The sequence below is a fragment of the Impatiens glandulifera genome, chromosome 1 (assembly GCF_907164915.1).
Source record: "Impatiens glandulifera chromosome 1, dImpGla2.1, whole genome shotgun sequence".
NCBI classification, from domain to species: Eukaryota; Viridiplantae; Streptophyta; class Magnoliopsida; order Ericales; family Balsaminaceae; genus Impatiens; species Impatiens glandulifera.
Window position 1 is genome coordinate 104,155,033 of NC_061862.1, and position 72,089 is coordinate 104,227,121.

The 72,089-nt window shown below is 29.8% G+C and overlaps 5 protein-coding genes and 1 pseudogene across 5 annotated transcripts in view; 1 reads left to right on the plus strand and 5 right to left on the minus strand.

Moving 5' to 3' along the window:
• LOC124919477 (caffeic acid 3-O-methyltransferase-like) overlaps window positions 1-450 on the minus strand; it is a 1,837-nt gene extending 1,387 nt beyond the window's left edge. The window contains exon 1 of the mRNA XM_047459722.1: window positions 1-450. This exon is cut by the window's left edge and continues 16 nt beyond it. Coding sequence (XP_047315678.1) covers window positions 1-397 — 397 coding nt within the window. The 5' untranslated portion in view covers window positions 398-450.
• A 5,084-nt stretch (window positions 451-5,534) lies between these two features.
• On the minus strand, window positions 5,535-10,592 carry LOC124939150 (annotated as a pseudogene).
• Window positions 10,593-19,194: 8,602 nt separating this feature from the next.
• LOC124919478 (endoribonuclease Dicer homolog 1) lies at window positions 19,195-31,086 on the minus strand. The gene is made up of 19 exons (XM_047459723.1): window positions 29,462-31,086; window positions 29,257-29,370; window positions 28,746-28,956; window positions 28,063-28,457; window positions 27,743-27,965; window positions 26,332-26,504; window positions 26,114-26,236; window positions 25,876-26,036; window positions 25,562-25,795; window positions 25,202-25,352; window positions 24,933-25,112; window positions 23,930-24,091; window positions 23,726-23,821; window positions 22,652-23,280; window positions 22,474-22,574; window positions 22,034-22,233; window positions 21,051-21,962; window positions 20,055-20,219; window positions 19,195-19,906 (listed from the first exon to the last, which is right to left on the minus strand). The coding sequence occupies exons 1-19, from the start codon at window positions 30,563-30,565 to the stop codon at window positions 19,346-19,348; spliced, it is 5,895 nt and encodes a 1,964-aa protein (XP_047315679.1). The 5' UTR covers window positions 30,566-31,086; the 3' UTR covers window positions 19,195-19,345.
• A 17,187-nt stretch (window positions 31,087-48,273) lies between these two features.
• On the plus strand, window positions 48,274-51,418 carry LOC124919479 (protein ARV 1). Its single transcript, XM_047459724.1, has 10 exons — window positions 48,274-48,461; window positions 48,535-48,582; window positions 48,656-48,730; window positions 48,817-48,862; window positions 48,939-49,018; window positions 49,113-49,207; window positions 49,725-49,791; window positions 49,891-49,966; window positions 50,056-50,142; window positions 51,004-51,418. The coding sequence occupies exons 1-9, from the start codon at window positions 48,366-48,368 to the stop codon at window positions 50,139-50,141; spliced, it is 669 nt and encodes a 222-aa protein (XP_047315680.1). The 5' UTR covers window positions 48,274-48,365; the 3' UTR covers window position 50,142; window positions 51,004-51,418.
• LOC124939161 (WAT1-related protein At3g30340-like) lies at window positions 50,951-53,772 on the minus strand. The gene is made up of 6 exons (XM_047479671.1): window positions 53,611-53,772; window positions 53,472-53,534; window positions 53,200-53,316; window positions 52,333-52,732; window positions 51,223-51,374; window positions 50,951-51,137 (listed from the first exon to the last, which is right to left on the minus strand). The coding sequence occupies exons 1-6, from the start codon at window positions 53,754-53,756 to the stop codon at window positions 50,951-50,953; spliced, it is 1,065 nt and encodes a 354-aa protein (XP_047335627.1). The 5' UTR covers window positions 53,757-53,772.
• Window positions 53,773-65,876: 12,104 nt separating this feature from the next.
• LOC124919480 (probable inactive purple acid phosphatase 29) lies at window positions 65,877-68,926 on the minus strand. The gene is made up of 4 exons (XM_047459725.1): window positions 68,543-68,926; window positions 67,876-68,270; window positions 67,040-67,490; window positions 65,877-66,239 (listed from the first exon to the last, which is right to left on the minus strand). The coding sequence occupies exons 1-4, from the start codon at window positions 68,844-68,846 to the stop codon at window positions 66,208-66,210; spliced, it is 1,182 nt and encodes a 393-aa protein (XP_047315681.1). The 5' UTR covers window positions 68,847-68,926; the 3' UTR covers window positions 65,877-66,207.
• Between the last annotated feature and the right edge of the window lie 3,163 nt (window positions 68,927-72,089).

Sequence of the window (72,089 nt, forward strand, 5' to 3'; positions counted from 1 at the left end):
CCTTGTCTTGAAGCAAGGTCATCAACGGTGCCAAAGAAGCACCATGTTCGTTGTTCACAAAATATTTGGCGACAGGTGCCAACCCATAACGCTCATGGCCATCATGAAGTTCGACGGTCAACACGGAGAAGCTAGTGAGAAGCTTTAGTATCCTTTGAAGCATGGCGGGTGCGATAGGGTTCTTGCATGGGATCTTGGCCGCAATCTCGGAAGGGGAGAGCGCGGCCTTGGGACCGGCCTTAGCTATGATCTCGAGCACGCCGAGATCAATGGCTGCCTGCATCGTCATGGGAAGCGCAATTGAGTTAACGAGTTGAGTTGCGTATGCTCGGTGCTCTTCTTCTTCGTTTTCCTTAATATGAAGAGAACGAATGGCGGCTCCATTAGTTTTAGCCATTGTAGTATGTTTAGCTAGAACGTGGGAGAATGAATTTGGAATGAATGAGTAACAATGAATGGAGAAGATGCTTTATGTAGGGAATTGTATGAGAAAGTTAGCCATGACTCTCACAAGGAAAGTTTGTCATGGCTAAAAAGTTTGTCATGGCTAAAAAGTTTGTCATGGCTAGGAAAGTTTGTCATGGTTATAATACACATATATAGGGCCCCATTCCAAAAAAATAAATTAAAAATGTGTCCGGATATTGTACAAATTAAATTTTTTAACCAAAATAAAATATATAATTATAATATCTATTATATATTAAAAATATTAATATAATTAAAAAATAATTAATTCATAATATCTATTTATTAATTAAACAATAATTGAATGTGGGACCTTATAGGGATGGGCGCCTATTCAACCCATATGTTGTCTCCGGCCGAACCTGATTATACACATTTATTTATTTATTTATTTATTTATTAATATATATATATATATATATATATTTAAAAGATATCGCAATCATACGGTTTTAATGTAAGAAAAAATCATTTATTTCTTTTAAAATTGTAATACTTTTAGTCAAAATTTTATTATGCCAAGTAATTTCTTTTTTAAAATATACACTGTTTTACACAAACTGAAATATTTTTGTGGGTTTCTTTTATTATGATGGATTTACAATTAAATAATAGAGATTTATTTGGATTTTATATTAAAATTGTTATATAATAAAAAATAAGATTATCTCTCATTTCAATCTGTACACGCCATGACAATCAACATTTTATATTTGTATTCATAACAATGACTTAGTTCTTGTTTGAGGAAAGGTTAAAAAAGATCTTATTTTTTTAATTATTTTAATTTTTTATATATAATTTAAATATTAAATGTATTAAATTCATCATTTAATCTAACTAATCTTAATAATTCACTTTTAATTATAAAAACAAGAAGATTATTTTTTAAATGCCATACAAAATGTTTATTGTTTCAAAATAATCCAGATTTTCAAAAATACTATCGACATAAACTTAAATTTTCTTGACTGAGATTGAGACACGTATATATCATAATTGGGTTTCATTGACTTTTATACATTATTATAATTAACATCACTATCAAATTTCTTTAAAATATCACTAATATTATTACTAAATTGTAATTGTATTGAATAAATGTGCACGGTTTTATTAACTTATTTTAAAATCAAGGCTACGTTTTGGTAAGGGTTGTAATCTTGTAGATAAAGTATTAGTATATGTAAAGTAAATTAAAAGGATTGTTTGTTGATTAATATTTATATATACAGTATTAATTAGGTACAACTTATATTTTATAAAAAAGTATAATTTAATATTACCTATACTAGTTACAAGGATGTATAAACCATTATAAATTTTAATATATTCTTTTAATTCTAATTTTATAAAATTATTAAAATCTTAATTTCTTTATTATATTTTAAAATATAGGAATAATAATAAATTATATCTAAATATTAATTTAAATTTAACATTGTTTAATTTTCAAACTTAAACAATAATAAATACATAATTATTTATTATTATTTAATTTTTTAATTTATATATTTAATTTTATCTCTGTAAATAAAAATTATTTTATTTTAAGTATAAAAAATTTTAATGTCATAATTTTTATACATAATTAAATATAATTATTATTTAAAAATATTAATAATGTTAATTAAAAAATAATAGTCATATATAAAATTAATTTATAAAGTAAAATTGAATTTCATTATTAAAATAAAATTTAAAATTAATTATATAAATTATTATTATTATTAATTAATTAATACAACTTATATCTATATAATTTATTTCTGAAACTAATTTATAATTATAATATTCAAATTTTAAATATTATTATTTTATTTATACAAATAATTAATATTATTTCAATTTACAAATATTTATAATAATAAACAAATTTTAAAATTAAATTTTAATTAATATATAAATAAGTTTTATTTATAAAATTATATAAGTTAAATTATAAGGAATTATATATAAATTAATGTAAACAATGTAATAATATTATTTATTTTAAAAATATATTTATATAATAATTATGTATTATTTTTTTATAAAAATCCATTAATAATACAAATTTCATTCAAATAATAATTACAAATAATTTAAAAAATATATGGGTGAAATAGTCTTTTACACTTCTTACTACTTTCTTATACTACCAACAAAAACACAAAATAATAAAATATATATAATTTATACATATATTTTACTTTCAACCAAATACTAATAACATATATAATTTATACATCTTAATACATTCTTATAATTTTTACCCCTTACAATTAATACCTTCTTATAATTTATACCCCTTATAATTTGTAGGGTATAACTAATATATCATATCAAACACAGACAATAGTATAATTGTAAAGGTATAATTGTAAAGGGTCATTCTCAATGGCATATTATAGATAATAAATTAGAATAAATTGTTTTTGTCTATTGAGTTAACTTTTGTTAGCCAGAGGCGTGTTAATTAAGCTTATCATAGGATTTTTTTTTTCTAATTTTTTTTTTTATTTAAATAACCTTTTATGGTATATTCTTCTCATAACCATATAAAAAAATTATAATAGTTACACAATTCAATCTCCAAAAGTATATTATCAAAAAATCTTTTATAAAAACAATTTTTTATTATAATTAAATCTCCAAAAAGAGATTTATTTTATTCCAAATGTACTCGCATCTAGCCAAAATTGATTTTTATTTCATGATTCATGTGAGTTAATAACCGATTTACCCTCACAACTAATTTAACAAAAGGCATGGGCTCCCGCTCATAGAGTTAGTTGGATGATAAAATATTAATATATCCAAATAAGTCACATCAAACTAGACCTTAAGTGTACCCGAATCAATAAAAAAATTTCTCTAACTATAATCTATTGTATTATTAACAAGAATATAAAAAATAATAATCGAGCAAATCCACAAATATTCCTACTAAAATAAAATATATATATAAGATTTAAAAAGTGATGGAAATACCCATTTAAATAATAAATTTATATTTAAAATTTTATTTTGTATTATTAAAAATATAAAAATAAGACAAAAAAAAAAATATATTTTTTAAAATTAAAAGAGAACTAGTATAACATCTCACAGTCATAGTAGACAAAAGAAAATATATGATATTTAACCAACTGTTACATATTATTTAAGTTACAACATTCTATTATTTGTATAATAAAATTTATCTATTATAAAATCTAAATCAATATCTTCAATAAACTATCGTTCAATATAAATTATCATAGTATATTCTAAAAACTCTTCTTACATCTTATTCTATTAAGCAATTTTCAAATATTTCATTGATGATAATGATCTTTCTATATTTACTGTAGAAACTAGCAAAGTGAAAACAAGTCGAATCAACTTAGTGGTAAGAGTTGGTTTAAGAAAACAAAAGGTCACGGATTCGATTTCATTTGGAAGCTTTTAGTTTAAACGAGTGATCATGGTTGTGGAATGTAATGCTAGTTCTTCTTTAATTCCCAAAAAATCTACCAATCTACGACAAAATTCAATGATGGAAGACATATTTAAAAAAAAAAAATCATTACGAGAAACATCAATTTTATAATGTTTGAGTTGGGATCTCAAATAATGCGTTTCTTGTTCACTTGAAGTCTTCTTGATAATATTTTTTAGCTATTTTGTAAATATCTCCAGTTTTAAATGATTTAAAATTATCTTTAGAGTTTAAAAAATTAAAATAAGGAGCTCAACTACTTAATCATTAAATTTTGAATTCAAACTTTTTTTTGTTTTGATTAAAGTCTATCACTAAATTGAAGGTATTAAAATGATAGTGTTCACGAATATTTTGATAGCATGAATGTCTTGTTGCATTTTTGTATGAAGCATTTAAATTTTAAATTTCAATATCATTTTATGTGCAAACTATTTGCACCTATTCTAAGATAGGTTCAAATTAAGTTATAGAAACTTGAGAAATTAAATTAACTAGGTTAAATGGATGAATATTAACTATATAAATAAAAAAAAACATGATAATCTTAATATAAATATAAGAAACATAATATATAATATATATATATATATATATATATTTTAAATTGACCTCCTCCTAAGTATCTCCACTATCAATACTTTAACCTATTAAATTTCAAGATGTTTAAATCATTACACGTAAATAAACAATTTTTACAAATAAACAACATTTTTGTTTTTTATGTTAAAAACTAGTATGAATTACTATCGTCGTAATCCCAATTTCAACTTAAGACTTAAACGCTTTAAATGGAAATCATTACACATAAATAAATATTTTTTAAAAAATAAAAAAGATTTTAATAAATAAATATTAAAATAACCCTATATTACACAAACCTCTAGGCTTCAAAAAAAAAAAAAATCAATTTGATAGAGATCATCAAGAAAATAACAAAATGAATACATAATAATAATAATAATAATAATAATAATAATAATAATAATAATAATAATAATAATTGCAAATTAATGTGTCTATACACCAGAGTCCATTATGTGAGTTAGGGCTGCAAACGAGTCAAGTCAAGCTCAAGTCAGATTGAGCTTGAACTCGATTCGATTCAGTATTTATTAACTCAGCTCGAATGAGTTTATAAATTTGAGTTCGAGTTCGAGTCGACTATTTACCTACAAACTCGACTTAACTCGAAAAGTTTGAACTAAAATTAAATTTTTAAATCTTTGTGGAAAAAAATATTTATTTAGATTTTAGGTTTTAATATTAAAATAAATAATATATTATAAATTATCAGGATCGAAAAAGCTCGACAAGTCATTGATAAAGTATTACATGTGTTCGAGCTCGATTCGAATATTAAACGAGTCGACTCGAACTTGGTCAAAGTCAAGCTTAAGTCGAACTCAAGAACGACTTGACTCATTTGTAGTGTAATTCGTTAGTTGACCTAGCTACTCACGAAATTTTGAATGACTTACCTAAATTAGAAAAAGAAATATAACTTTAAAAATATTCAAATCAATAACCTTTAAATTATTAAGACAATGAAGCTAACTAAGTTAAGAATTTACTTGTTACTGCAACCCTGAATATATATATATTAATTCAGTTGGAAGTCGAGTTTTTGGAATGCTCCAAATTCTACTTTAGCATTCAAATCTGGGTTAATACCTGCAAAAATATCTCTGAACAGGGTTCTAGCACCATGCCAAATGTGCCCAAAGAAAAAGAGCAAATCAAATTAAACATGTCCAAAGGTAAACCAACCCCTTGAACTACTACGAAAAACACCATCAGATTTCAAAGTAGCACGATCTAATTCAAAAATTTCACCCAACTGAGCGCGTCTAGCATATTTTTTCACAGTAGCAGGGTCACTATAACTGACTCCATTGAGTTCGCCGCCATAGAACTCAACAGTTACACCTACTTGTTCTACACTATATTTTGATTCTGCTCTTCGAAAAGGAACGTCAGCTCTAACAATTCCGTTGCTGTCTACCAAAACAACTGGAAATGTTTCAAAAAAAGTAGGCATACGGCGTACAAAAAGTTCATGTCCTTCTTTATCTCTAAAGACAGGGTGTCCTAACCATCCAACCGCTATTCCATCCCCATTATCCATGGAGCCTGCCCGGAATAATCCCCCCTTGGCTGGATTATTACCAATGTAATCATAAAAAGCTAATTTTTCGGGAATCTTAGACCAAGCTTCTGCTAAACTTTGATTTTCGGCTAGACCAGCACTAACTCTTCGATATATCTCTTGCTGAAAGTACCCCTGATCCCATTGATAACGAGTAGGCCCAAATAATTCGATCGGGGTAGTTGCTGAACCATACCACATAGTCCCGGCAACTACAAAAGCTGCAAAAAAGACAGCAGCGATACTACTAGAAAGGACGGTTTCAATATTGCCCATACGGAGTCCTTTGTATAGACGTTGGGGCGGACGAACGCTAAGATGAAATAGGCCCGCTAATATCCCCAATGTTCCTGCTGCAATATGATGAGAGGCTATTCCTCCCGCAACAAAAGGATCAAAACCTTCCACGCCCCACGCTGGACTTACAGGTTGAACTTTTCCCGTTAGTCCATAAGGATCGGATACCCATATTCCAGGACCATACAAGCCTGTTACATGAAATGCACCAAAACCAAAGCAAGCTACCCCTAAGGGTGTGTTTGATGATGGGGAATTGGAATTGGAATTGGCATTGGAATTCTAATTCCAATTCCATGAGAATTGGCATTGAATTACAATTCAATTCCTATGTTTGGAAAAATGATAGAATTGTAATTCAATTCCAATTCCTATGTTTGGGAAAATGATAGAATTGTAATTCAATTCTAATTCCAATGTTTGTAAAATAAAATATCGGTTCAAAATGTTAACTTTTAAAATATGTTTTGACGTTTTGACACGTTTAATACGTTTTTGACATTTTTTCACATTTTCACACGTTTTTCACGTTTTTCACACGTTTTAACACGTTTTTCACATTACCACACATTTTTCACGTTTTAACACGTTTTTCACGTTTCCACACGTTTTTCACGTTTTTCAAATGTTTTTCACGTTTTTCACACGTTTTTCACGTTTTTCACATGTTTTAACACGTTTTTCACGTTTTTCACATTTTCACACGTTTTTTACACGTTTTCATGTTATTTACACGTTTTAATACGTTTTCACGTTTTTCACACATTACAACATGTTTTTCACGTTTTTCACACGTTTTTCACATTTTTCACACATTATTCACACGTTTTTCACGTTTCCACGTTTTTCACACGTTTTAACACGTTTTTCACGTTTTTCACACGTTTTAACATGTTTTTCACGTTTTTTACACGTTTTAACACGTTTTTCACGTTTTTCACGTTTTTCACACGTTTTTCACATGTTTTTCACGTTTTCATGTTTTTCACATGTTTTAACACGTTTTTTACGTGTTAAACTTGTTAAATGTGTTAAAAATGTGTCAAACGTGTCAAAAACGTAAAAACATGTGAAACGTTTCAACAACGTGTTAAAAACATTGTAAATAATGAAAACGTGTCAAAAACGTGTTAAACGTTCCAAACATGTGAAAAACGTGTAAAACATGCCAAAACGTGTTAAACGTGTCAAAAATGTGGTAAACGTGTCAAAAACGTAAAAAAAGTGTTAAATGTGTTAAAAATGTGAAAACAGGTTAAACGTGTCAAAAACGTAAAAAAATGTGTTAAATGTGTCAAAAACGTGAAAATGTGTTAAACGTGTCAAAAACGTGTTAAACATGTGAAAAACTTGTTAAACGTGCCAAAACGTGTTAAACGTGTCAAAAATGTGGTAAACGTGTCAAAAACGTAACAAAATGTGTTAAATGTGTCAAAAACGTGAAAACGTGTTAAACGTGTCAAAAACGTGTTAAATATGTGAAAAACTTGTTAAACGTGCCAAAACGTGAAAAACGTGTAAAACGTGTCAAAAATGTGGTAAACGTGTCAAAAACGTAAAAAAAACGTGTTATATGTGTCAAAAACGTGAAAACGCGTTAAACATGTCAAAAACGTAAAAAAGCGTGTTACATGTGTCAAAAACGTGAAAATGTGTTAAACGCGTCAAAACGTGTTAAATATGTGAAAAACTTGTTAAACGTTCCAAAACGTGCAAAATGTGCCAAAACATAAAAAATGTGTCAAACGTGTCAAAAACGTGTTAAACGTGTTAAAAATGTGAAAATCATGTTAAACGTGTCAAAAACGTTTTAAACGTGTCAAAGACGTGAAAAACGTGTTAAATGTGTCAAAAACGTGTTAAACATGTCAAGGACGTGAAAACGTGTTAAATGTGTCAAAACGTGTTAAACGTGACAAAAACGTGTTAAACGTGCCAAAAACGTGTTAAATGTGTCAAAAACGTGTTAGACATGTCAAGAACGTGAAAAACGTGTTAAACGTGCCAAAAACGTGTTAAACGTGCCAAAAACGTGTTAAACGTGCCAAAAACGTATTAAACGTGCCAAAAACGTGTTAAACGTGCCAAACTATGATAATATGTTAAATGTGTAAAAAACGTGTTAAAAACGTGTAAAACGTGTTTAATGTGTGAAAAACGTGTTAAACATGTCAAAAACATGAAAAACGTGTTAATTTGGAATTACAATTCCGACCTAAAAAGATAGGAATTGAGAACTATCAAATTACACTATATTGAATTCCATTGGAATTCTAATTCCAATTCCAATTCTTAATATTAAAGTGTCTAACAAACATAAGAATTGGAATTGGACCCTCCAATTCCAATTCCAATGCCAATTCCAGGACTATCAAACACACCCTGATAGAAATAAATGAATTCCAAAGATCTTGGGCAAATCCAAAGAAGGTTTTCCTGTACGTTCATCAGAAAAAATTTCTAAATCCCAATACACCCAATGCCAGATAGCTGCCAAGAAGCACAAGCCAGAAAAAACAATATGTGCCCCAGCTACACCTTCATAACTCCAAATACCCGGATTCATTACAGTCCCTCCTGTAATACTCCAACCACCCCACGAATTGGTTATTCCTAAACGAGTCATGAAAGGTATAACAAACATACCCTGTCTCCACATTGGATCAAGAACAGCATCAGATGGATCAAAAACGGCTAATTCATACAGAGCCATCGAACCGGCCCAACCAGCAACTAGAGCTGTATGCATTATATGGACCGAAAGCAACCGACCGGGATCATTCAACACAACGGTATGAACACGATACCAAGGCAAACCCATGAAAATACCCCTTATATCAAAAAAATAGACACTGTGTTACTTTATTGCATTCAAAAAGACTCTACTTTGGTTTGGCTATGACTAGGCTATGGATCTCCCTTGTTCGGTGGATTCTCTTGGAGAAAGGGTTAAGAATTGTTGCATTTTGTTGGTAATAATGGAACAATTCTCTTCGTAGGAAGAAAGAGAAGCAGATTTATTCTATACTCGATAAGTACCAATATGCAATGGGGGATTGAGACTATTTTCAATGAGGAAATGTGCCTATACTTATGTATCATTAGAAGGACTTATTCGTACTAAAATTGACTTTATTTATGTATGAATTTTTCTAATCTCTCTATGGATAAAATGTGCTAAAAGCCAATATAATATTACTATCAGAGTCAAAAGACAATAACAGTATTTTTACGTTTCCACATCAAAGTAAAACACAGTACTTAGTTCTTTTTTGTTTTATGCCTATTGGTGTTCCAAAAGTCCCTTTTCGGAGTCCTGGAGACGAAGATGCATCTTGGGTTGACATATAGTGCGACTTGTCAGATATATTGGGTCATATGGAATTTCCCCATTTTCTCCCTCGATCGAGATAACCTCTGTTTCACCCAAAAGAAAGATTAATTGAATCATCCAAATTTTGGAGCGTGAAGTGCAATTAGACCCCCTTTTTTTTTGGGGGGGGAATTCAGATTATTTTCAATTAATAGAATTTATGGTTGTCTTGGTTGCACTAATAAAATAAAGTATTCAGGCTCCGTTTAGATAAACCCAAAATATATATATAATTACTACTTGGATCCTATTTGATTTCTATTCGTTTAGAAAGATAAAGAGCGGGAGCTCAAACTGTTAATTAATCGAGTAAAATGGATTCATCCATCAAATATTTGATGAAAGGCATGAAATCAATTAAAAAAAGAAAATCATAGCAAAAAGAAGTGGTAAAGGGAACATTTGTCCTATATGTGCAAATCAAAATGGGGCGGATCTTTACCCGGAGTAGAGCATAAACCTAAAAAGATTGAAGAGGCCCATTCAGGAACAAGAAAATTACATCATGATTTGGACAGGATCTCGATAAAACAATACATCAATGAAAAGTTAATTCGATACAATAAGCTTAATGAATTCCCTTGCGGGTTGGAATCTACACATTGATTCTTTTTTGAACCGTATGCGCCAAAAGGTGCATGTACGGTTCCGAAGGGATATAATTTTACCCTAATCAACCGACTTTATCGAGAAAGAATACTTTTTTTAGGCCAAGAAATTGATAGCGAGATCTCCAATCAACTTATTGGTCTTATGGTATTTCTCAGTATGGAGGATGATACCAAAGATCTCTATTTGTTTATAAACTCTCCTGGTGGATGGGTAATATCTGGAATATCTATTTATGATATTATGCAATTTTTACAACCAAATGTACATACAATTTGTATGAGATTAGCCGCATCAATGGGATCCCTTATCTTGGTTGGAGGAGAAATTACTAAACGTCTAACATTCCCTCACACTTGGCGCCAATGAGATTTTTTTAGAAAAAAAAAAGACAATGTCTTCGCAATATGAATATTAAGTAATAATAGCATGGCACTTTGAATTCGATATGAGAGCTTTTTTTGAAAAAAAAAAAAATAAAAAATAAATATTAGATTATGTATCGAGAGAGTAGTATAAGCTAAAGAATATTTTTAATTTTTCTTATCTATTGGAAGTCGAATTTAGCGTCACAAACTTTTTGTTTTTATACCGCATGACCCATAACAATATTTATGTTATGGAATAGTATGAAAAAAAAATCATACTATTCATATAAACTTTTGACTAATCCGTGGGTTTGGGTTTGTCTAATTCATATAAACTTTTGAGTCAAGTCATTTAAATTGAATATGTTTATTCTTAGATTAAAAATTACTATAACACATCATTCTAACAATATTTTACAATTTTATTAATTAATAAATTGATTTATATGATAAATGTTTGATTTGTATTACAAATAAATACCTTAATCAAAACCACCACATGAGTAGCCTACCTAACATCTTTGTTCTTTCCTAGAAATACTAATACCACAATATAAAAGAAGAGAACTGGTTAAAAGTTTTTTTTATTTTAGTGATATATATGGATAAATATTAGTTAAGAGTCAAATTGTGATAAATTCTATATTATTCACTAATGAATTATTGATATTCAAGTGCACATAATTCAACAATGACATTAATTTGTCGCATTATTAATTATTGGGTCACTTATCTTCATTAATTTGGATCTTAGATAAGGGTAAATGATTAGAAGAAACTTGTGGACTCTATATATGAGTTAATCTACTGGTCATAATAATAGTTAAAACATCCATAGTTAGTGTACTATAAAAAAAATTGATTTGCAGCACTAACGTTAGCAATATTTCTTATCAATTCGTAACATCTAGTATAATATACTTGTTTTATCATTGCAAATTGTAACATCCAGTATAATACTTGTTCCAACAACATTTGTATCAAAATCAAATGTGATGCAAAAAATATATTTTTTCTAAAACTTTAACTTTGGATAGTTAATATAAATATGCAACATCTTTTGTATTATTTTTTATCAATAAAGTCATTGTTTTTCAATTCAAATTATAATAAGATGAATTTATTAAATAATAAAAATATATTAAACATAAACGGCAATATCTTATAAAATTACATATGCAACACTCTTCGATAATATATAATATATATATATATATATATATATATTTATAATTTGTATTATCATTTGTAAATCTATTTGTAATAGTTATTTTGAAATTATATTTGGAATACATAATAAATGTGTATATAGTGTAACTTTGTTTGCAATTATTTTTTTAAACCTTTGTAACACATATTTGCATTATATTTATTTAATTGATCATCATTTTCGTAATATCATATGTGAAATTATATTATTAATAATACCACACTATATTATGTACATAATTATGCAATTATAACGGTAATTACCTTATAAATGTAATAATAATAATAATAATAATAATAATAATAATAATAATAATAATCACTTCTAAAACTTTATTTATATTATACAAAATACATAAATTTGTATAACTTTTATATAATATTTTTAAATTTTTACAAAATCTTTTGTAATTTCCAATGCATTATTTACAAAATTTTTATTACTAATTCAATTCATTTTTAAATGATTCCATATTTAATATATATATATATATATGAGATAACCAAAACAGCATCAATTCATATAATGTAAATTAACATAATTCAATAAAAAATTGCAAAATACATTTGCAAATTAATTTCATCAACTAATTAAGTTCCAAAATATTAAAAAAAACATTTTAATTAAAGAAGCAAATTATTTGACATAAAATATAAACTAAACCACATCAAAAATTTATGTATTTGACCAAATAAACATGTCCAGAATATTCTGGATTAAACATGATCTTACTAAATTACTATATTCTTTTTGTCATCTAGATATCTATAAATTATTCAAACCAATAATTCAACCTACCTAAAACATTATCATTTATAACTAATCTTAATAACCGGTTTGTCTGCATTTATCAAGCACGGGCTTGACTATTGATCTCAGAACTAGTTGGAGGAAGTTCTTGATCAGGAAACAAAAAGCTCGCATGATTGGCTAAAGTGACCAAAACACGGCTAATTTTCACCGAACGCAAACACACCAATCATATTTGGGGCCTCCATCTGAATGGAGTATGGTATTACGATGCCACCAATCATATTTGGGGCCTCCATCTGAATGGAGTATGGTATTACGATGCCACTCAACTAAAAGGAGGTGTGGTTGACTACTTTAAAACACTCTTCGACGGAAAAAAAAAACAATGTATAGGAATATCCAATGTTAGGAGTTCAAATTGACCTCTAGTCTTATTTGACATTGATATTCCAAACAATCTTAATTGATTTGTTAAGATTTTTTAAGTCTTTATCCTCCATTATATCATCTTATTCCCTTTCAATATTTGATGGTGCCTAAGTTGATTAATATTCTGGATCGTTTAAGATAAGTGCACAAATTGTTGATCATTTATGTTGAGTTAGGTTAAGTATCAAAACCTTCCAAAGAGATTAGTTGGAAATTAGGCTAAACTGAAGTGGGAGTTGGTTGTTTGGATATACTATGCTTCTACTTTCCGTTGATTTTGTGGCTTGTGTTTGAGGGTTTAGGAGAGGAAGTAGTGTCTACTAGTTCTTTGGAAAAAAATATTTGAGGGAGAATATTTTTTTGGAGAGGTTGAGGCCGTTGTTTTTTGTTTTGGGATATTGCAATTGGGGGATTAGAGGATGATGCTTTCTTCTATGGAGGGGATTTGATTTTTTAGTAACTTCATGCTTTTTTCTTCTGTGAACAAGTTCATACATACATGCATCCTAAAATAATAACCAAGTATGTGAAGAAAAATAGTTTGTCAAGCAAATCATAAGTCTTGTTGGAAAGTTTATTAGATATATGTTGCGGAAAAAGATCTAATCTGAATATCTAATCAGGATATTCATGCATAACCGATCTACTAAAGATATAATTCATTAAGTTATACCTTTGATGCGTGAAGGTGGTAGATCTTGCATTGATAGAACGAACAACAAAGGAAATCTTATTGTCTCTCGGGGAAAATGTGAATTATCGCGGAAAAATATTTCTCTCTCTAATTGATTAAAATGAGAGATGAAAAATTGGCGTGTCTAGAGATTGTCTGATTTGCTAATTTATAAACATTTCTTTATAGAATATCAAAACACAATCATTTATATTCTTCTTTCCGTTTCCGTAATTAATATTATCATTTATGATTGTTTTATTTCATAAATAAATTTATAAAATAATATTTATAATTACAAATAATTTTTGATATTCTTCCTTCCGTTTCCGTAATTAATATTACCATTTATGATTGTTTTATTTCCTAAATAAAATCATAAAATAATATTTATAATTACAGATAATCTTTAATATTCTTCCTTCTGTTTTCGTAATTAATATTAAATGATTGTTTTATTTTATACTTAAATAAAATAATAAAATACTAATTATTAATAATATCTAATATATACAATAATTAGAAATCATTCTCACTTATTATATTTGTCAAACTCCAAGTGTGTCACCTCGTGTGACCCAATTATTATAGCTAAACTCATTAATCGCAGTTGACTTATAGTAAAGCATTACAACTTCTAAAAAATTGGATTAAATTATTTCCGTTAATTGTCCTATCTAAGTTTAGTCATTGCACAAAGAACACAATTCCTTGAAATATATCAAGCAAAAGTATTTTATACAACTTATAGTGTCTGATTGTGTTTCTTCAACTTCATTTAACTCTCGTTTTTTTTATATTGCCTACTCATCTTGGTCTACAATTATATGAAATGCAACATTAACAAATTGAAACTAAAACAATGATTTATCAATTTGAAACTATATCATATATATTATACAATTTCACTTTCATAAATATTTATACAGTTGTTTAGTTATATATTTTATGAGAAATAATACATACAGCACCCTTATGCAATACATTCATACAGCATTTACCTGATTTGGTAAGAAAAAGAAAATATATCTTGAAAAAAATACAAGAGAGAAAAATATTTTCTCTTTCTTACCAAATCAAGTAGATGTTGTATGAAGGTGCTCTATAAAAGTGTTGTATATATTATTTCTCATATTTTATACTTATACATCAAGTTCATAAATATAGTAGATGATTACGACCTTATTTTAAGAAATCTAAATATTATACTTATACAACAGGTTCGTAAATAAAGAATTACAAACCTATTTCAAGAATCCTAAATATTATACTTATACTTTTGTAAATAAATTAGAGAATTATGAACCTATTTCAAGAACCCTAAATCGAACATATTTCAAGAATCCTAAACTAAACCTATTTCAAGAAAACAAATATATTTTAAGCAATAATCACAAAGTTACCATAAAATTAACACTATACAAAAATCTACCCTAATACGAACACTAAACACCTAAAATGTGTACCTTAAAAAACAATGTGGAAGATCGATGTTGAGGATGAACGTTCTCTTCTCATCTATGTTAAGAATGATTGTTCTTGTTGTCGTGTTAGGAAGATAGAAGGTTTTCGGAGAGGAACGACTTTGGCGAGGTAGGGTTCAAGGGTGTTGGTCGGGGGCAAGGGTTCGAGGAGGGAGAATTTTTTATAGGCAAATGAAAATAAATGTAGGGGTGTTAGTTAGCGGTACTTGACACAAAAAAGATATTTAAGTGAGGAGAATAAAAAAATGGACTTAAATAATGTGCAACTCTTTATGCATTAATTTGAGCTTAGAGAAATTACTCTAATCCTAGAATTGGAATAATTGTCGCAATCACTCATTTTCAAAGTTATTACATACTTTATCGCAGATCCAATAGTATTTTATGTAATTAATTTTCAAATTATAGTAGCAACCAATAATGCATTGTTCGAATACTTGTTTATGTTAACTAGATCTACAATATTACATAATATAATAATAAATATTATGCAAAATATACAACTTGGTGTGTAGTACATATGAAATTATAACATCAAAACATGTCATCTCTTGATTGTTCTTCACCTTCTATATGTTCAACATCTCCATTTGTACTATCGTCCGATTCACTTTGTAAATCTTCATTTTTATCCAAATTACTTTCATTTCATGCAATTCTTTTTCTAACGAACCGTCCAACTCAACATTTTTAATATTTGGATCTCTCAAATTGTTGACATCTTATAATGGAATATTTAGGGGAATATACAATTATATGGTTGAATATTGTTGTTGATACTCCACCTCATTTGTCCATATTTCCTTTATCTTTCCCCTTGCTATTGTTTTACAAATGACCATCCATTTAGAATTACGATAATTTGTTGTGGTTCATTAGTTCCAATAGTAAACGTGTATAGTTTGTTCAGCAAGAAAAAATGTGTCATAATTACCATATTTCAATTTCATGTTTGTGGTAATCAATCTATAAGTTTTATTAACTTTAATACCCTAGTAGGATCAAACTATAAACATCTAAATAGAACCACACAAACGTGGACCAGTGTATTCTAATTCAATAATCTCTTCTAAAAGTCCAGAGTAATCCTCATTTGCATGAACATAAATACCATTATTTATTTTTGATTTATTATATCTGAAATCACCAACCCTCCACACAAAAAATTTATGAAGTACGTTGAATATGTGGTTGTTAGTGTTTTGGACCAAAACGATTAAATACGATAATTCTTAGTCAAAATTCCCCTTTGTTCTTGTACAATATTGAAAATGAAATACAATAATCATATATAATATCCATCCATCATTAGTGGTATATTTCAAATGAAAATGAAAATCTTAATTTCATCACCTTTGATTGGAACCATGATAATAATTGACAATCTATTTCTACCGGGTATAATCCAACATTCATGCCACAAAAAATCCTACAACTTTGAATGAACTTAAGTTTTAATAATAATGATTAAAATTAACATCTAATCATTCATTACCTATAATATGGATCCACTTCCGGACAATTTTATAGGACATATGTGTGAGCAGTTAAACTTTCTTGGCTAGTCATAAATCAATTTGTTGAACCACCACATCCACGTCCAAGATAATTGAAAATCGAAATTGGTGGTTCAGTTTTGTTGAATGACACTCTTCTGTGTTCCTTTGGAGTTGTCTTTGTTTGTAATTTACATTCGATTCAAAATAATATGAAGAAAATGTAGATATTTCTTAAAAAATATAGGCATTGCATATGGATGCTTCAATTCTAGCATTGTTTTCACCTTATGCTTCACACTCTTTAGAAACTTAATAGATATGTGAAAAAAAATTACATTTCTTTAAATATTGTGGTATAAAGATAATATAAAATTGGTACATACATCTTGAATGGATACATCCATCTCTATTGTACATGATCTCTTATTTTTGCTTCATATAGTAAATGTATCAAAAGATGTTCCACTGAATAAAAATGGAAAGTTGGATTTTTTTTTTCTCTCCATGTTGCAGATAATTACTGGAATTTGAGATTACAAATTATACACTTTATCTAAGCTCAAAATTGAACAACTAAGATCATGCATTAAATTATTCAAATTAATCAATGTTCCCCCAACAAATTTAAGTAATATTTGCTTAAATGAAAATGGAAAACATTTCTAAGAAAACACGACAATCGTGGATTCTGAATCCAATCAACCTACGTTCGGTTGTGTCAATACATCTTGACAAATTGGACACATAACCATATGAGAATTTCAACATTTCCAACCATTTGTATAAGAATCCTTCTTAGGCTTATGAGACATTGTATCATGATCAACATGTAGCTTAGGATGGTTGCAAACAAAAAACATAAACTTCCTAGCGTTAAGGTTGTCTTCGTCTTACCATTCACATTCATAACCGTGTTTATAATGTTTATAATGTTTTCAAACACATTAATTTCAATAAGCATAAAATCGAAGTTATGTTGAATGAGAAGTTTTCCCAATATAGAAACTCCCATAAAATAATCATCAAATCCATGAGGATATTTATTGGGAGTTTCACTTTCAAGCGTGTAATGTAAAATTTCTGACCATATTTAATTTTCATCTTTTATATGTGGATGAAGAGTTGTTTTTATCATGTCTCTTATGAAATGTTGTGTGTCATATCTACAAGGATGCTCCGGTGACAAAATTGTCTATGACAATAAAAAAAAAGCTTTCCGACCGTATTTTAATCGAAAATATTTAGATTTTTCATATAGATTGGACACCCATCAATTCTATGAGTACTCCAACATGACAACATTTCATGAGTAGGAAAATTATTAATAGTTCACAACAACATTGCCTTCATGTTAAATGTGTCACTTCAAAAAACATAATAGGTAGGAACACCCATATTTCATAATATTTTTTACTAATATATCAATGGTTGAAGAAAAATATTAATATTTCTTTTTGGACTTTTTTATTAGAGAATATTTATTGAAATAAAAATATACGGTGAACTTTATGCACGTACATGGTGGTAGATTAGGTGTTATAATAACTGACCAACATGAATATTGTTTTCTTAACTATCTCAAGGGAGCAAATTCATCCGAACAAAAGCCTAGTCAAACACTTCTATACTCCATCGTAAAATTGGATAATGATGATCAAACCTCTTCATCAGAAGGATGACACATGATACCAAGTGTGGTGATTTGACAACCATGCCATGTGAGGGATTGTCACATTTGAAATAAACAACCTTTACAATCTGAGAGCTAGTAGTAAATAAAAAGTTTCTTATAGGGCTTCTACTTAACATCATTTTTTTTGTAGCGGGAAAGATTACTAAACTTACACGATTATTTATCAATATTTTCCCCCAAATAAAAATTTATGTAACTATCTCTACATACATCGATTCTAATCACGGGAAACTCAAATCTTCAACTAATTTCTTCATGTTAGTAAAAATTATCCGACATACAATTATTTTTGATTAATTGTTCTTGAATTTAATATTAAGATATTTTACGTTGAATAGTTTAGTCTTGATGACTATGTGAGATGAGTTGATGTACTACATTCATTTCAAATATTTTGAATAAAATATTGATGTTAAAATGGATAGAAGTTGAAGTTTCATGGATAACTTGATGTCATGTCATATTCCATTGACTTATACACATAATTTTATTTTCAATCCAAATTATTGAACTCATCAATTCAATCCATATGTTTTAACCCAATCCAAAGAGCCTGTTTGGAACACTAATATTTTTTAATCTGAAACCAGATAAACAATTGACTTTCTAATTGTGAAAGACAAAATGTTTCAAATGAAGACAGTTATTTTTGCATCTGTATCAAATCTGAACTAGAAACTATTAATAAATTTCTCAAATGAAAACAACTTTCAAAATGTGACAGCCTGGTTTCAAATGAAAATAGTTTCTCGAAATGAGTAAATATTAATCACAACCGAGTTTCAAAGCAACCATTCTAAGAGTTTCCAGGTTTAGATTAACATACATATTAAAGACACAAAAACAATATAAATATTTCGATTAAATTTGACTCAATTCAAGCATACCATTTATTTAGAAGTTCCAAAAGAAGAACCGCCGAAGAATCCTTTGCTTTCTTTACACTTGGCATAGCCTCGCCAATACATTCATCAGTCCATCCTTTATCAGTTGTATTGACCCTAACTGCAAAAGTGAACCTTTTAGCATGAGCCGGACCACCTTCGTTTACACATCTATACAGAGGCATTGGCCAATTTCTACGCAAACAGATATCGTTCAAAGTCTGTCTCGTAAACGTTTGGCAAACCCCATTTCTGTTCGAATTTTCGTCCTCGTTTTTCTTGTTTTTCTCCTCTTCTATGGCAGCTTCCTTCTCTCTTAAAGCGACGAGGGCATTTCTGGCAGCTAATTTTTGCGCCATTTTCTTTTGAGGATTCTGAGCGATCCCAACTTGGACACCGTCGATAAAAACTTCAACTGTTGCGATGCTTCCATTACGATTGGCTTTATACTCGAGGCCTTCAGCCTGTCTTTGGCAACGTTCTTGTAGCTCTCGTACTGGATGCATGGGAAGGGTTTCGGGAGTGACCATTGGATCTAGTAACGGTTGGAAAGCCTGGAATACAAAAGAAATGAGTACTCTTCAAACTATAAAAAAAAGGTACAACAAACCATAAAAAAAAGGTACAACAAACCGTCTGATTTTAAGTTGGGATCACAAAAAAAGTTTTAACAATGAAAATGTGTCTAGATTCGTTAACTACCTTCCAAACACGAGAGGTATCGCATCCACCATCAAGGAAAATAGCACCGGCAATGGATTCGAAGATGTCGCCAAGAACTTTTGGAGCTTTGCAATCCCCCAAGCCGAAGGAGTTGAAGCCTGGTTTCGATAATTCATCCTGGGCTTCTCTAACGAAATCCCGAATCTGAAGATGATAAAATAAACAAACAATCAAACAACAATTTCTGATCAATCTTTCGAGGAAATGTGAATTCATTGAGATATAAATTCTTGCATATCAAATACCCACAGAAGATTATAATAAGTATGAAAATGCATATAGAATAACTTCATGTTACGTGTTCAAGACTTTATATGGGCATTGTGTTAACATTTCAAATACCACCGCCTTACTTGAATTGAGGTGTTTCCATTGAGAATTTAATATGAGATTTCACCCAACCAATGAGACTTCAAGACTTTTGAATTGACATTATTTGCATTTATTAGTAGGGATGACAAAGGGTGGGGAGTGGTTTTATGACTTATCATCCTCATCTCGTATTACTTCGGAGATTTTCTTCTTCCTACATCCTTGTTACTATCTGGTATTCCCCGTAAAAAATGTTTATATTCTAGACGTTACAAATATTATTTTTACCTATAATAAAAACAATTGTAAGTAAATAATTTATACACTAACAGTCTAATAAATTAAATATTTATTGTGCTTCCCTAAAATATCTTATACTAATATATAAAATATTAATATACATATTTGTGGAAATGAAAAATATGAGTTAAAATGATATTTGTTTTATTCTTTTGTGTTTGGGTCAGTTGCAGGACAGGGCATGTAAATACAATCCCCACCCTATCCCTGATCAAACCTGGGAAATATTCCACCTGTTTGGATTGAGTCTCATGGAGTGGATTGATATTGTCAAGCCTTATTAAGTATGTTAATACAAACTTTAACCTTTCAAATAATATATAACCTCCATAAGGTAAAATAAGGAGTAGTGGATTAGATAACCTGTTTTTCAAGGGCACTTGATCCATGTCGAAGGTGCAAGTGGAGCTTATGTTTCACAGCCACGCGAGCAAAGTTCTCATTATTAACCGCAGCTGCTCGCAAGTCAGTCAAGCGACCCGGGGGTAAGTCGGTGTATGTGAAGAACAAATGCCTCGTGATTAGATGATCCAAAACAGCATCTCCCACAAATTCCAAACGCTGATAACAAGATACTCCAGGAGTCGGCCGAGAGGCATGGGTAATAGCTTCTATCAACAAGCTTTTGTCTTTAAACACTACGTTCAAAGTACCCTCTAAAGAAGTAAAATTGATGCTCTTAAGGATATTTTCAGGGATTTTTATAGGTCTAGTTGTGGAATCCATCTCTTTAAGATCAAAATCTACCTCAATTCCAATCCATTTCATTAGATGGTTGGAAGCGTTCCTCCCACCATGAACATAATACACACCAATCAAAGCTTCTACTACATCTGCTAATGTCTTGCTAGAAAGAACTCTATAAGAACTTGAATCACTCTCAAGCTCACCCTCTTCATGTTCTTCATTCTCATAATGTTTGTCATTTTCCTTGCATGAACTCGCCAACAGTTCAATATTATCGAAAAATGGCATTTCTGAGTCCTTCGTGTCCTCGTCAAAAACTGGCAGCACTCCCGGGGCAGCCCACCTAGATGGTGCAAATCGATCTGCTTGGATATATGATTGAAGTCCCTTTTCTAGAGCAAATTGATACAAGACCATGTTGCTAACCATTTGTTGTCTAAGGCGAGTGAGCTGACCTTCGTGTTTCTGGGGATATTTAAGGAAAAGAAATCGACTTACAACCCATTTCAAGTAAGCATCCCCAAGCAGCTCTGCTCTTTCATAACAAAATGTTTCTTGGCACGAAGCTGCAGTCAAGGCTTCCAGAATCTGTAAAATTATAAAGAAAACACATTCAAGAACTCACTCATCTAAAAATAATTAAAAAGAAATCAGTATACCATTGAAGCAGGCACAGGGTAGCCAATTATTTCCTTCAACTGGATTGCAAGCAGCATGCTTTCCACTCGTCTCATTATTGATGGCAATCTCTGGGCACCTCGAACAAGTGGTCCGGGTAGTGGATGCATCAAACATAGCTCGGGTGGAAGGAAAACATAATATGTTTTATCAAGTGACTCTTCTGGATCTCCCTCATGACCTAATGAAATGGAACTCTTCCAGTAAGCTACTATACAAACAGCTTGTTTGATTTTGGGCTTTTTTGAAAAAAACTGGATTATGAGTAAAATATCTTGTTTGATCTTACTTTAAAAAAAATAGTTGATTTCAATGAATAGTTAATAGATGATGGGATTGTGGTTTCTTTGGATTAAACCACATCAAACAAGCCCAAAAGCATCTAGAGAAACTTAATAGTAAATACACAAACGGGTCGTACCCTCTGAATGCTCAAAACGGGGGGAGAGAAGATTCTTGCAATAGGAGACACCTCGTCCTCTGATAAGTGGTTGCTGTTTATAAATTAATTCCACTCCATACCTGATCATAAATTAAACAGAATACTTTAAAATGGGATTATGGATTCGATCGGTATAAGAATATATTGAGAGACTCACTTTTGCTTATAGTAATGAGCATAGGAGCTATACTCCAAAGGACCAAGATAGCCTTCTTTCCTAGGAAACGAGTTTTCAGCAGTCATATCAAAACGTACAGAATCCACATAAAATCTCTTTCCAGAATGAGCAGCTGTTACGATCTTCCCAACTAAGTCTTCTGCACTAATGTAAGAATCCGCCACAACAAGCTTTCCTTTAGACGAATCCAGATCATGTGTAGGAGCAGCATTCCAGTTAGAAACCAATCCTGATGCTTTCACAACATCAAACTGTGCAACAGCACCTCTAATTCCATAAGTTGGATGGGATTTCTGCTGAAAAGACATGCAATGACGCAATCTACCGAAACCGTATTCTCTTCGGTCTCCGCCAAGAGTTCGCTCATTGGTGCCGAGATAAACATCCGGTCGTGCTCTCTGAAGGGGATTGTTCCATGCATCTGTCTTGGTTACCTTTTCAATCAAATCCCAGTCAATTTCTTGTACAGGATCTACTAAATTCTTATCGCCAACCACGGGTACAAATAAATATGCCTTCAAAGAATCCCAAGGAGTTGTGGAAGGTTCAACATCCACATCTAACACAATACTCATGAGTCTAACGTGGAAGCTCTTTATGGATTCCAACTGCATTGAGCAAACATCAATTGTTATATTAAGGATTTGTTTCATAAAACTGAAATTTAGGTGTTGGATGCTGAATTTTAAGTAACGAATTAGTCAAGTGACTTGTTCAAATAAATGTAGAATAAACCAAATCAAAATATTTGAATTTGATCAAATGTGCAACTAATGTTGGGTAAAGTACATCATTTTTTAGGAGTTGAAGTTGTCTTTTGTACTCTCTTACTATTTTATCAAGTTAAGTCATCCATAACTTACAAAATTAAACAAGATTTTTAGCTTAATTTGAGTTGAATCTAAATAATTAAGTGGTTTTAAATAACAGTTATCAGATGAAATTAATTTAAATAAGAACTTTATTTAGATTAAGTGATAGGTTGTGTAATAAAAAAAACTAAAGCTAATAAGACTTTTACAGCTTGAGGGTTAAAGGAAAATATTCAACAACCTGAGCTTCTGTTATTTTGATCGACCCTTTGAAGGCAAGAGATGCCTTAGCTATCATGGATCGCGAGAGAAAGAGATCCATCGTCATCGATAACACCTATGAGCGATAAGAAAATTATATGTAAGGCAGGATAATCGTTCTATAATCAAAACAAACAATTGTTCATAAAACAACATTGTCAACTTCATGTGTAGAAGAGTGTACCTCTGCATCCAGTTCACTGCCAAAGACAACCGCAAATTCTGAAACTTTATCTAAAAACGGATCTTTTGAGAAGCCAACATTTACATATGCAAGGTCATAAATGAATAAATTAAATAATTTGGAATTGTCGCAGCCTTCCCTCCCATTCAAAATCCACTCTCCCTGAAAGATTAGGAAAAAAACGAATGAATTTCATAACCCACTGACTGCAAGAAAAATGAAGAGATAAAAGATACTTATAACACATAAGTGTTGTCTCCTGCGTATTTAACTTAAAACAAACTAAAAATCCTATGAATTATATTGATACTAATTTCCCTATTTGGAAACTCTCATGTTTATGTTTTTGGATCACGGTAGATAAACTACTGATAAATTTTTCAACATGTCATACTAAGTTTAGTTATTAATCCCATACTAGATCCAGATCCGAATGAGAAATCTGACAGAAATGGTGTTTCCAAATTAGTCAACAAGCTTATTTGGAAACTGATATTTTGTTAGTATGATTGAAAAATTACCAAAGTTAAAACTGAAAGGGAATTTTTTCCTTGGTTAACAATAATAGTAGTTTTGCCAATATTTGGAGGTTCTTTCATTTTCTTTCTTCCCTATAGAGGAAATCGGATTTTTTCTTTCATTTGGTATAAAGATTAGTTTTTACTTTTTACATTATTATCCAGATAATTTTATAAATCATTGTGAGCTCCATGTCACGCACGCATATTCCACTTGATTAGCTAACATATGACTATCCTTTTGTTGACTTTCTTTATAATTTCTAGGCATCAATGCTAGGGCCGCAACAAATATTTCTAGTACCTCAAACAGCTTCTCAAAAAAATGTAATGTTTTTTTTCCATATTATTGGCCATGCTTGCCTGATATTACTATTACATTTCCCCACTCTTAGAAAGTTTAAAGGAGAAAAAGATCAGGAATTAAAGTAAGAAGAGATAGCATAATCATTCTCTTCAAATCTTAGGAATGTTAAGTTGACTACCTGAAGAACATTGGCTACACCTTCTGGATAGAATTCTCGGTGCCTGGAAGTTCCAGGAAGTGGGTCTCCTTCCTCATTTTGGTCAACTTTCTCCCCTTCCCCACTTCCCTTGTCTGGCAAAAGCATGTCAGTGAATGCCCCCATCTCATGGAGTTTCTTACAGGCCGCCAAACAAACAGCCTACACTGTGTAACCCTAGTCATTTGCAATTTGATGCCACAATATTTCAAAACAAAAAATATATATTTATATGCATATATATTGCTTGCCTGCTGTGCAAGACGCATTGAACTGCAAACAGGACCCTCAATTATTTCGAATGGTGCATTACAAGGAAGTTGAAGCCTGCATGAGTATTCAGTGGGTCCTCCTGATTTCTCATGACGTTGCATAATAAACTCGGGACGAAGTATAGAATACCTACAACAAATGAGACCAAAAAAATTTAGCAAACATTGCCATAACTGTTTAAATAGTTATACTCCCAATTCATAATTATTGTTGGTGGTAATGATAATTATTGTTTTTTTCAAAAAGAAAAATTAATAAACAGCATCCCAATTCATGTCCAACCACAACATAATTCAGCAACAAACAAAAAAGAAAGATCATCCAGCACTAATTATTACTTGTCACTTGGTAACTGAGAGCAGTAGAAATGGACGAGCCCGACTGCAGAATTTAAGCTCACAACAGCACCAGTTGACTCCACCTGATAGATTGTACCAGGTGTTGTGTCCACTGACATCAATCTAGAAGAGCCTTTAAGGTGACTAATGTCAGTTCTCTCTATTGCCTCCTTCCTCAGAGTCTCTTCACTATTCCTTGCATTCCTTAAGAACGCTTCATGGGATAAATTTCCTCTAGTAAAAGAAAAAAACATGTCAAAGGAAAGCAAATCAGACATACAAACTGAAAGAAAGATAAAACACAAAAAGATTACCTTTCAACCATCAAGATGTAATCAGATCCAGGTTTTCTAGCACGGCCCCTAGATTGAATGTATGCCAGAACTGTTTTTGCAAGATCAAAACGAATGACAACATTGCACTGACGTATATCAAGACCTTCCTCGGCCACACTTGTTGCAACTAACAGTGTTACCTACACAAAAATGATTAGTTGAGTACAAAAATTGTTGCGACACTCATGATGGCTCAACATCTTATATTTCAACATACACGGCCGTCTCGGAACTTGGAAATTGTGTCCTGCATTTGGCAAGCTCTCATTTCTTGACTATTGTTGTGACCAATCAAACTTGCCGACCTGACAAAGCTTAAAGATGGAAGCTCTGCAAACACCTGTATACTTGAAAGAAATAACCTACAATAAGGAGCTCTGGAGTAGCCTAAGATAAATTATTAGGTGGAAAACAGCTGAGAATCACACAATCAACCTTTGGGAGAACTAAAGCAGATACAACTCTCTCAACGAAGATGATTGCACGAAAATCATCTGTATACTGGTACTTGAGTAGTATCTTAATCAAGGACTGGACCCTTGGAGTTACTTTTCCATCAGCTACAGCGGCTCCTATAATTTCATCCACATGCTCTCCACCAGAGACAACTTTCACAGGAAAAGCCCAAGCATAAGATTGAGGAAAAGGAAATATCTGAAGTGATTCTCTTATGTTGAGATTGATATAACTGAAAATGAAGTGTTTGAATGTTGAATGTTGAATACTAAATTTTAAATGTTGTATATAAGTTAAGCTTTGAGTTACACTTTAGAATAAATATTGAATAAACCTAGTATGTAAGTTGTTTTTATAAGATTTGAAACTAATATCAAGAAAGTACTTAAAGAACATTTTACCATTATAATGATGTAAGTTGATTCTTTTTCATAGTTAAAGTTATCCTTTGATGATCTTATTAGATTATCAAGTTAAATCATTCATAGCTAACCGATTAAGCCAAGCTTAATGAGCTGAACCTAAATAATTAAGTAATTTTAAGTGATGGTTATCAAATGAACTTAATTCAAATATGCACTTAATCATTTAAATTAAGTTAAAATTTGTGTTACCAAACACTCTCTTAGTTTTCAAGCATAGATTTTAAACTCGGGCACCAGAAATTACAGAATGAAAACATTTCCACATCTTCTCTTTCATGTGTGAAGGTGTAATCAAGTAAATAACCATTATATCACTTCCTCTATGAAACAAAAGAATATAAATGATGCTTGGTAGTCGTAACCAAAGCATTTTCTTTCAATGTTAACCCCATCTCTGGCAAATAGTCGACTTTCAGATGATTGAGCTTATTCTCGTAATTCCAGTTTGTTGTAAGAAAGCCATGACTCTGCAAGTGGCTAACCACTCTTGGGGTTGCTCATGCTGATGCAGTTTTTAGTCCAAAATATTTTTCCAGGGCACCAAAGAAACATAACAAAAAGCTTAGACTACAGAATTACCTATCCCCAAGCATATTCTTGCATAGAGAGAAATAGCAGTCAACAGAAATGTTTCCATTTATATTCTTGCTTTTTAATTGCCCAAATCGTAAAATAAGTATTCCTAAGATAACCCAACAGCACAATAAAAAAATTATTTTTTTTTTATTTTGAAATGTTAAAGTTTGTCTTAACAAAGTTCCGCAAAGAGGACTTTTAAACGTTGCTCATTAAACTCACCAGTCAGGACACATTGAATTGGTAGCATAATAAGAAAAAACTATATGTTGAGAAAACTTTGAGCTGAGATAATTTCTCAAAGAACTTGATTTGACCCGTGTTAATTAATATACCTATTAAGATTTTTTTATAATTCCTCGCACTAAAACTTGGACAGAAGTACCTACCATGACTGTCGGGAAGCTCGCCTTCCTCCATTTCATCAATAGTGCTCAAGTCTTGGGAAACAGTGTCCTCAGCAGCAGAATTGCTCTTGGAAACAGCTCCCTCTGTTAACTGACATTGTAAAAGATTGACAACCTTTTCCAAGTAAGATTCTTGGAATTTGACATCAACTTGGTAACTTGCTCTCTCATCATTTTGCAAAGCTGTTAAAAAGGATAGAGCAACCTACAAATGAAGTAGATCAATGGAAAAGTCAATGCTGAACCAATTTTAAATTTACTTGATACAAAAAGAAACTGCATTATACAATCAAGACAAGAACCTTATATGCACACCATTGGCCTAGTTCACCAAGGGCATAGTTTACAGCTCTCAACTTCTGAATAAGGTTTGCAGCACCATCACTTTCAGTTCTTTCTGAAACACCATATACTTGACGCAATTCTTCTTTTGCCCCCGCATCTCTTGCTCCCATGAATTGCCACTTACTTTTTCTGGAACTCGACTGAGCAGCTTCCTCAACAGCCAGTTCCATTTGTTTTATTTGTTCGTGGAGAGACCATAAACTAGCAGCTTTATCATACTCTACAACCACCTCTGCAGGCATTGGGACATGTTTCTCCAGCTCTTTACGGTCTTTTATTGTACAGACAACAGAGTCCAGTTTACTCTCAAGATTACGAATCTTTATTGCACAGTCAACCTGACTTGAAACACCTGCATCATACATGGTGACTCCAAATTAAGTTAAAAAAAATGGCATCATATAGCATATTGGCAATTTACTTTTTCTTGTTAAAGAGTCAACTTTGTATTAAAAACATTTATGAAAGTGAGGTTCATTCATTTTACAAAAATGACCAAAAGGAAAGACAAGATACAATATTTATGAAAGTTAGATTCCGATCGAGCCAAAGTAATCCCATCCTGTGCAAATTCCCTTTTTCTTGATATAAGTTAGATTCCAATCATAGCCAACATTACAGATAAGAGAATCAATCATACCCTTTAAATTAACTGGGGAAGCAGTCATTCCAAAGACAGATGGTCTCTTCTCTCTTGGGGTGGTGTGATAGAACTCAGACATAACAAGAGAATAAGGATGTTTCTTCACAGCATGATGACATTCGTCCAAAATGAGTAAATTTATAGATTCCATCTTTATAATGCTGTGTCTTAGGATGTTTAAAAGAATTTGAGCAGTCATCACCAAAACCTGCAGCAAATGTCAGCATTACCTTAAGCATAGTATTAAGAGCTAAGAGTTTGTTTGATGTAGGATTTTCAGAAAATAAGCTGTTTTCTTGGGGAAATTATCTCGTTTGAAGAAAAAGTGGATTTTCGGGGTTTAATTGGATTAAATAAATAAAATATCCTTTGTATTTAATATTGAAACTATATTTTTTTTAAATAAGGGTATTTTAGTTTATGATTTGATTGTTGAAAGTGTTATTAATCCAAATAACCCTTCAACAAGCTAATCAAAGAAGAATGACATTTAAGGAGAAGCATATACCTGTTTTGTCTCAAACTCACGGAGCCATTTTCGTGAATCCCAGAAGTCTTGACCCATTTCTCCACAGTAATGACCGACTAGGTAGCCAGTTTGTTCACGTATAACTTCTGCTTGCTGAATATATTTGAAAAAATAGAGGTAGTACCTTCTCAGTAAAAAGATGCTACATCAGCAAGCAAAAAGAGATCTACAAGAACTATTGTACCTGATAGACTAAGGGAACTTTGGGAACCAAAAATACAGCAAGCATTTTCTTGTTTTTCCTTTGCAACTCAGTATTAATACTTTTAATGAGAAGCACAGCTATCAGCGTCTTCCCAGCACCCGTTTCAAGAAAAGCTATTGTATTTTGATTCTTAGCCTGTTCGAGAACATCCAATTGATACTGGCGAGCTTCTTCCTTGGGAACCTTTTCCTTATGTTCCTGTGGCTTTTTCTCCTCCTTCACATTGCAATCCTGGTTCTTTTCAAATAATGCCTTACCCTCTCTATTCCGGTCAGCTACCCAATTACCCTCTCGATAGACCATCTCATCAACTCCAGGCCGTTCTCTCTCCCAATAACCTCTAGCATCCCTCCATCCCCTATCCCGAGAATCTCGTCTGCCTCTGTTGAAACGTTCCCTTCTCCTAACTTGATTCCTACACCCATCATTATCTTCCCAATCACGATACCTCTTCTGACTTGCAGAATCCCTATCTCTGGCACTGTAATCACCTCCTCTGTTCATGGCATGCCTACCATTCTTGTGATCATTAGACCGGTGTCTTTTGTCGTGTGTCTCTTCCTTGATGATTCGTTCAGGAGTGTGCTCCAACAATTTGTTTCCATTTCCAGTTGTATTATCTTTCCCAATATGCCTCTCAATTCCATCTACACCATTGTTCAGATTATTATCTTTACCATTCTTAGTGTCCATTCTCACTGATAGGCAATCATTCAACCCCTCGGCATGTTGAAAGGCAGGAACTGGGCACTGAAGCAATAGCATATCCTCTCCCACAATCTCCATGTCCTCGTTCTGTGGCAAACTATCATGGGAGGCTAGAGGCAAAACACCGCCACCTTTCAAACTGTCCAGGAACCGATCAATCCCTTTGAAGAAACAAGGATCAGGAGCACCAAGACCGAGCTCGTTTGGATCTGGAACTACAGTTGCATCAAAAGTGACGAAATCATCCATAAAATTACATGAAATATCCTCGCAGGCATCAAGCCAGTAGGATGTATCACCAGCTACTTCCTCCACCGGAAGGGGATTAACAATTCCTCCTGAAACCCTAGTTACATCATCATCATCATCACCCATTGCTTGACTGTAATCGAGAACAAAAATGAGTACACAAGAGTTAAGATGGAAAACGCGGATGAAGTAGAGACGTCAAGATAAGCTCTTATTCAATATAATCAATAAAAATAAAAGCAGCAGGGCTGAGAGTGAAATACAACAGAGCAGATGAACTGAAGCGAAAAGACAGCGGCTGTAGTTGAGGTCAAAAGACAGGTGGGAACGAAGAACAGGTAAAGGAGGAATATAAACTAAAAAAAGGAAGATTACAAGCCGCGGTAAGGATGAAAAAGAAGAGGGGGATGGAGTTTGCAGATTAGCGAGGGATAGACCGTACAAAGCTCGCAAAATGCTGATGAATCAACAAAGATTCGGCGAAGCAGACGCACGATCTATCAAACGCGATTCTGCCCTCTTCGTCCCCCCAATCCAATTGGACAAAGCACAAAGAAAAATTCCTTCTTTTTTCTGATTCCTTCCACAGATTTCACTTGCCCTTCCCTGCTACTACTCTACTTCTGCGGCTGCCTGTCAATGACGACGACCGCCAACACAACAAAAAGGAAACCTAATTTTATGCTTTTTCTTCTTAATTTATTATTGACATTCATTTTTTTTTTCCTCTGTTTAGGTTTTAAGTCCACTTGTCACACATACTTAAACTCATATTTCTTTTATTTATTTGTAAAAATTTTATAAATAACTAAAAAAAAATTAAAAACGGTACTTAATAAGTTATTGAGTTTGTAAATTATTAAGAAAAATGATTAATTCTCCTAACTTACTATATTGGTTTTACTGAATGAATCTCAAAAATCGTTATAATAGCAGATTCAATCTTGTATACTGTTATGGCAGCCCAGGAGGGATGAAAACCTGAACCAACGGTTATAAATGATACGTATTGAACGACTACGATTATTAAAAAGTTTGACAATTTCTCTATAATCTGATGGTTAAAAAAAATTGAATGGTAACTCAAATATGTAATTATGTCATCTCCACTATTATTATATCAAATTAGATATTAAGTTACAAAAAGAAAATAGTTTAATTAATTCAATTTTTTTTGTTTGTAGTATTTTAGTTTAAGTAATTGAATGTTTAAAACCGAATAATCACATATAAACTTTTCATTTTATCACACTTTCTTAATTAAGATTATTGTAACTTAAGTTATAATAATGAGAATTGTTGGTACTAACAAATTTATTGAAATTATAAAAATTAAGATATTCTTGAAATAAAAAACATTACTAATTAAAATTTTAGACGGTTTGGAAGGATAGATCGAAATATAAAAAAAATCGATTTAATTAGAGATTGAAAGAATAAGATAAATATTTTCCTCTAAATTTTCCCACTTTATTTACACAAGTGTTATTTAATTTTGTTAGAACTTTATAATCACCATTGATATTACAACTTAGGCCTTGTTCGTATTGGGGTTTTTGAAAAAACCTATAGAGGGAAAAATGTAATGATTGGTGATGATTTTGAGGAGGTGCTGATTATTTTTGATAAAAAGACTTAAATGGTATTGATATATATGAATAAAATAAAAAATAATAATTTAAAATAGAAGGTATTTTAGTATTTTGGTTAATGAAATGAGTGATGTGATTGTTGAGAATTGATTGATTAGAAAATTAATTTGGGATGGGTTTTTTAAAAAACCCAAGGAGAACAAGGTCTTAGAAAGGTAAGTCTGCTTTTAAAATTAGGAGATGTGTGTTAGGGTTTGCATTTTTGGCCATGATTGAAAAGTGGGCCAAAATACATGTGATCGTACAAAAATCCATATTTGGTTGGTGACTTAAGTATATATTAGTTCAATTCCTAAAATGTAAAATGTTGGATGACCATACAAATTATCTTACCATTATTAATACAAAAGATATCAAACAAAAGTGGATGAGGATGCAAACAACATAGAGTTTTCTATTGATGCAAAAATAAGTATACGATGTAAATATCCATGAAAGTAGTTTCGTGAAAAGAGTCGGCTTAAAAGGTCGTAAGGTCACGATTTCATTTGAAAACGTTTTAAATGAAAGTGGGAACATGGTTGTGAGGTGTTACACTAGTTCTGATTAATTAAAAAAAAATAATACTTATATATATATATATACACGATGTAATCAGTTCTTATTAATCAATTCACGTAAAATGAATATTATAAGAAGAATGAATTTTGATCAAGATCATTTTCAAATGATCCTAATAGAAATGGCAACTATTAAAAAAAACATGTGAATGTGTAAAGTCTTACAAACTCGTCTAAAAACAGAGAAAATTAATTCAATAATAACTATTTCTATAGTTTTGAAAGGAAATATGAGACAAAAAGAGGATATTTTTATATTGTCTAGAACATTGAATTTTACAAAGACAATACAACTTAAATGGCTAGGGTAATCAAATGATATTATTAACATTTTGACAAATAACCGTTCCAAATTTATGGGGGTAAAAAAGAACATGGAATTAGTATTGACTTGAGTTTATCAAAAGTAAATGAATTACTTATATAAGGTTAATAAAATAGTAACATCAAATATCTAGTCGAGAACTAGGCTAACAAATTGAAGTTGCTCAAATTAAGTTGCTCAAATTAATTATATACAAAGAATTCAAATGAGTAGAAATTCTAAGCTTAAGTTTAAAAGGTAAATAAATCAATCAAATCGTTCAATTATACTAAAATCGCTCAAATCGAATTCAATAGTTTTTTTTTTTTTTTTGCTTTCGAACCGACCTCATCCATTCGGTCGGTCAATTCATCTGAAACTGATCAAACCGTTTAAACCACCTTGTGTGAAAAAACAAGTTTTAAAATAGATCAAAACAATACCGAATTTTAAACCAACAACAATGTGTTGAGTTGTGTACTATAATACTTTATTTCACTAATAGTACACTAAAAGCTAAGCAAAGATAACAAACTCTCAATTCATTCTTTTCATTTAGAAAAAATGATATCCTTTCTTTCTTATCATCTAGTATGCAATTGTAAGTTATCATTAAATTTCCTTTATTACCCAAACTAAATACTTGATATAGTCCATAATCAAGTCTTGCCAAATAAAAACATTAAATTGTGATCGAGGCTCAAAATCTAACTACTTTCTATAAATCATAAAAATTGTATGAATTAAAAGTTTTTATATATCTCAAATTAAATCGAGCATATACCAAAATAATATATAAGCATACATACAAGTTTTAGAATGAAAAAAGTAAATAATATTCGTTTATCAATTTGTGAATTAGAAAGAAGGGTCATGGATATGATTCTTGCCGAATAATTGGATTTCATGTTCCTTTAATATTTTATTTTTAGTCCAACTGAAAAAAGGTTTTATTCTTATTTTTTAAAAGCATATCTTTACTCCCTTCAAGCATATTGGATACATTAATATTATTATAGTTTAATTTATTTTTTATTTACTTTTAAATTTAATAAACTAGCATGATATTATTTAGCTTAAATTGTTTGAACGAGAATTTAGTATACATCTTAGACACAATTTTTACCACTTGATTAACTACCATAATAAATTAATATTATTATTTTAATATCATTATTTTATTTTATTTTATGATGTTATTATGATAACTACCCCATTTTTGTAGGAATTATTGTAATTCAAAGGAGAAGAAGAAGAAGGGTCTTTGATTAATAATAGATTAAAAATCTCAAATTCTATTTTCACTATTAAATAACGTTGAAAATTTTAAAACTAATAATGAATTATGGTACTTGTTGAATTAAAATTGAAAGTTATAACTCTGTGAATGCTACTTAAAAAATAATAAAGATGGAACTTTACTGATAGTTCACCATTTCGACTAATTAGAAAGCTGAAATGATCATTTCTCCTAAGCCTAGAATTAGGCATGGAAAATTTTCGGTTTTCGGGGGATTTGAACCGAATCGGACCTGAAGTTGCCTCGAAAAATCGGGTTCATGTTTAACCCGAACTCGACCGATTCCGACCCGATGGGTACCCGACCTGGACCCAATTTTTAGATTAGAAGTTCATAATTTTTTTTTAAAATCTATCTAGTTTTTTTTATTTAATTAATAATTTAATATTGATTTTCACCTTTTAAAGTATTATTTTTACCCATTTTAAAATAAGATAAACAAAAATTAATTTTAAACAATCCTATACACAAATTTAAAGAAAACTAATAAATGTTACATCTATATCTATTGGTTCTAGTCAACTAGAATTCATAATTTCAATACATAATACATAAACTAGTTGCTTAACACTTATAGAATCTATTTTTTATTTATAATTTTTTTTAAAAAAATCTAACAATAACATAAAAGATATATATATTTCCACTATTTTAGCACAAAATTACATATTTATCTAATATAGTAATATAGCATATAAGTCCCTCTTTTTCACACCAATAGATCAAAAATTAAATTTAGCAAACAAAGTACTAGATTAACCCAAACAGAATATATTCCCAAAATATATTAAATCTAACTCAAACAAAATAATAGATCTCCAAAATATATCAAATTCAAAATACTAGATCTAACCCAAACAAAATAATAGATCTCCAAAATATATCAAATTCAAAATACATTTTCTCAAAAATATATTCAATTCTTGAAATCTTCATTCTACAATCCTCTCCTCAACGTCAACTACATCTGTAAAAATTAAAAAATAATTAGCTAAAAACATTTACAAATTATGATCGCAAATGATAAAATTATACCTAAATTTTTATCGCAATCTAGGTCCAAATCTATATCTGTGTCCATGAACGATGTTTCATTTGGAGGTTCACCTACACATTATTAATAAAAAAAATTGAATAATAATAAGAAAAGAGAATAAGAACTTTGTTGTTTTTCAAAATATTATTAACAATACCTGATAACCAACTTTTTGCACACATAAGAGCCTCCACCATCTCCACATTAAGCCTACTCCGATGAGGACCAACAATTCTACCACTTGTACTAAACGCAGACTCTGAAGCAACTGTTGACACTGGAATCGCCAACAGATCTCTTACAATTGCTCGTAACGTGGGATATTTAAAGTTACCATTCTAATAAGCGAGAATATCAATATTCATGGTTGTTGGGAACAATTTTTCCTCCAAATACATATCTAGCTCAGATTTCATTTGTGTACTCATATATTTGTCGCTCTCACAAAAGTTAGTAAAGTCTGCAGGATAGATAGTACTCATTGACTGAAGAGTATTTGTGTCACTCGTGGTCAGTGGAGCATTGAAAATATCATTTGTGTATTTCTTCAACAAATGATAAACTTTTTGATGCACTTCAATTTACTCATCAGATCCAGAATACAAGCAACAGTCAGTAAGATATGTGTATCTAACCAATATTTGTCAAACTTTGACATTATTGAAATTGTCATATCTTGAATCTTTTCAATATGAGACTCTATCCATGTAGCGAAAGTCAGTTTAATCTCACATATTTTAGCAAAACATATATTCGACGTATAATATTTTGTTGAAGAAAACAACTCAGTCGCATTGAAAAATAGTTCAAGTCTTTCACATACTTCTTGGGCAAGATCCCATTCATTATTGTTTGACTTGTTTTTGTATTGTCTATCACGAAGAGAGCATCGATAAAAAACAAACTTATATTGTAAAGCAGTTCTTAGCATAAAAAAATTGAATTCCATCGAGTTGGATAATCAAGTGACAATTTATTACCCATGTGAATTCCAAGTGTCCTTACATTATCTTCAAATTCCTCTATTCTTCTAGGCGAAACTAACCAATACACGACACTATCACGCACTTTCTTAATTGACGATTTAATCACACATAACTCATCTTTCACAATCAAATTCAAAATGTATGCACAACAACACATATGAACATATTTACCGTTAGATAATAAATTACTTTTGTGCAACCTACGCACCACATCTTGAACCATTACATCATTTGTAGAGCAATTGTCAACGGTGATGGTTGACAATTTCAAGTCTAAATTCCATTCCAACAATGTATTCGTTAATACATTGGTCAAAGTTTCGTTTTTATGTGGACATGGTACGTAGATAAATCTCAATAAAAAACTTTGCAACACCCATTTATCGTCGATAAAATGTGATGTCACAACCATATACCCTTTCCGTTGGTATGTGCAAGTCCACATGTCAGTGGTGATAACTATTCTTGATTCATTTATTTTTAGCAAAAACTTCACTCTAACTTTTTCAGCCTTATATATCTTTAACACGTCTTTTTTTGTGGTGTTTCTTGAAGGAAATTACATCGGTTTTTGATGAACATATTCAAGTAAATCTCTAAACTTGATGTGTTCTACCATAGAAAGTGGATAGTCATAGAAAATGATCATCATTGCAACATGTCTTCGAAATTCTTCATCAGTAAATGAATCAGCCTCAACAACTTGTTTTTTCTTCAACAAATCTACGTTTTGCACTTTCTTGCATCTTTCATAATCTTTAAATAGATGAGAACTTCCATTGATCGAAGAACCACCCAAATATTTACCACAATAATTACATTTGGCTTTAGGAATCCCTTCAATACTCTCCTTAGTGAAATGCTCCCAAATTGTAATTCTATATTTTTTTTAGAGTAGCATTTTTACTAATTTCTTCTCTTTCATTTTCAACACGATTCAAGTGTTCCCTAAAGGCTTCTGTTGTGTTATCAAAACAATCTAGGAACTCTTCCGTAGTGGATGCCCTTACAATTTTTTCAGTTTGACTTATTTGACTAAAACAAATTAAATAGAAAATACGTCAAGTGAACAATATTGATCATACACTCTAATTATTGAAAACAATAATACTAATTTAAACTAACAAGCCTATTTAAACATGTATAATCATATTTGGATTTCTTTATGACATCGACAAGTTCAAAAGATTATTTTATGTGATTCTTACAACAACAATAATAGTGGGATTCAAACTTAGAATTCTAAAATAACATTTATATATAGCAAAATGATTAAGCCTAATTATGAATCACAATGAATAATATCAAAAGAAAAAAGAAAAAACAGAAATGAAAAACCTGCAGATGTTCTTATTTCTAGTACGGATCACTACTCTTCTACTATTGTCATTATATATTGCTACAAGAGTATATTGTACTCAATTTGGTGGAAGCCAAAACAGCTTCAAAAAGCCATTGTTGGAGACATGAAGGAGCTGATAGATAGACTTCATATTGTAACAATAAATGCATATATATATCATGTTCATTGAAATTAAATATTTATGTTAAGTATTTGAAAGTCTGATGTTAATGTCGGATGCTTTGTTGATGAAGGTGAGACTTGATTCTTCCTTCATAAAATGGCTTGGTAAAGTTAAATTTGAAATAATTCTTCTCAGCTATTGTAATGAATAGGTGAGTTGTAGTTTTAATGGCATAGAAGTTTCAAACTGCGTTTTAATTTTATTATTATCTTTTAGATATGGGACAGGCGTTGCTTTTCTGTTAAGTAGAGACCGTTTTTAAAACGTGTACGGAGGATGAAGCGCAAAAGTTCTTTCTCGAGTATCACCAAACTTCGAACTAAACGAATCTCTAGTGAAAAATACGCCTGTTCACGTACACCTTTTATTGATTTTAAAAATAAATTGACGACTCTATTTTAAATAAATAATATTTTAAATTAATTTAAACACAGATTTTCAAAAATCAAATTTTAATTTGATTATAACAAATCTAAAGATTATTTAAACTTGAACCCAAATTAATTATTTTTATAATTAATTTCAAATATGTCAAGATTTGTTTAAAATATTTTAAAATAATGTTTTATTTTAAAAATATTTATTACACACAAACCGATGTTGAAATTTCTCAAATCTCGAAATTTCTAAGAGAAGGCTTTTCTGAGAGTTACAATAAGTGTTCATCTTTTTATCATCACGGCGTCTAATGGGAAAAGGAACAATATGTGATGTTTGGTAATAATATATAATTAATGAATAGTAAAATCATTCCCTTATTTCAAGGATTCGGTCAATCCTCTCTCATTTGGGGGTTATCCATTTTTCATACTTTTATTCATTTCCATTTCATCTTCTGGTCTTCTTCTATCCTCGCCTTCTTCTTTTCATCAATCATTTTCTCCAACTCCTCTAACTTCCTCTCTAGAATTACAATCATCTTCTTCAGCTGATCAGTTCTCCTTGTATTTCTATCATTGGCGCAAACATAACACAAACCCTAAACTTAGCTGGTATGTTAACATTCGCACCTGACTGCAAATTCGTGAAACCGACGACAAGGCTGACGCTGCCGAAGAACACGGAGATTGCCGTCGGGGCATAATTCCGTCAATAAACACGACCATTTCGACGATTCCAATGCGGCGTAGAGCGTAGGAAGAAACAAATGTTCAAGCATTCCGAGTATTTCTCTCTCCGTCTTTGCTCTTCATTATTTATTACGACTCGCTACTTCTTTCTTGTCCATTACCTTGGCCGCAAACAGAGGTTCATCGGCAAGGGCGAATCCAGAATTTTTTTTTCACTGGGCTGAAAATATTATTAATAAACTTTAAAACGGTTAAAAATAAAATTAAAAATGCTAAAAGTATGTTTCGAACTTACAATCTAACAAAAACAAGTACAATCTTTTAACCAACTAAGTTACTAAGACTTTATATTTTAAATTCAATTGATATTTTAACATTAATATAAGTTCAACTTTTTAACTAATTAATATATATATATAATATATATATATAATAATAATGCTGAGTAAATGAATACTTGTGTCGGATTGTGGATTGACCCACCCATAAACTTAAAACGGTTAAAAATAAAATTAAAAATGTTATCCGTAATTTTTTTCATAGTTTTTTATATTATTATTCGTGCAATAAATAAAAACATTAATCAAATCGTTTCATGAATATCCTTACTAAAATAAAATAAATATATAAAATCTAATTAAAGATAAGATTATTCCATTTAAAAAAGAAATTTATAAATTTAAAACTATATAGTTAAAGAAAAATTAAGTTTAAAAATATAAAAAGTTAAATTAATTAAATTTTAAATAAAAAATTAACTATATAGAAAATATGAAAATATAATAAGTGAAGCTAATTAAATGAGAATTTAGAAAAAAATAATTAAAATATAAAAATAATAATAAAATTACAAAATCATGATAAAAATGTATTATTAAGTGAATAGACATAAAAAAAAATTATAAATCATTAATCAAAATGGAGGGAAAGGCCAGGATTTGATCACCTGACCTCTCAATTATAGTTTTAATCCAATGCAACTGGACTACGCATAGTATTTGTTAATCATATACATATAAATCTATTTTGTTTTAAAATTCTACCCTGGGCTAGAGCCCGCCACGTCGCTCCGCCGTTGCTCATCGGAAGCTGCGGAGGATTTTACTTCGACGTGGTAAACGACGCCGATGTCACCAGAATCGAGGCGTTGTAGGAATCGAAGGTCTGAGAATGAGAGTTGACCGGAGGGAGAGTCAGATCTGATCTGCCTGATTGAATCCTAGTGCAGACGGCGGCTCCTTGAGGCAAAGGAGTTGGCGGGGAAGCTGTGATCCATGTTGTCTACGAGCCCGGAGCTGATACTTCTATTTATGTTAGTGATAGTAGTTGTGGAATTGTGTTCTTTAATTTTTAATCAAACACTATCATTGGTAATGGTAGTAGTAATATTAATTAGTTCCAACCAAATAACACACTTCAGTCAATCATATACATTCTTATTTTCTACCTTTATCAATCTCATTCTTATTCTTATTCTCATTCTTTTATTTAAACCAAACGCACCCTAACCAAACAACACATTTCAATCAATCATATACTTCCTATTCATAAGTTATTTTTCCATTGCACCTCCCATCTTTTTGAATAGTAAAAAAGGAAACGAATAAAGCAAATATATTTGCATAATGATAATGTTTTTTTATAATCAAACTTTGTAGTTCAACATCTTGAACTAACCACTAATTAGAAGGTATTAATTACCACAAATAAGATATTATATTTGGTTTAATACTTTTTACACTTGAAAAAAGACATCGTACCAATCTCCACTCTAAATTTTTGACAATTTATGAAGATACAATATTTACATTTTATAAATTAATTTTTTAAAAGGGACTACATGTGTCTAAAGGTAGATTATCTCTATCCTTGTCTAGTTTTGCAAAAACTTTAGCATACGTCTAGTTATCGTCATTATTGAATTGGAATAAAAGTGGAAGAATATCAAATGCACCTGATAACTTGAAATTAGAATTCATGTGTTAATTTTTACGTATCGACATTTTTTCGTTTTATCTTTTTTTTAATTATTATTTGAATTTATAAGAGAATAGGAGAAAAATGAGAAAAACAAATTAGGAACCAAACAAGGCAAAAAAATCATTTTTTTTTACTTTTTTTTTACGAACTTTGAAGATCAATATCTCCGATCAAATCCATTGATTCTTTCGCTCATTTTTTTTATCTACATACTGGCTAGGCTCCCATTCTAGTCGATCATGAAATGGATATCTCATTGTTCATGAATCATCTCTCAAAGTAGGATAGAAAGTCATTTTCTTTCAAAATTTTAAGCTTTTCATTAATTTTATTGGCTTTAAAATTACGATTTAGACGTTTAATTAGGAAAATTTATAGAGAACAATTTTGTAGAAAAATATATGTTCTATCTACTATCCAAATGTCAATTCATTTAAAATTTTGGATCGTTATTTAGACGGAAATGACTGTTCAAAGTTTATCAAAAAAAAAAAAAAAAATAAATAAACCAAAAGTATTAGAAAAATTTCCATCTAGTTTTTTTCTACCCATTTTGTAGCTTATCAAACTATATCTTAGACCATGAATTATGAAAAACACTGAGACAATTTTGTAGACAGACACATAATCTATCTACTGTCCAAATTTCAACACATTTGAATTACGAAAAATGATTTGGGGAAAGAATTTAAGAGGAAACGACGCAATCTAACTAGTTACAAAAATAACAAATTTTCTCTATCTTCTCTCTCCCTTCATCTTTAATTCTTTTTTCAGCCTTTAATATTTTGATATGTCATTCCATCCCCGTCTCTCTCTCAAATCCCTCCTCTCACTCTCTTTGGATTACTATACAATCAACCATTATCATTCAAAATTCATCCAAAAACTTACTAAAAGTTTTGGAAAAACTTTTCAATTTCATTTTTAACTTTTTTCAGTTTTGTTAACTTCCAAATTATGTCAAAATGGATGAATAAAGCAATTCAAATCCAAATATCAGTAACATATATCTGAGTCAAAGTACTCTGTGACCAAAATCATAGAAGGGTTAAAATTGTAATTTTTTTTAATCATTATAACCCTTTGTAAGGGCACAACATCCTGGCTGCATACATTAGTCTAAGTCCCTGGCCAAATTTCAAGTCAATGGTATCATTCTACATTCATCATCATTTCTAAAGTTCATCCAAAATTCATTTTTAAAGGTCAATTCTTTTTTTAAACTTTTTTTTTTATTTTCAATTTTTCAAAAAGAGATTGCCAAACTTTACCTAAATATCATTTAATATAACTTAAACAACATCAATATATGCAAAAGGATCACAATTATTTGAAAATTTGAAAATCTAAAAATTAAATTAAACATTGAATCACTTTTAATTACTGAATAATCATTTTATATACGATTAATAAAATAGACACGTTTATAAGCTCTAAAGTAGTTGTGGAATTGTGTTCTTTAACTTTTAATCAAACACTATCAATGGTAATGGTAGTAGTAATATTAATTAGTTCCAACCAAACAACACACTTCAGTCAATCATATACATTCTTATTTTCTACCTTTATCAATCTCATTCTTATTCTTATTCTCATTCTTTTATTTAAACCAAACGCACCCTAACCAAACAACACATTTCAATCAATCATATACTTCCTATTCATAAGTTATTTTTCCATTGCACCTCCCATCTTTTTGAATAGTAAAAAAGGAAACGAATAAAGCAAATATATTTGCATAATGATAATGTTTTTTTATAATCAAACTTTGTTGTTCAACATCTTGAACTAACCACTAATTAGAAGGTATTAATTACCACAAATAAGATATTATATTTGGTTTAATACTTTTTACACTTGAAAAAAGACATCGTACCAATCTCCGCTCTAAATTTTTGACAATTTATGAAGATACAATATTTACATTTTATAAATTAATTTTTTAAAAGGGACTACATGTGTCTAAAGGTAGATTATCTCTATCCTTGTCTAGTTTTGCAAAAACTTTAGCATACGTCTAGTTATCGTCATTATTGAATTGGAATAAAATTGGAAGAATATCAAATGCACCTGATAACTTGAAATTAGAATTCATGTGTTAATTTTTACGTATCGACATTTTTTCGTTTTATCTTTTTTTTTTTAATTATTATTTGAATTTATAAGAGAATAGGAGAAAAATGAGAAAAACAAATTAGGAACCAAACAAGGCAAAAAAATCATTTTTTTTTTACTTTTTTTTTACGAACTTTGAAGATCAATATCTCCGATCAAATCCATTGATTCTTTCACTCATTTTTTTTATCTACATACTGGCTAGGCTCCCATTCTAGTCGATCATGAAATGGATATCTCATTGTTCATGAATCATCTCTCAAAGTAGGATAGAAAGTCATTTTCTTTCAAAATTTTAAGCTTTTCATTAATTTTATTGGCTTTAAAATTACGATTTAGACATTTAATTAGGAAAATTTATAGAGAACAATTTTGTAGAAAAATATATGTTCTATCTACTATCCAAATGTCAATTCATTTAAAATTTTGGATCGTTATTTAGACGGAAATGACTGTTCAAAGTTTATCAAAAAAAAAAAAAAAAAAAAAAACCAAAAGTATTAGAAAAATTTCCATCTAGTTTTTTTCTACCCATTTTGTAGCTTATCAAACTATATCTTAGACCATGAATTATGAAAAACACTGAAGACAATTTTGTAGACAGACACATAATCTATCTACTGTCCAAATTTCAACACATTTGAATTACGAAAAATGATTTGGGGAAAGAATTTAAGAGGAAACGACGCAATCTAACTAGTTACAAAAATAACAAATTTTCTCTATCTTCTCTCTCCCTTCATCTTTAATTCTTTTTTCAGCCTTTAATATTTTGATATGTCATTCCATCCCCGTCTCTCTCTCAAATCCCTCCTCTCACTCTCTTTGGATTACTATACAATCAACCATTATCATTCAAAATTCATCCAAAAACTTACTAAAAGTTTTGGAAAAACTTTTCAATTTCATTTTTAACTTTTTTCAGTTTTGTTAACTTCCAAATTATGTCAAAATGGATGAATAAAGCAATCCAAATCCAAATATCAGTAACATATATCTGAGTCAAAGTACTCTGTGACCAAAATCATAGAAGGGTTAAAATTGTAATTTTTTTAATCATTATAACCCTTTGTAAGGGCACAACATCCTGGCTGCATACATTAGTCTAAGTCCCTGGCCAAATTTCAAGTCAATGGTATCATTCTACATTCATCATCATTTCTAAAGTTCATCCAAATTCATTTTTAAAGGTCAATTCTTTTTTTAAACTTTTTTTTTTATTTTCAATTTTTCAAAAAGAGATTGCCAAACTTTACCTAAATATCATTTAATATAACTTAAACAACATCAATATATGCAAAAGGATCACAATTATTTGAAAATTTGAAAATCTAAAAATTAAATTAAACATTGAATCACTTTTAATTACTGAATAATCATTTTATATACGATTAATAAAATAGACACGTTTATAAGCTCTAAAGTAGTTGTGGAATTGTGTTCTTTAACTTTTAATCAAACACTATCAATGGTAATGGTAGTAGTAATATTAATTAGTTCCAACCAAACAACACACTTCAGTCAATCATATACATTCTTATTTTCTACCTTTATCAATCTCATTCTTATTCTTATTCTCATTCTTTTATTTAAACCAAACGCACCCTAACCAAACAACACATTTCAATCAATCATATACTTCCTATTCATAAGTTATTTTTCCATTGCACCTCCCATCTTTTTGAATAGTAAAAAAGGAAACGAATAAAGCAAATATATTTGCATAATGATAATGTTTTTTTATAATCAAACTTTGTTGTTCAACATCTTGAACTAACCACTAATTAGAAGGTATTAATTACCACAAATAAGATATTATATTTGGTTTAATACTTTTTACACTTGAAAAAAGACATCGTACCAATCTCCACTCTAAATTTTTGACAATTTATGAAGATACAATATTTACATTTTATAAATTAATTTTTTAAAAGGGACTACATGTGTCTAAAGGTAGATTATCTCTATCCTTGTCTAGTTTTGCAAAAACTTTAGCATACGTCTAGTTATCGTCATTATTGAATTGGAATAAAAGTGGAAGAATATCAAATGCACCTGATAACTTGAAATTAGAATTCATGTGTTAATTTTTACGTATCGACATTTTTTCGTTTTATCTTTTTTTTTTAATTATTATTTGAATTTATAAGAGAATAGGAGAAAAATGAGAAAAACAAATTAGGAACCAAACAAGGCAAAAAAATCATTTTTTTTTACTTTTTTTTTACGAACTTTGAAGATCAATATCTCCGATCAAATCCATTGATTCTTTCGCTCATTTTTTTTATCTACATACTGGCTAGGCTCCCATTCTAGTCGACCATGAAATGGATATCTCATTGTTCATGAATCATCTCTCAAAGTAGGATAGAAAGTCATTTTCTTTCAAAATTTTAAGCTTTTCATTAATTTTATTGGCTTTAAAATTACGATTTAGACATTTAATTAGGAAAATTTATAGAGAACAATTTTGTAGAAAAATATATGTTCTATCTACTATCCAAATGTCAATTCATTTAAAATTTTGGATCGTTATTTAGACGGAAATGACTGTTCAAAGTTTATCAAAAAAAAAAATAAAAAAAATAAACCAAAAGTATTAGAAAAATTTCCATCTAGTTTTTTTCTACCCATTTTGTAGCTTATCAAACTATATCTTAGACCATGAATTATGAAAAACACTGAAGACAATTTTGTAGACAGACACATAATCTATCTACTGTCCAAATTTCAACACATTTGAATTACGAAAAATGATTTGGGGAAAGAATTTAAGAGGAAACGACGCAATCTAACTAGTTACAAAAATAACAAATTTTCTCTATCTTCTCTCTCCCTTCATCTTTAATTCTTTTTTCAGCCTTTAATATTTTGATATGTCATTCCATCCCCGTCTCTCTCTCAAATCCCTCCTCTCACTCTCTTTGGATTACTATACAATCAACCATTATCATTCAAAATTCATCCAAAAACTTACTAAAAGTTTTGGAAAAACTTTTCAATTTCATTTTTAACTTTTTTCAGTTTTGTTAACTTCCAAATTATGTCAAAATGGATGAATAAAGCAATCCAAATCCAAATATCAGTAACATATATCTGAGTCAAAGTACTCTGTGACCAAAATCATAGAAGGGTTAAAATTGTAATTTTTTTTAATCATTATAACCCTTTGTAAGGGCACAACATCCTGGCTGCATACATTAGTCTAAGTCCCTGGCCAAATTTCAAGTCAATGGTATCATTCTACATTCATCATCATTTCTAAAGTTCATCCAAAATTCATTTTTAAAGGTCAATTCTTTTTTTAAACTTTTTTTTTTATTTTCAATTTTTCAAAAAGAGATTGCCAAACTTTACCTAAATATCATTTAATATAACTTAAACAACATCAATATATGCAAAAGGATCACAATTATTTGAAAATTTGAAAATCTAAAAATTAAATTAAACATTGAATCACTTTTAATTACTGAATAATCATTTTATATACGATTAATAAAATAGACACGTTTATAAGCTCTAAGTTAATAAATTTTACGTTTATAAGTAAAAACACACCATTTCAAAAAAAAAAAAATCTCAAATTAGATGTTTATGTTTTAAGCTTTAAAATTTTCTTATAATTATAAAAATTGAAATTTATAATTTACTTAATCTAACATTTGAATGATGATAATATAGTTTACTTTAGAATTCACTATAATCAACATAAAGGAAGCAACTACACACCCTCAATCAAATGATAAAATCATATTCTCTTGTTCTCTCTAGTAATTAGAATTGTTCTCTCCTACTAAAATAGATTCCTACTAAGGCATGTTTGCTTTGACATTTTTTTAACCTTTAAAATAAACACAAACGATCAATTACGAGAATTTTATTTCGTTATATTTATTTATTTATAAATCATTTGGTTTTATTTAAAATTTGTTCGATATTTAATAATTAACTTGACACCCAATTGATACTCCAAATTAATTCTTAATTTTAGTCTCGTACAATAAGCCTTTATAAAAATACTTAAGAAAATTATTTGTTGAACGAGAATATAACAATAATAAATTAGGAGTTAAAAATGGGGTTATTTTGTTTAATAATGAATGAACAACCTATCATAGTTATAACAAGAATGAATCACAATATTAATATTAATAGTATAATACTTAACCTATAATACAAAATATCTTAAATGAAAATCAAATCAAATCAAAGTGTAAATAAATAGACTGAATTCTTCAAATTAAACTAAAATTACTCAAATCTAACCAAAGATTATTCATATAGTCTAAACAAAATGACTAATGTGTTCCATTCTTAAATTAAAGTTAAGTTTATAAATAAAAATTATGTAAATTTATAAAGTTCAAACAAAAATAAACCAACTCATTTTTTAAGCTAATATATGCCTCTTTACTTCAACATTTGTTGTATGAGTTTAGTGTTAGAGCCAATAATTCAATCTCTAATAACTTAAATAGATTAATTGAGGGGTAATTGATATTTTTATTTTCTTGTATATACTCATAAATAGTAAATAATTATCAAATATATATTATTTACTAACTTTAAAGTCCATATATATATATATATATATATATATATATATATATATATATATATATATATATAAAATTAAATATTTTTTATTATTTAGTTTTTAACTTTTAAAAATATTTTAAATTTATTTTGATTGAACTTATTTTATTTCATTTTTTATTTTAGCTTTTTAATTAATTTTTTTTATAAAATTAATATTTTTTTTTGATAAATATTGACATTAATTATTATTTTATTTAACACTAATAGCATAATATTTTTTATTAATAACATTATAAATTAAAATAATAAATATTTATAAATTATTTAAAATATGTCAAAATATAATACTATTAATTATTTTTATTTAATATTTTAATAAATATATTACTACTATTTATTATATTGTTTGGATTTATTTATATATATATTTTAGAAATAATTAATAGTTTTAAAATATAAATACAAAAATATAATAATTAATAGTTTGAAATTTTGATTTATAATGATTATTTTTTTTTTTAACTATATTAGTTAATTTAAAATATAATGATATATGTATCCTTATAAATTAAAATAATTAAAATAATACCATTAATTTCTTTTAATGTTTGAATATAAATAATTAGAATAATTAATTGTTTTAAAATAAATAAAATTATTTTGATATCTTTTAAATTATTATATATATATATTTTTTATTTTAATAATTAATATTATTAAATAAAAATAAATTTTTTTAGGACATGAGAGAAACCATACTTCGAACTAGGGATTCCATATCTGCAGGAACTGATCGGAAACAAATTAACCGGCGAGATCGCCGATCGATTTTTACTCCCGGATCGGAGGAGATCGATGGATTTCCGTTGCATCGAATGCGGATTTCACATCCGGAGCAAAAAATCACTATACGTGCAGTATTCACCTGGAAATATTCGTCTTATGAAGTGTGTATGTACTCGTCTCCTACTTCTCTTCTCTCTTTTTCCTTCTTTCAGTTCATTGTATCTTTCTCACTGTTCAGGAGAGTTGTAGAGCAGTTGCTGATGAGTACATAGAGTGTGAGATTATGGTAATGCTATTTTATATCAATTGAATGAATTGATTCCTTTTTTTAACCTAAAATTTGTTCATTTGATGTATAGATTCTTTTGATTGACTTGATTCTCCATAAACCAAAGGCTTATAGACACCTTCTCTACAACAAGCTGGATCAACAAGTATTCAGTTATTAATTTATTCTGATAAAACTTTCTGCTCTAATTGCTAAATTCATTCATTTGTTATGTAATATGTGATTTTGCAGGCCTTGTTTTGGAAGGCTGGAATCAGCTTTCTAGTTCTTGATGCTTGTATCCATTCATTTAGATTAAATATCCTTTCATAACTACTTTCTTCATACTATGGAGAAATCCTTAACAATGTTAGACAGGTTACTGATCTTAAGTGGAAGAGAGGAGGGGGTTTCTGATATGTGGATAAGCTTTCCTTCATTAACATATCCCAAGGCAACTTATCTTTCTTTCTTCTTCTTATTCTGGATTTTGTTTCTGGTTCATGCGAATCGTTTGAAGTAAACTTTTGTTGTTCTCTCAAGTGTAGATGTTGATGAATCTCATTTTTGGGAATATCGCTTTTCTTGTTACTGTACTTCTTTGGACAAGATCTCTTCTCAAAGATTTGAATACATTTTTAAGGTAAGTTTTTCCCCCATAAACTGTTTCCTTGTCTTAAAGTTGTTCATTACAAAAGGACATTTTTTTAACAATCTTTTATTGAATCTCATTGAAAAGTCATTTGGAAACGCCATTTCTTCTGGTTTTCTCATATGGGTGTGTTATGTTTGGAAGTGCAATCTAAACTTAGCTCGACCGAATCCAGATACGCTTATAGAAAGCCTGTAGAATTGCTCTTCTGCAGGAAGCGGTGTCTGATTGAGCTTATTGAATGCTCAAAAAAAATCGTCTGTTGTATAAATTTCATGGTAATCTGAGGATTGGGTCATTGGCATGGTTTTTGTTTTATCCCAAGCCACACCTTTCATACCAAACATATATGGATTTGGATCTAGAATTGTATTTGCAATTTCTAAGTTAGATCTGAATTCAGAATACAGAAGTGTTTCAAAATGAATTCAGTACTCTTCAAACTCTTGTGTAACATGTTCCGACAAATAATATATCTCATGGTGTATAATTTGATTTGTCAAGACAGGTGTGAGCACATTTTGCTGGCCATCTTTCTCTCAAGCTATTTCAAGATCTTTCTCATAGCTATGATGGTCTCTTTTCTTATATATTAGAAAATCTGTTTTTTTACTTCTTCTCTACGAGGCCTATTTAGATTTAACTAAACTCTTCCATTTGATTATGAATTACAGGTTTGGGAATTCCCTCTTTCTGTACTACTCATTATTGACTTGTTTGTTCTTTCTTCCAATACAGTTGCTTTCAAAGGTCAGATTTTTAACTTTGTATTATAGTGTGTCATTGATTATAGTTTGCCAAGTATAAAACAGTGTTAACATTTTCCATTGTTTTTTCAGTAATGACTGAATTGCCACTTGATAAATGCATAATGGTTTGCTTCAGTGCACATGCTATAAAGTTCTTTGTAGGATGGCTTATATAAGGTAATGGTAATGTCTGTGTCAGTTAGTTATTAACCCGGTTTTCTCTTTATCTAATGGAACTTTCTTCCTATTAGGACATTAGAAATCAGAAAAAAGAAGAGGCAATTACAACAGAAATATACTATGTTCTGTTTGTTGTTTGCTTCATGTGTATCTCTTGTGCAATTTTCAACTGAAAATGAAGATCAATATATAGGGCCTTTTTGGTATGGGGTTTTGTTAACTAAATTTGTTTTTACATTTGGCTTGAACTTATGATCTGTGCTTTGATCACAATCCAGAAATTTGGCACAAATGGCCCACTCATCCAAACGTTCCCAAATCAAAAAACTAAGTAACCCTCTTTTCGTTATTCCGTAACCTCCAACCATACACTTCCATTTCTTTCTTAAAAAAATGATACAAATACTCATTTAGAAACACTTTCTGGAACTGAAGTTGTGTTTGGACGAAGAAAACCTGATATTTTTTTTCCTGGAAACACTTTATTTTTGTTAGATTAGATAATGTTCTGGAACATAACATAATTAGACATTTATATTAATAAATTTGTGGTTTTGTTTTGTTTTGTTCAAACTCATACCTAAATTCAGCTCTATAAAGTATTTTCAAACGAGCCCAAAAGTGGATTATTTTATACCAAATGAATTTTCATCTAAATTAATCACATTTTTTGTACCAAAATGTCAAAAAATATCACTTCTTACTTTGACATAATAGTTTTCATTTACTCTTAAAAGTGATTGTTCTTTTGTAACATTGTTAAAGTCTTTATCATAGGCAGTTTTTATTTTATAACATCTCTTCTTTAAAGTGGATCATCCTTTTGTTGGCCTTTTTGCTGAAGATTTGAGTCAATAGGTCGACTGTTCCAGCTTTCCTCATCCTCTAACTTTGCTGGAGGAGCAATCTTTGCGACAGAATCCTTTGACTCGAGAACTTTACCCCATAGAAGAACGTACATACCCGCAATTACAAGAAGGGATCCTAGTACACTGTAGAAAATTTGATTGGTAAAACCGTCAATGAGAGATTAGAAGGAAGTGGAGGATTAAAAATTTATGTTTGTGCTACTCTCACCAGCCGAGACGAATTTCTCCATGTAAGAAAGATACGTCGAATATTGCGACAATTACTTGTATGATTGGGCTAAACGCAACTGTGAAGACTGGACCTTTTTGCTTAACGCACCATGTAATTACTACGTAACAAAAACCCGATCCCATCATCCCCTGTATGAATAAAATCGAAAGTAGAAAAAAATGATTTATTTCGATACAGGGTGTAAACTTTTTTAACAAAAAGAATAAAATAAAGGATTAATTGGATAAAATTATCAAAATATCTTCATTATTTATTATTTGGGCGTGGGTTTTAATTATTTGAGTTTAGTCATAGCTTTATACCTAATCATTATTTGAGTTTAGTCATAGTTGTAGTTATTAAATTATTAATTAAAATATATAAATATAATATATTTTTTTACAAAGGATTTTTTTATATATATATTTAAAGAAATGATTTTTTTTAAAATTATATATTTTTATCTCTATTGTCTTGTTAGCTAATAATTATAAACAGTATTTTACAGTTTATTTAAATAACCAATATTAGTGCTCTTCCTTCGATGCAATAATTTGATTAAATTGTTTGATAAAAAAGTAATAAAATTTTAATTTGTTTAATTATTAAAATATTTTTTATGTTTAAATTTTAATAAAAATATTTTAATATTAATGATCAGAATATATTTACATGAGATGAGAGGCTAAAATTTATAAAAAAAAAACTCATAAAATTCATAACTCAATGAGAACAATCCTCAAAGATAATCACATCATCAATTAAATAACTACCTAGGATATAAAAGTACATTTTCTTATTATTTATAAGTATAACATCTTAAAATATTAAATATAAATAATATTTTAATGAATTTGGTTTAAAAAATTGAGTTTAATACCAGCTCCTTTCAATTTGAAACTTTTGTTTTTTTTAGTAAACTTGAAATGACATGATCTCCAACTTCAATAATATATTTTAATCACTTAGATTAAATAATCTCAACTACTTGGATATTATTTAGATAATGATTATGAACTATTTTTTTTCCATTTTAAGTCAAATGAGAATCTTTTTAAGAATTGATTTATTTTAAAGAAAAAGTCTACATCAAAGTGAACAACTTACCGTATATATAAAAGATGCTATCTCCATCTTTCCTTTTATAATCCATGATGAGGACTTCCCGTTAATTGCGAAATCAAGAACAATCGATTGAACACCACTAAATAAACACAAGGCAGCGGTGCTAGAGTATTGACACGGGTACATCATTCCAATACCGGCTTGCATAAGGAACCACAAAGACCACATGAGGCTACCCGTGGTCAATAGGATCGTTCCGATTACCCATTTCTTTGCGTGCTCACTATGATCGATTAGGTTTATGTTATGTTGATCATTCGACGACGGTCTTATCAATGTCATTCCTTTGTATAAGTTCAACACTAGAACTCCTCCTATCGCAATTATTGCTCCCAATAACTTAGCCCTCCCACCAATATTATTTATGTTAATCCTCTCCATCCTGCACGAAGTAGATGATATCATAGTTATGAAAATTGGTAATGTGTTACTTATTAATAAAGACATTTACCTTGTTACTCATCAAAAGTTTGTTTTATTTTGCTATTTGTAAAATGACCATTGTCCATTTTTTTATTCACTTTTTTAGATTACTTTATTTTATGATTGAGGTGTCCATTTTTTTTTTAATAATCTAACATTTACAACATCTCAGGAATACTTTGTATTTTCAGTCTGTTAAACTCGAAACTTACCCTGTAAAAGTGTTATAACTTGAGTTACTCTTGATGAATGATATTTTTTTAATCTATAACTTTTATATCAATTTCTTTATAATAGGCATATTTAGACATTAATGAAGTTGGCCATAAAATGATAACATATAAATAATTTGAACAATTTTTAAAAGTTGGCCATGAAACAAAAGAACTTATTTTTTACTTATTACCATAACTTTACTCGTTTTACCTGAACAAGGTTGCCAAGATAAACGTGCTCACCGGCACTATGTTGATGAATGCGGTTGTGAATGTTGGTGTCGTGTATTTCAACCCGACCATGAAGAAGTATTGCATGAGAGTTGATCTAATACCCATTAGAAACTAGTTTAAGACACTATTTTTCATCAAATTCTGAATAAATTTCATTATTTCACATTTACACTAAGCTAAAAGATAAAAATACAATAGAAAAAAATGAAAAAACATAACACTATTATGAAGAGGGTTCCAAGCACTAACCCGATTAACGAGCTGAAGAATAAATAACACACTATCCGAGCCGTGAGCCTGTGAGTGAGGTTTCTGCGCCCGAATAGATAGTAAATAGCGACAAATGATTATTAGTAAGCTTGGAAAAGAAAATGAAGAAAAAAATTACCTTTCCTTAATATAAGCAATGGGGATTAGAAAAATTGCAGCAATTAATTGTCTATAAGTGATGATAACTAAATCATTGATTCCATCATTGAGGAGCTTCTTAAGAAGGATATTAACAGTGGCTAAAATCAAGTTAACTGATATCATTGCAATGAAGGGTCTAGAATCAGCTCCATTCATTTGGTTTGTAAAAGCTTTGATCAAGTTGCAGGTTTTCATGGTTTTGATTAGAAGAAAGAAGAGTTGATGGTTTATATAGAAAGAAAATGATATTATTAATGGAATATGAGAAATGTGACAATCTCTAAATATTGAAAAAATATTCCATCTGCCTGGAAGAAAATATTCTAAAGGACACATGCATGACTATTTTTTTTTCCTATAAAATATTACTCAACTTCCTAAGAACAAAAAAGTATTAATTTTTTTTTTTGATTTGATAAGATTATTGAATACTATTCAAAGTTGGATTTACTAGGGAACGGTTCATATCAATTGACAAACGTGTCAAACTGTATGAATTGATGTTGATGAACGTGGAAAGCTCATGTAGTATCATAAGCTTGGTTGGGGTTAATGTGTTATTTTCAAATAATTTTCTTCTATTGAAAATTGAGTTATTAAGAAAATATAAGTATAAATTGAAAGTTTTTTTAATCAATTATAAACTCGTAAAATCAAATTAAAAAAAATATTTAATTATATTATATATATATTATATTAAGTATAAAATTAATTTAATAATAAATAAATTATACTAAAAGAATTAATATTTACAAAACAATTACATTTGTTTATTTATTTGAGTAAATATATATATTTTTTAGCTTACAAAAATAATTTTTTCTGTAAAATTAAAATTATTTATAAACTCGTAAATTATAAATATATTAGAATGATGAAAGTTTTCCTATTTTCCTTTTAAATAGTATTATTTTAAGGGTCATCTTTAAATTTATTTATTTTTAAATATAAATTAATTATTATTCATTGTAATAAATAGTTATATATAAATAAAATTAATTCGTAAAATAACATAAAAAGAAAATCAAAATTATTAAATAAGAATGTAAATATTAAATAATATGACAAATTTATAAGAATTAAAATTATAATAAAAAAATCTAACCATCTTATAATATTTCATGACTCAAAATATCTATATCTATAACGATAAGTAATAGAAATAGAGCAAGTCGAACAAACTAATCAAAAAATGTCGAAATAATCTCTACCAAATATTTTAAGCGATCGTGAAAATTGTTCTTAGTCGATGGTCGGTAAATAACGCCAAAAAATATTTTGTCAAAGTTAACTCATCATATATATATATATAATTAAAAAGTAAAAAATCTATAAAAAATAATGAGAGAGTAAAGGTAAGAGGGTCCATCACTCTTTATTGGAAAAAATTAAAAACAACTACAAATCCGACAACTTCAACTCTTAAAAGAAGGTATGGACACAAACTCGAGAAATAATCATCAAGACAATTGGAAGATATAAGTAACAAACGACACATCAACAAATGAGAATATTATTTTGATTATAAAAATTTGAGAGGTTAAAAAAAAATTATCGGAGGAATCAAGTAATAAAAATACTTCTCAACTTTTCTTAAAAGCTTTTTTAGGGACAAATCTTTCTAAAAGGTAATTTAATTTTGCAATAATTCAAGATTTTAAAACATTAATTTAAATAAAAAATATCAAAATATATAACATTTAAATTAATGATTTAAGTCATAACTAAAAAATATATTATTGTTGAACCCTTTGAAAGAACAAGATGCTAAAGTTGAAGCTCTCCTCTTTTATTATTTTGATTTTAATCAATCACTCAACTCCCCAAATAAATGACAATAAATTGGAAGGAAACAATAAGAAAATGAAATTCCAAAGACAAAAAGAAATTGGGAAAATGACCCTACACAACTTAAAGATTACAAGGAGATCTAATGCTATTCAACATATCAAGCAAATCCATGACACCTCTTCGTGCCTTTATAAACCTTCGCAATAATATTATGGTCGAACTTTTGTCGATTCTGATGAACTCCTTATTGTCGAATAATATGCTATTTCTTTCATTTTTGATTGTCTAGTGTGTCATAATATATTCCTAATTACATGTGTTTTGTCCTATTGATCAACGTTGTTCAATTTATCAGACAACCAAAGGTGAGTTTAGGGAGAATCATATAACAATGGTTCCAATTAGAGCTACAACCTTTATGATCATGAGGGCATTGATCCAAAGAAAGCCAATTTAGAAAAGAGACCTAAACTACAGCTATTTGGTTTATGCTAATATTCTCACTTTATTTCCAAATATATATTATTACTATATTCAAATCATTGATAAATTGGTCCAAGTATTTCATAATTACACTTTTGGAAAATATATTGCCAAGATTGATTAGCCTAGCTAGCTATATGAAGACCAATGGAAAATGTGTCTAATTTAAATTTTGATTTGGAGACTCGGGCTTAAGGATTCCCTGATTGAGAAATATTTTACTTATTATTAAACTCGTCACAACAAATAAAATTTATCTCTAACAAAAAAAAACTTATTTTTTAAACTCAAAATATATTATCGAAATATTCATTTTTACACAAATTTTTTAACTTTTTTAATACTACAAATTGAATCCAATAATTTTTTTCATTTAATTAGATAAAATTATATATATTTTTTCAATTGATTAGTTTGTAACAGATTATTGTTTTTTTTTATTTTATAGCTTTTTTATTTTTTATAATTTTGTTCATTATTATAAATTTTTGATTTTAAAAAAATTATTAATAAAAATTATAGAACAAAAAAAATTAAAAAAATTAACCTAAAAACAGATCCAAGTAAAGTATAAATGAAAAGGTATAAAAACTAAATATATAATAAAAATTAAACTAGGCTTTTTTAAGGAAGAGAGAAAAATTATGGAGATTTTAGGTTTTCAGCGAAAATTCCGACAGCAAATTCTCTCATCACGAATAACACGATCGACACGATTTGCACGGTATCAAGGTCGCGGTTCGCTTATTGTGATCACGTTTTTAGTTGCTTAGTGTCTATTGTCAAACGTGCGCACAATCGGCACAATCGACACAATCGACACGAACGACACAGTATCGGCTCTAATTGCTAGGTCGGTCATTCATCTACAAATCTTGATTGGAATGTTAGGGTTTCTAGTTTACCCTGTTCTGTATAGTTAGTGTTTTTGGTATACCATATTCTGTAATTGCTCTTCTTAATTGCTTTGTTGATTTGTTCTGTTCTTCATTAAAATGGGAAGAAAAAAAATAATAAGTATAAGGAAGTCAAAGAATTTGTGATAGAAGGTTTAAGGGAGGTTGCTAAAAAGAAAATTGATATAATTGCTGAAGAAATAATCCAGGAAAAACAGGAATGCAACAAAGATAAGGAACCAATTAATGTTAAAAATTCTGAAGAAAATACTGCAGGAAAACAGGAGAAGAAAGAAATAATTTGAAATGTTGGTTATAATGAAAGAGCCAACCTGTTTGGTCTTAAAACCAGATTACCAAACTCCTAATGCATGTTAAGAAGGGTGAAATCACAATCAGTAAAGAGAAAACTTATCAAATAACAGTCCAACTCAATATTCATTATTTCCAAGACTGGAATTTACTGAAGAAAACAGAATATTAAGAAATAGTTAAATGGTCAGTTGATGCAATGAAGGAGCTGATGAAGGCTCCCAAAACTAAGACCTACACTATCAGGAGTAATTCAACATGGAAAGTCAACGAGGTATGAAAGAATAAAGTAGAAAAAAATCTGAAGATCATGCCTACAAAGGAAAAATCTACTTGGGGATATCCAAACAAAGGTAGAGGTACTCAACTCTCCTTTTGAATTCAAACTGCATTCTAAAGTAGAGGAGAAATGTATTGAAGATTGAGAGTTTGTAGTGGTTGGAAATTTCATTGGAAAAAATAGAGTATCATTCTCAACTACCAAAGAGGCTCTAATTAAACAGTGGGGAGAAAGGGGGCTTGAAAAAGTTTCTGCACATATACACGATCTTTACTTCCTGCAGTTCAAAAATGACTCAAATCTGAAAGAAATCTTGGAGAAAGGGCATACTTACATAGGATCAAATTGTATGAAGCTGCAAAAGTGGTCAGAAGAGATGAATCTACAAAGCAAACCAAAAAAACAGCCCAAATTTGGTTCAAGCTTTGGAACATTCCAGCCCACATGTACAATACTGAAGCAATTAGTCATTTTGTAGGTACAATTGGGAAACCATTATATATGGACCCAATAACTGAAGGAGGAGAACACTTGTCATTTGCTAGAATTAGCATTGAAGTGCATTCTAAGAGTGTCCTGCCAATGAAAATGGTAGTTGTTGACAGAAAAAGAAAGCACAATGTCATAAAGATCTCTTATGAATGGAAACCAAAGAGGTGTGCTTTCTGTAATATTTTCCTGCACAATAAATGTGATAAAGCTAAAGAAGAAGAGCAGAAAACCAGAAAAGTCAGGAAGCATAAAATAAAAAGAAGGAAACAGAGGAGGCCAAACTCAAAGATCAAACAGTTGTAGAAGAAAGCAAGAAGGATTCTGGGAAAAAGGAAAACAGTGAAGGAAAGAAAGTAAAAAGAATCAAGGTGAAGAGGAAAGGAAAATTTTCTGTAATGCGAAGGATCAGGATGGAAAAGGAAGATGAACCTCAAGTTGTTGTTGAGGAAACTCAAGAGGAAGACACCCAAAATTTTAAAGCTGAAACAGAGAATTCAAAAGTCAATGAAGAAGATTCCAAAACTGATGTGGAGTTTGAAACTGAAGCCGAAGATAAGGAAGACAAAAACACAGAAATTCAAGTTGAAGATAACAAAGGTTAAAACCCTGAAATTCTCATAAACAATTCTTTCTATCAAATAAGAACGGGCTCGTATAAAGAGAGAATTCAAAATGAGAAACAACATACAATCTCCTTACATCGTCAAAGGAAGGAGAATAGGAATAGGAATATGAATAGGAATAGGAAGAGGAAGGAGAAGAAGACCTCTCAATGAAGATAGATGGCATGCGAAAATCTCATGCTGGGATAATTAGGTTTGAATGTAGTATTTTCTATTTGTAATCTCTGTTTTTTTTAGAATGTATGAATGCTACTAATCAGTTTTTTAGGGTCTTTTGATTGTCATCCTTAATCATAGTTAGAGTTTGTCTAGCTTTGATTTCTGACCCTCCCACTTTTAGAATTTTAATGAAATTATTTTAACTGTTTTCTCAAAAAATAAAAATTAAACTAAAAATTAAATATAAAAAATTCACCAATATTCAAGGTTAAAAGGCGAAATTAAAAAAAAAGTTTCGAACAGTTTAAACACAAATATGCGTTTTATTGGGTGAAAATGCATTATTCATGTCTCATTCATGCCATTGAATGGGTGAAATGTATTTTAAATAGATTTTTTTTTTTTTTTTTTTTTTGTTGTTGTTGTTGAATGGGACATTAGATTCTCCCAAAATGGGCGTGGGATGAAGTGTTTTAACCTTCTTCGAGTTTGAGAATGCGTGTGAGTTGGAGAATGTCTATAAGGTATAATTCTTATTTTTGGTGCAAAAGGTTATGAGTTTATTCTTGAAATTCTTTTAATTATACTGTGTCTTACCATTTTCTTTTCGGAAAAGAAATTAGGATCGGGCAAGAGCAGCTCAATCTCGAAGGTCAGTTGTTGATGTTTATGAGAAATTATGAGTTTATTCTTGAAATGCTTGTAATTGTGTTTTACTCTTTTTTAAATAGAAATTAGGATGGGGGAAGGGCAGCTCAATCCTTGAGACCAATTGTTGATGCTTATGAGAACTACCGGCTAATTATTGGTCCATAAAACCATGTTAAGCCATCTTTCCTTGGTGGAGAATGTGGGATGACCCACTTGAGTGGAATTGTGTGGTTAAAAACACCCGCATTTTAATTGATAAAATCGATTGATTGGACGTCTCATATTAGTTATCAACCACCCTTTTGTGTATGGTTTCCTCTGCTTTGCCTCTTTACGATCGAGTTAGGATGACCTCTCGAATGAGAACGTATGAGTGACGAGACACAATGAATATTTTGCAATAAAAAAAATTCCTTTATCCATTTGCATAGTGGGAAGTGACATAAAAACTAATGGGATGGGAAATGTTATTGTTCATTTCACAATATGAGCTGATTTAGCTTCTTTTTGTTGGCTTTCATCCTTTCATTCTTCATTTATCACTAAGGGATGTCTAGTTTCTAGTTGCTATCTTAGTACTTTTCATTTATGCCTTAAGGAAAGGTGGGGCTTGTCTTTAGTGTTCTCTAGTTGTAAGACACCATACAAAAAACTATGGTTTTTAATTCTTGAACTTTAGGTTCTAAAAAAGAAAAAAATTTCAAAGTGATATTCTTTTTGTTAAATAAAATGGAATGAAGAGCTTGCACCATACATTACAATTGGTAGAGAACAATATGTCAGATCCCCAAAGATACCTACAAATTATAATTTAAACACTTCTTTTGACCTCTACTTAATGAAACAAATGATTTATTCAAATCTTCATAACTTAAAAATTATTGTTTTTTAATTATATTTTTTTCTGAGGGAAACTAATTAACTCCTTCTTAATAAACTACTTTATTTGATCAAATATCAAAATTAAGTTTCATAAATTGTCAGCTATTCGTGACACTACTAATTGGCTAATTGTATAATAGTCTGTTCCACTACTACAATTAAAGCACTAAATGGGGGACATTGAAAGTGGAAAGGACAACCATTACATTGAAATCCTTCTGAGTGCTTTGTTTGAATTTGGGAGCTTTGTTTGAATTTGGGAGTTATATAATAATAGACGATGATTTTGAGATGTTTTTTTGGTAAAAATATTTTAAAAATATTAATATTAATTTATATAAAACAAAAAATAATAATTTAAAATTAAAAAATGATAGGGGAGCGATAATGCGACAACAACTCACAATCAACGCGCCACTTGAAAACCAATGTGGATAAATATGACACGGTTGACTAAAAAAAAATTAAATGAATAATAATTTGTTTTTAATTTTTTTAATCTCTATTTTCCTCATTTCCATTTTTTATTTCCCTTCGCTATCTTTTTCTTTCTTCTCCAATTTTGGCTTTCTTCTTTTTTCTTTCACGACTTCGTCTTTCTTCTTACATCTTTTGTGACTTTGAATTTCAGCGATTTGTTCTTTCTTCGGAGTATCTTCTTCAACAAGTTCGAAAATGGTAAGCCTTCAATGACGAACAACAATGTTACCAAAGAATTCAAACCCTAAACTCATTTTACTTTTACTTTTCAGAAGAATCAATTTCTTTCAACTACATCAAAGTCTAACACTAATAGAAGGTAAGTTTTCAAACATGATCATCCTATAGTTAGGGTTATCCCGAACATGTTCATGTTATGGAACTTTATTTAATGTTTGGAAACTATTTTTATTTTTGTTTTTGGTTTATGGATCTGTATTCATTTACAAAACCTTAATCACACATTTAGAAACAAAAACCTAAATATTAGAATAGACCTACTGATATTGTGCTACACATTTTAAGAAAGTTAAGTGTTTGTTTTGGTAATTACATGTTAATGATAGTAACAAAACTGAGTTACAATGGAGAATCTTAAATTAATTTATAAATATGTCAAAGTTATATTGATTTGCAAATTTGACCAAAGTTACATTTTCAGTTATATAGGTTTATAATGGTACCAACATTGAATTTGCATTTGCAGTTCTAGACATTTTCAAAAACATTACATTTTTAGTTATATATGTCTAGAAATGACACTAACATTGAATTTGCAGTTTTAGACATTTTCAGAAATATTACATTTTCAGTTATATAAGTTTAGAAATGGAACCAACATTGAATTTGCAGTTATATAGGTTCTAGATATTTTCAGAAATGTTAATATTGGCCATTATCGGGACCATTTTGTCATGAACATGATCATGTTCAGGACCATTTTGTCCTGAACATGTTCATGTTTAGGACCATTTCGTTTAGATTTTCTTAAATAATAAATTGATTAATGATGTTATTTTTTTATTGTTTTTGTATTCTATATGGTGATTGGAGTGAGGTGTATTACTTAGTGAAAACTCCTAAGCGTTAAGAATTTTAAACATCAAACTAATATTTTAGTGATTGGTATTGGTTGAATAACAGTTTCACTAACCGTTAAAATTTTATGATAGCTTTCATTGCTAATACTATTTTTCTTCTTTGGCTTTATTTGTTAATATCCCGTTGACGAACTGGTCCTGAACATGGTCATGTTCGCGTAATATTTTTGGCACTTGAATTTTTATCTATTAATCGTTGTTATTTTTTTTTGGTCAATAGTTAAATAAATTTGAATTTTCAGTTTCAGCACTTTTATATTTGTTAATCATGCTTCATTTATCTGTTTATTTTTTTGTAGAGTATAAAAGGAACCAACGTCGGCCCTTGACAACAAATTTGTCATTGTTGTTCATTAATGTTACAATTGATGATCAAGGGTGTGTAACTCCATCAACCCCTACGCTCCTTCAGCTCCAACATCCTCCACTCCCTCATCTTCAACATCCTCCGCTCCCTCACCTCCAACTCCCACCGCACCCTCCGCTCCCTCATCTCCAGCTCCCTCCTCAAAAAAATTTGAACACAACATTTTTTTGAATAGGACCTCGTCAAATGGCCTTTTCAATCTAATTCAACAATTGACAAAAGAATAAAAAGAGGTCGTGAATGTCATAGGCTTCAGAGGGCTTCTTACACTTGACCTTTCAAAATGTTCAGGCGAACTCTCTCGACACCTCGTCAGGTCATTCGACTGCGATAATTGTACGACCAACTTACAAAATGGCGAGGAAGTCAAAATTGATTAATAGAATGTTCAATGCATATTGAGCATGCCTAGAGGAGGAATTTAAATTGTTGAGTCTATTGGAAATGATACAGAGTCCCCCGAATATGATGAACACAGGGCCGGCCCTAGAGTAAGGCAACCAATGCAGTTGCATAGGGCCCCCACTTTTATAGGCCCCATTTTTTATATTTAATAATATTATATTATTAATATTATTTTTTTCTCTTTTTTCTCCTTTAATATTAAATATATATTATAAAAATAATTTTTTTTATCTCCTTTTTAGTCTCGTATTATAATATATTAATTATTTATATTTTTTTTAAATTTTTTTTTACTATTTTAAGGGCCCCAAAATTTAAATTTGTATAGGGTCCCAAATTCTGGGAGCTTCTCAGGGCCGGCCCTGCATGAACAATTGAAAGAATATAGGAGACAATAGGAAATGAAACAAAATAGTTCTGGTCCTAAAAAAATTGTAATTCCAAAAAAGATTCTAAATAATAGAGCATATGACAATAATTTTAAGATAGACTTTGTTGTCAGCAACTTTCTCTAGACCTCACAGAATCAACAGTGTAGGTATACACACTTACATTCTCAAAACTTACATTCCAAAACATCATTTTATGTACATTTCATTTACCCAATTTTTGTACCTACATGTTTAAAATCCTAAAATCTTTATTTGATGTCAATAATATCCGAAACTTGAATTTGTGTCAATTCACCATTAAAGGCTTAGTTGAAACCTGCCAGAAGTGAAAGGAGAATGAAAGTCGTCATTTCATTGGACCGCATACATTTCTCATTGTAAGTAATTTTTGTCAATACTTTAATTCATTGGTTTATTCAAATGTCAATGTAAATGTTCTAACATATTTATTGTTTCAGTTGTTCTACATGGATAGAGTTGCAGACCCTAAACTCCAATTACCTTACGAACGACAATTTCCGATATGGTCATGTTTGAATGACAATAAGCTGAGAAGTATAATTCAAATGGAAATAAATCGAGAAGGATTTGGATATGGAAGTGATGTTGGATGCCTTCCACTTCCAAACACCCACCAGGATGAGCCTAAGACGGTAGCAAATGAGGTGCGAGAACGGGTGGAAGTTGAGATGGGAGATCATTTAGAAGATGAGGTGGAATATCATCTGGAAGATGAGGTGGAAGATCATTTGGAAGATCAGGTGGAAGATCATCTGACAGATCATGTGGCAAATAATGTGACAAATAATGTGGAGGGGGCTCAAATTGGAGAAAATGAGCCTTAGGTCGTGCCGATATTAACCTCGTCCATCGTTAAAAATGCATTAGACACTATTGTTATTGCTAAATATGCATAGATAATGGCTAGATCTGCACAAAATATAGTAAAAGAACACATGTGTTGGCAGATGTAGCAATATCATCACAACAACAGAAATTCAACCCATATGTCCTATTTGATTCCTCCATCCATTTCTTGTACAAGACTATGGACACAATTCAATTTCTCAGGGATGTCATTCATAATTATTTCACAAAGGCACCTGTAGAAGAACCTCAACCCGCAGATGTTCGAGTTGAAACACCACCCAAAGTGGTGGAGGTTGCGAATGTTGTCATAGATCATCAACCCGAAGGTGGAGTTTACGGTTGTTGCCATAGATCATCAAACCCGAAGTGGTGGTTAGGGTGGGAAAAGATGCTCCAAAGAGAAAGTTTATACTTGAATCATCATCACCCAAAAAAGCCTCAAAGAGAACAGAGCATCCAATTAAGAAATTTCGGGCAAAAGAAACTCAACCCGTAGAGGTTGCAAAAGAAGGCTCACTCCCGCTTAGAATACAACCTAAGAGGAAGAGGGAGTTAATGATTAACAATCGGTCGACAATTCAAGTTGAAACACCACCCGAAGTGGCGGAGGATGTTGCCATAGATTATCAACCCGCATGGGTTGTAAAAGTAGCTCCACTCCCACTTTGAACTAAGCCTAAGAGGAAGAAGAAGTTTAGCACCCGAAGTTTGATGGTGGCACCAGAAGTGGTGGTGGTTACGGCTGTTGCCATAGAAGGTTGAGGTTGAAGTAGCAAAACAAGGCCCAACCAGAACACAACCTATTAGGATTAAAAAAACATAGGACGACTCTTTACTCTCCTTGCATGACATTAACTATGAAAAATTATTCTCATTCCTTCCAAGTTGCCCAAATTACTTAATTTGATCCAACGATGGTGGAGTTAATATTTGCAGATTTGGACTTAAGGTAACATCTTTAGAACTCTTCATAGACATTATAATGTTTTTTTAACTCTTATTAGAATGTATTTTCTTCAGTTATCTTTGTAGTGAAGTTTTATTTAGAGCGACCGAATCATGCTGAACAGAGAATATATACTTTCACTGAAAAGTGAAACATATGTGTGCCTTTAAGATTTATTGAGCTTTGTAGCTACCCAATAAAAGAATAGGAAACAAAAGGCTCAGTTTTGAGGGGCTCTTTCCTCTGATTTTGTTGCTATTTTATGGTGCAACAAATAGGTCAAATATGATCAACTTTATAAGAGATGAGAAACGGTCAACAAAATTTATGAATACATGTTTAATTAAGTTATGTTTAAATCATTATGTAAATCAACATTTAGCCATACAAGATACTTAGACACAAAAATAAATGTGTCTAAAGAAATTTATCAAACGTTTTATCATCCAAACACAACTATAACAAGTTATATTCAAAATGATAATTTTATAACTACAAGAATTTATACACTAAGTTGAAATAAAAATAAAATGTGAAGTTCCAAAAATATTAAAGTGTCGTTGATTCATTGGGAAGACAAAGCACATTCTTGAAAAGCTATTGGTATCAATTCATCACTTATCATCCTTGATCAACATTGATTTTTTTTTCTAATGTTCTCATGAAATTTGATACTAAAAGTACCTGAAAATAAAAAAGAATGAAAAACTTGGATCTAAAACTTATATATATACAAGTGGAAGAAGAAGCATCAAAGCTAAAGTTACTTTTTTGCAGTCACTTGCTTAAACTTAAAGAGAAAATTATGAATTTAGATCCCAGAACTTTTATTTTCTTTATTGTCAATTGTTCAAAACTAAAGGAAAACATTCAAAGTGATGTTATTGGTCAAACTCAAAATGGAAGAAATTACTTACCCATTATGGATAAAACTCAGGATATAACTCAGATAACAAGAGACTTGGATTAAAAGACTTACAATCTTAGATCACATGTTCGATTCTCATCCGAAACCATTCAAATTGAAATGGCTAGCATCCTCGAGGTGCATGTACCAGACCCTAACACCTTGGTCATAAAAAAACTGTACAAATGGTAGGGAACATGTCAAATCCAAAATGTTCTGAAAAATAATCTCATCAAATATTTTTACAAAATTCTTCTATGAAACAATTTTCAGGAATCACAACAGACAAAGAAAGAAAAGAAGTATTCTTTATTTAATTTATGTGACTTTTTCCAACATTGTCCAATACAGAAAGCGAACAAATAATACTACTGTATACCGATATTTGTTGACTTTAAAAACTTCCTCACAATGGACTTACAAACATCCCAAAACATTAGTGTCTGAAGCTTCAAAAGGCTCTGAGTATGCCACTGATATCCTCAACTAAGTAGTATATTGCCCTTTTATTTGTAATACATGGTATGTAAGTTGTAACTTAAACACGAGTCTCTTTCTTTCTTCGGCTTCCTGTTAAATGCAAAACCAAATTAAAAAAAGGAAAGTTGAGTTGAGTTTGGAAAAGTATTTATAGAAGCTAATTGTCTATGCATGATTTAAGTTATTTTGTTTTCAAGGCAGAAAAGAAGAAGAAGTACTCTGGTATGGAGGAGAAGAAAAGACTTATCAAGTGTGTGCTTATTTGAATTAAGTTCTTTAAATAACTTAATTATTTAGATAACATTAACCCATGGAAATTAATCAAATTACACCAGAATATTGGTTTATTTGGATTTACTGTCCAGCTCAATCTATCTATTTGTATGTTCAGTTCACCAGTAAGTGGCAATTGCCATGAATGAAATGCTTAACTAAACTGGCTTCTAAAGCATCAAGCTTTCTATTGATAGAACATAGAACTCAATTGATCTCAAAGCACACAATGGTGAATTCATTATGGCTGACTTCTTTACTCCAATTAAATATTAGGCTTTGTTATATCTTGGCTTATTTAAATAGCCAAGTGGTCATTTCCAAATATTAGGTTATTGAAAACAATGTTATTTGGGTAAAAGGACATTAGGGTATAAATATAATATATAAATTTTTAAATAATAGAGGGTATTATGATAAATATATAAATTTTTAAATAATAGAGGGTATTATGATAATTTGGTTGATGATCTGAACGATTATCGTTGATTGAATAGTGTGTTATTTAAATTAATCTCAAATAACCCATATCAAACTCCTTAGACATTTCATCAACAACTAAGAAGCATAGTTCCTAGAAGATCGTTTTGGCTTAATTAGAAGAAAAACTAATTTACCTGTAGGATTCTTACTCCAGAGCACTTGAACATCAATAGTAGAGAGATTTACATCATCAAGGCGTTTCCATGTCTTAATAGAATTGACAGCTCCCCAACCAGAGTGACCAGTTCTCTCCAAAGATGCTACCACCATCCTAGCCCTCCTTGACCATCCAGCCTCTCCATAAGCATGGTATCCAAAACCACCAGCATAACAGAGATGAATGTCCATCAGATCCCCACAGAAGTCATTGAGATGATCATGACCAACAAAAGCTGCCTTTACATCTCCTGCTTCGACCATAGTTGGGAAGAAACCTGAGTTCACTGAAGCAGAACTAATTCCTTCCTTTCTAACACCTGTGAAGTTTGAAGAATCAAAGCTTGCATATTCTGGCAATGGTATATGAAAGTAAGCAAGGCCTGGAGCAGAAGTCTCCTGAACTGGTGGACTTTTGGTGTATACTTTCTGCACCAAGATAATGATGTTGCAATTAATCAAGATAATGAGGTACATAAGTCATTTAATATTTTACAAGAAATCTACAAAATTAGCTTATTTTTCTATCAAACAATTGGGGCTATTGACAAGAAATCTTAAGGTGCTATTCATATAGGGCTTGTAAGTCGCCAGATCTTCACATAAACTGTGTGTCGGCATAATGGATTAAGGTACAATTTCGCAAATTCAGTATTACTTCAATGTTATGATATGATAAAAACTTCACCAAACATAGCAATCTGCTATGTTTGGTGAAGTTTTCACCGTTTAGACTATAAAAAAAAACCTAACAAATCAGCCATTGAAAGGCCAGCCATGAACAAAAGAAAGAAAAAGGAAGAGGTGATAGAACCTGGAGTTTTTTTGAAGTTTGTTGGAACCAAAACTGCTGAGAGGGCTTGATCCATCCATAACCAGGGATGGAAGGAACTGCAGAGTAATCACCACTGTCAAGGAAGTATAAATTGAGAACAGACTTATTTGCAAAGCTTGAACCATCAACCCCATTGACTTCCAAGTTGTAGTTCCCAAAACCATCAATAAAGTCGACATCAAGTGGATTGAGCTGGGACAAGGTATTCTTCATTCCTACTATGTGCTTCATCACCCCTTCCCTAGACAGTGTACCTTCTTGGTCATGATTACCCAGAACAGCAGCCCAAGGTATGTTGGATTCTATTGCAACGGAAAATGCAGCATCCAGAGAAGTTGCAGAGTTGGTTGCATCAAATCCAAAAATATTATCTCCTATGTTCCAAAGAAGCAAACACAACTAATTTTCAGCAAAATTGAACTCTTCCATGGTGTCTCTACTAACAACTACTTAGGGTTCTGATGAATAGAACCATTTAAAATGTCTGAAATAAGTTGCAATTGTCAATCACTTCTGGAATGAGAATCATAACAATTATCAAATTGAAAACAGAAAGAATAAAAAAACACTCTTTTGATAGATTCCTTATAGTTAACTCCAAACCCACATTAAATCAACGATAATGAAGTAGAATATGACATTTTACCAGTGAAAACGATAAGGTGAGGACGTTCTGCACGGATCATGCGACGTATGAAGGCGGTAGTATTGAGGTCAGAACAGCTGGAAATCTGAGAGGGTAAGACGTTCAAGCATTTCGTTGTTTCTCCGTTAGCGAAATGCATATCCGCAACTTGTAATATCCTGAATTGTCCTTTCTCCCTATCAAATCGAAGCTTTTTCCTTGTATTTTCTTTAGCCCCATAACTCCCGATCTCTACTGCGGCAGCAGCAGCGAGAGTAACAAGAAAAATGGAGGAAAATAGTAGTAATCTCCTACAATTCGCCATGAACGAACGAGAGAGAAAGAGCTAGAGACCACTTTTTCGAATAAACTGAAATCTTACTTCATTAAATTAGGACAGCAAAGTATTTGGTTGAGGATAATTTAATGAAGTTTGTCATAATGTCTCGTTAATCAATCATTTAAATAACCGTGTTATTTAACTCGAATTCTAATCATTTAACGCCGTGATTGGAGTTTTTGAAAAAATCTAAAGAGGAAAAAATGTAACGATTGGTGATGATTTTGAGGAGATAATGATTATTTTTGGTAAAAAAATTTAAAAGGTATTTAATATATATGAATAAAATAAAAACTAATAATTTAAAATAAAAAATATTTTAGTATTTTGGTTAATGAAATAAGTGACTATTAAGAAATAATTAATTGAAAAATTGATTTGGGATAGATTTTTTTAAAAAATTTAAAGAAAACAAGGCTAAGGTTATTTAAATAACTCGAATTCGAAGCTTTAGTTTCAATCCAAATTAACATTAATAATTCAATTTGAAATGTTCGAAAAATATTCTATTAGACTTTTGATAGGGTACAAATCTGACTTATTAATTTCCATTTAAATAACCAAACTAATTTAATCAGTAACTAAAGTATATTAATTAATGTTATAATATACAATTTTTTTACAAACATACCAACTTGTTTTTTATGTCTTAATTTAATAAAAAAAATGTTTGAAATTATTATTATTTGGTTGATACTTTTATTATTTGATTTTGTTTGATTCATTATTTTAAAAATTATTTAAATTATTAAATATAAATTACTAGTTGAATATAGAATTAAATATAAGATATTAATATATTTATCTGAAATTCGTTCTCATGAAATTGTTTTTAAAAACTAATGTGCACATTAATCCCTTGGTGTAATTGATCTAGTCTTTGTTTTCTCCTTTATTGTCTTTTCATAAATTTTAATTTTTTTCTAATATTTTATTTAATTATATTTAAACTACTCTTATTTTATTAATAATTTTAAAAAAATTAATAATTATTCAGCTTTACCTAATTGGAATCAACAAAATGAACTTTTTATATATTTTATTTGACAAACTCTATAAAAAAAATTATTTATAAATAAAAAATGAAAAATTACACCAAATCACAAATAAATAGAAATAGTTTTATTTTTTAAAATAAATAAAGTTATAGAAATAATCACATACAAAAACTAAAGGTAAAAGTATTTAAATTTGAACTTGATGAGATAAAGAAAAAAGAAATATTAGTAAATCATTGCCCAATATTATTAATTGAGATTTGAGTGTATTTAATATACTTAAGTTGTAATAATGAAAAGTAGACATACCCAATATACTGAGATAACTTGGCTAGTCTTTGAATTAAATCCAAAATATCAACACAAAATAGCATATTTAATTTTTTAAAAAGCAGAATTAATTAGATAAAAATCACTATAATTAAATGCGAGAATTGATTGGTATAATTTTCTTGAACCTTATATTTTTTATAAATTAACTATAACTCTAACTCAAGAATATTACATCACTTAATTCATTAATTAAAATACTAAAATATAATATATTTTAAATTATTATTATTTATTTATTTATTTATTATTATTATTATATATTAATAATTTTTATAAAAAATTATAATCTCAAAATTATCACAAATCATTTAAATAATAAAAATTAAAAATCAAACCAGACTTTAGTCACTCATTTCCAACTGTCATTTACTTCACGTGACAAGTACGGTAGTCTTTGTAGCCTATTAGTCCTAAGACCAGCCGCAGCAGGGGAGCAAATGAGGTGTTATTTGGGTGTCAAAAGAGGAGGGTGGGAGGCAGCAGGGGGCAAAAATGGGGATCAAATTTTGGGTGTCAAAATTTGATACGGGTGTCAAATTTTGTTTGGCCAATGAGACGCTGCCATGTGGCAGTTTAATATTTACTTTTGATTTTAATTTTCTTATTTTAAAAATACATTTTAATAATAATTGATCAATAAAAAAAAAAAAAAAATTATATCAATATTTTTTATTTTTCACGATCTATAAATAGAGACTTGGTTTGTGTCATTTGGACACCAAAAAATTTCAGAAATTTTCTACCATATTATCATCCTTGTTTGTATCACCTTTCTTTTGAAATCTTCAAACTCTTTCATGGATCCTTCACAAAACCACAACTTCTTTCCAAATTACTTCCCAAATCAAGCTCAAAACCCAAATATACAACCTTCGAACCAAAACATTGAACGTCCGGAAGATAATATTTGTATGTTGATGAATAATATTGTTTGTGGTTAAAAAAAATAAAATTATGTATATGTTTAAATGATGTGGAAGTGAGAGAAAGTGAAAAAGTAATTTTGATACCTTGAATAACACGCTGCTGTATGACATGTTAAAAAGTGGGTGTTAAAAGAGGTGTTAAGCTGACGTGGCAGGGTGTTAAATGAAAAAATTTGACACCCTGCTGTGGGTAGTCTAAGAAGACTTTTCTCATACCGTGTGCTAAGTGCTAACAAAATTCCAAATAGACGACTACAAATAAAAATAATTGTAGTTTTCTAATTTTTTTTTATAAAAATATATTTTTTATTTAAATAATATAAAATTAATACAATATAAATATATAAAATTAAAACAAAATATTAATAATTTAGATGTTAAATTGTATGAATAATTTATAAAAATAAAATTTTTAATACAAAAAATTAAATGTTTAGTATTGAAATAGAGTAAGTTTAACGAACATATTAAACAAATCTAAATAATGTCTATCAAATATTTTTAACGATTATTAAAATTATCCTTAACTTAAAGTTAATAGACAACAATGAAAAAAAAAAAAAAAAAATAGTAAAAAAATTATATAAACAATGAGATGATATATTTTAATAACAAATTTTGGTTTGAAACTCACTTTCCAAATTAAATTATATGACTAGTTTTCGATGAAATATTTCCTTATTTAATTTTTTACATTTTTTCAAGGTCTTATAAATTAAATTTTAATTTCGGTTAAAATTTTATCATATTTTGAATTAGATCAAGAACAATATATATTTCAAAATGTTTATCATTTTTAATTCAGTAATCAATTATATCATTATATATGTTGTAGCCGAATTAGATAAAAAATGTCCGTTCATATTCTTAAAAATCTTATAAACCTAAATCTCAATAGATAGACATAAAGAGGCTATGATACCACTTGTTAGAATTTTTAATCTAGATTAGTATTCTATAGTTCTATAATT

Excerpts from the sequence above, each read along its gene's own strand:
- LOC124919478 (XM_047459723.1), bottom strand. The coding sequence starts at position 30,565 with ATGGGTGATGATGATGATGATGTAACTAGGGTTTCAGGAGGAATTGTT. Across the intron at positions 22,575-22,651 it reads GCTCATTACTATAAGCAAAA|GTATGGAGTGGAATTAATTT; the intron begins GTGAGTCTCTCA and ends ATTTATGATCAG. Across the intron at positions 20,220-21,050 it reads CAAGTGCCCTTGAAAAACAG|ATTCGGGATTTCGTTAGAGA; the intron begins GTTATCTAATCC and ends TATCATCTTCAG.
- LOC124919479 (XM_047459724.1), top strand. The coding sequence starts at position 48,366 with ATGGATTTCCGTTGCATCGAATGCGGATTTCACATCCGGAGCAAAAAA. Across the intron at positions 48,462-48,534 it reads ATATTCGTCTTATGAAGTGT|GAGAGTTGTAGAGCAGTTGC; the intron begins GTATGTACTCGT and ends CTCACTGTTCAG. Across the intron at positions 49,792-49,890 it reads TCTTTCTCATAGCTATGATG|GTTTGGGAATTCCCTCTTTC; the intron begins GTCTCTTTTCTT and ends TATGAATTACAG.
- LOC124939161 (XM_047479671.1), bottom strand. The coding sequence starts at position 53,756 with ATGATATCAGTTAACTTGATTTTAGCCACTGTTAATATCCTTCTTAAG. Across the intron at positions 53,535-53,610 it reads ATTGCTTATATTAAGGAAAG|AAACCTCACTCACAGGCTCA; the intron begins GTAATTTTTTTC and ends ATTCGGGCGCAG. Across the intron at positions 51,375-52,332 it reads TAGCATCTTTTATATATACG|GGGATGATGGGATCGGGTTT; the intron begins GTAAGTTGTTCA and ends TTATTCATACAG.
- LOC124919480 (XM_047459725.1), bottom strand. The coding sequence starts at position 68,846 with ATGGCGAATTGTAGGAGATTACTACTATTTTCCTCCATTTTTCTTGTT. Across the intron at positions 68,271-68,542 it reads TCACCTTATCGTTTTCACTG|GAGATAATATTTTTGGATTT; the intron begins GTAAAATGTCAT and ends TTTGGAACATAG. Across the intron at positions 66,240-67,039 it reads CTGGAGTAAGAATCCTACAG|GAAGCCGAAGAAAGAAAGAG; the intron begins GTAAATTAGTTT and ends TGCATTTAACAG.